The sequence below is a fragment of the Stegodyphus dumicola genome, chromosome 10, assembly GCF_044657685.1.
Source record: "Stegodyphus dumicola isolate Sdum_Otavi_A_Nest chromosome 10, ASM4465768v1".
In the NCBI taxonomy this organism is placed as follows: domain Eukaryota; kingdom Metazoa; phylum Arthropoda; class Arachnida; order Araneae; family Eresidae; genus Stegodyphus; species Stegodyphus dumicola.
The window spans coordinates 112,330,850-112,391,797 of NC_140777.1; the positions used below are offsets into that span (position 1 = coordinate 112,330,850).

The following is a 60,948-nucleotide window of genomic DNA, read 5'->3' on the forward strand; positions in this document are numbered from 1 at the left end:
TCAAACAAAACTTTTCTGAATGGGACAATCAATTGATTGAAAAATTTGAAAATTCTTTGGAATTTAATGGGGAAAGGTACGTTTGTAGATTGATGTGGAAGGAAAACTTGGGACCTGCAGTTCGGTTGAATTCTAATTATGAGGTTGCGAAAACACGTTTCGATTCGTTAAAGCACAAACTAAATAAAAATCAAGAAATTTATGACCAGTATAAACAGATTATATCGGATCAGTAGAATATCAGATTGTGGGAAAATGTGTTAATGAAGATAAAAATTCAGGATATTATATGCCCCACAGAGCGGTAATTAGGGATGACAAGGCAACAACTCGAGTTAGAATTGTTTATGACTGTAGCAGTAAGGCTAATGAAAATAATAAATCTCTTAATGAGTCTCTAGAATCGGGAGTAAATCTTTATGCAAATTTATTGGACATAATTCTTAAATTTCGAGAATATCAAGTTGCATTTTGCGGAGATTTAGAGAAAGCTTTTCACATGATAGAGATTGCGGAGGAAGATAGAAAATACCTTAAATTTTTGTGGTTTCCCGAAGAGGTAGGTGATTCAACCGAAACTCTCCATTTAAATCGTCTCCCATTCGGTTTAACTACTTCGCCATTTTCCTTGGCTTGCGTTTTGCAATTTCACATAAAGAAATTTAAGGAACATCATCCAAAATGTTATGACATGTTAAATTCTTTTCTTTATGTTGATGATCTCTGCTATGGAGCCAATACCGTTCAAGGTGCTTATCATTTGACGTCTACGGCAACAGAGATATTAAAAGCAGCGGGATTTCATTTGAGGAAATTAAAAAGTAATTGTCCGGAATTGTATAAACTTTGGAATGAAAACGGATATGAGAAAAATACTGACTTCGGGCAAGGAACAGGTTTCTTGGGATTAAAGTGGGATCCAATTGAGGATAAAATTAAATTAGATTTAAGAGATTTTAGGGATTCCATCAGGGTTCGTAGCGGTCCTTACAAGTGCTTATAAGTCCTTATATTTGAAAATAAAATATAAAGGCCCTTATAGGTGCTTACTTTTTTCTTTAAAGCCCTTATTTTTTTGTTTTTAGTGCTTATTTTTTGCTTTTAGTGCTTTTTTTTTAATCCTTTGTTTTTAATGAACGCGCATTTTTTCCCCGTACCAAAGCCGAAACTAAATAAACAACTTTTCTTTCTTATATGCAACGTCAGATGGTGAATCATACTCCCGAAAATTGCTTTCCCCCCTTCCTCTGCATTAACGTAACCTATGGTGCAGCGAGAGTACAGACAGGTGCACGTCGTTCTATTGGCCAAAGAATTGCGAAAACGTAGAAAATTCCGGTACGTTCGGTATTCTTTTCCTCCCACCCAAATACTACACACGTTTGAATTTCTATCAAGATTTTTAAAAATTTGCATTCTCGTTACACGTGGTCAGTTCATATTCGTGTTTATTATGATCGTTATGCTTATATTATGAGCATATGTATGAATAGTTATAATAGTATAGTTGCAGTAGCTGCTGAAGTATAGATAAACTTCCAAAAATGGGTGTGTTTTTACACAATTAGCTTTCTAAGAAATAATATTCCGAATGGCCCAAATAAAAGGAAAGTAATCGAATAGTCAAAATAATTTCATTTTCTTTGCCAATACATTATACAGTACGGAAGTTGGGAGTTTCTCCGCAAAATCTCTAATATTGAAGCAGCGGACTTTTTTTTTTGTCACTGTCCAATCTGGATTGAATAGGACTAAAAGTTTTTGCGGTTTACCCAACCCAAGCGAAGATTGATTCTATTCCGGAAATTTAATACAGTCTGTTGAAAATTAGAATCAGAAACACCCCAGATTAGTAAGTCTCTTTCTTTTCCTTTATTTAGTTCTTTTTTCTCCGAATACCGTCAGGTGTTGATTCCGATTGCGTAATATCCCATATGGAAGAATTACGCCGCACGTATTGCGCAATAACGTTTGCGGTATTTTGCATTGATAATTAATTTTGATGTTCAGTCTGAGATTTGTTTATGCACACTTAAAAGAGTTTTACTGTTCTTTCTAAGCAGAATATTTCTCAGTTCCGTTAGTTTTTATATGATGCACATATCGAAATGTCAAAATCATTTATTTAGCCTAAATTTAAATCTAAAGAACAGCTACAATCTCCCCCACTCCTCTTTTTCCAGTTACTATCCGGAATATTCGGGAATTTCGAGTATGCAGGTTAGTTAAGCTTTTACTGTTAAAGGATGACTGAATGAAGCAATTTCCTGTCTTCTGATTTCAGAAATGTGCCTCTTTATTACTTAAATTACTTTGCTTGGGATATATGTTAAGGAAAAACTGTTATTCAATGAAAATTTAGAAAATGTTCAGAATTTTGATTTAAGTTAAATTATTTAAATATTAATATGAGTGGAAAAATAAATTGTATTTATTATTAGGTGCCAAACGAATACAATTAATATGGCTTATTCTTATTTATTTTCTATATTTTCAACTGAAATATCATCATTAAATTTTGTAATATGAGAGTTATTTCAAAGATATCTGATCCATGTGGACTGACTAGTCCCTTTGTAATCACTGTGGAAATTCTGCAAGAGATGTGGGAATGTGGTCTACAATGGGATGAAGATTTATCAAGTGACCTACAAAATAAATGGAGAACCTGGTGTTCTGAACTTTGTGAACTTGAATCAGTATCTATTGAAAGAAGGTTTTTTGAAAGTGTAGAAATAAGTGAAGTTTCTCTTCATGTGTTTTGTGACGCCAGTCCCAAGGCATATGGGGCTGTTGCGTTCCTAAGGTACGTGAATTGCAATGGCCAAATCAAAGTGAGCTTTATAATGTCAAAAAGTAAGGTTGCTCCTTTAAAAACTTTGACTCTTGCAAGATTAGAGTTAATGGCAGCACTCCTCGCTGCACATTTAGGAAATTATTTACAAGGTCTATTTCCTAATTTCGTGAAACAAATTTTCTTTTGGAGCGACTCTCAAATCGTCCTTTATTGGTTGAAAGGATCTTCTAAACAATGGAAACCATTTGTCCCCAACAGAGTAGCTCAAGTGCAGTCGTTGACTCTACCAGAGTGTTGAAACCATTGCAGTGGCTCCGACAATCCCGCAGACCTTACTACCTTACTACTAGGGGAGAATCGGCTAGGAGGATTCTTACAAGTTCTCTGTGGTGGTCAGGCCCTGTTTGGTTGTCTAAACCGCTTTACTCGTGGCCTCTTCAAGAATCGCTACATCATTTTAATGACATCTGCGATGAACGCGTAGTGAGTGAAAGAGCGACGGACTGCACTGGTTAATTCCAAGGTAACCAGTTCAGCTAATGGAAACTTATCTATGTCGTCGTTACTGGACGTTAATGACTTCAGCGAAATAAGTAGATTACTGCGTGTTACTGCTTGGATTAAAAGGTTTGTGCACAATTCTAAACCTAATTTTACAAAATTAAATGGACTTATATGTGCTCCAGAACTCGAGCAAGCTTTGCGTTTTTGGATCAAAGCTACTCAATTCAAGCATTATAGTACAGAAGTTACCCAACTTCTTTCTAAAGGAACTATCAATAAAAGTTCACGCATATTTAATTTGAATCCTGAACTTGATGATAATAACTTACTTTGTTTAAAAGGACGTTTTCAGTTTTCAAGTAACGATATGCGAGCCAAACATCCTTGGCTTCTTCCATCTAATGATAAATTTGTTGAACTACTTATCTGTGATTCTCATACTAAAATGTGCCATTTAGGTGTTGATGCAAATTTAAAACATTTACGAGAATAATCCTGGATTGTTAAAGGTCGTCATTTTGTGAAAAAAGTGTTAAATAACTGTCTGATTTGTAGACGATTCAAAGTGAAATCTGGAATGCAGGTGTTGCCCCTTTACCGCCTGATAGAATTCAAGAGCATCCACCATTTGATGTATGTTGTGTGGATTTTGCCGGACCAATTTTTGTTCGTGATTTTAATTCAAAATGTTATTTACTTATATTTATTGTTTAATATTATTTACTGTTATTTACTTCAGCTGTGCAGTGACAAGAGCTATCCACTTAGAAGCAGTTCTTAACATAAGTGCTGATTCTTTTTTGTTAGGCTTCCGACGATTTGCTTCTCGTCGAGGATTATGTTTCACTATATATTCTGATAACGCCAAAGCTTTTAAAAAAGCAAATAGTGAATTGAAAAAATGGTGGAATCAGATAGATAATGATCAAGTTAAAAATTTGTTTGCTTCTAAAGGTATAGTTTGGAATTTTATAGTTGAAAAACGTCCATGGTGGGGAGGTTTCTGGGAGAGACAGATACGAACGGTTAAAACCTGCTTAAAGAAAATTGTTGGACGATCCTCTCTCTCTTTGAAGGAATTGGAAACTGTTTTTTCTGAAATTGAAGCTCTGGTTAACTCCAGGCCTATCACGTATCTGTACAACGAACCCTCAGAACCCTCTCCACTCACCCCATCTCACTATCTTATTGATAAAAGGTTGGTGTCTTTACCTGTAATAAAACATAAAAATGAAAATTTAAATGTTAATAGGAATTCTTTGGTAAAGAAATATAAATATCAGCAAGCACTTTTGAATCACTTCTGGAACAGGTGGAGAAAGGAATATTTACTTAATCTAAGATCAGCTTATATTTCTCCACAACCAGGTAAAATAGTTTCATTTAAAGTGAATGATATTGTTTTGATTAATGATGAGCGTTATCCCTGAAATATGTGGATGATGGAAAAAATCTTAGAGCTATATCCAGGAAGAGATGGAAAAGTTCGTTCTCTTCTTATTCAGACTCCTAAAGGACAAATAAAACGCTCAGTACAACTTGTGTATAATTTGGAAATTAATCCTTAATTGTGTTAGTTTAATTGAGTTGCAAACTGTTAATGTTCTATGTATGTATTATTAATAGTTTAATTGTGCTTATATTATAAGGCTTAATATTTAAACAATTTTCTTTGGAAGTTAAAAGTGTAATTTGTTTTTGTATGTCTAGTGACTGAATAATTTTGAAGCTTTGTATTTGATATAATATGCTATTTATATTTTTATTCTTGTAATTTTAAATGGTTCCTGAATGTAAGTTTAGTTAAAATTCAATGTAAGTGAACTCAAGTGAGTTCAGGTGGGGAGTATTACATATTTCCAGCGTCATTCTGACTAGAAGTCTCTGTGTTCGTCCCAATAGTCAGTGGCAGGCAGGATACTAAAGGTGTAGGACATGGAAGGCAGAGATGCCTAATAATATATCTTTAATTGATTGAAATTTTCGTATATTTTCTTGTAAATAAATGTTGTTATTGTTTACAAAACCTCTTATTATCTCTTGGATGCACCTTTAGTCTCACAGAACCATTAGATGCAAAATGTTTATATAAGCGAAAGTAAAAGTTGGAATTCCCATACTGATAGCACTCTGAAAAACTTTTCTTTCTTTCTTCTCGTTAATAATCTGATAAGGAAAATTTTATCAGATCAAAACTTGCGATGTCTTTTATCTTAAGTACCGTTCATAATGAGAGGTTTTCTAAAACTTAGCATAATGACCACCAAACGAAGAACCATGTAAGTAGTTATTTTTGCCTGCTAATTTTCTGGGCATTTAGGAAGCTTTCATTCTGAATGCTTAAACTTTTTCTATACATACGGTCTTAATATTTGAAAACGTCTTAACGGTCAGTTTTAGGAATATTTCTGTTTTAATTAGGATAACGAAAGCTTATACGTTTGCATTTTCTTTCTTCCATATAAATGATGGATTGAGTTTATATTATTTACTTAAATGCGTTTAAAGCTTTAAATCTATATCCAGTACAATTGCGTTTATCAGAACTAATTTGGATGAGCCATTTAGATATATTTATTTATTCAAATAATTCATCTTAATTATATCCGCTAATGAATGGCAGCAATAAATGTTTGTGATAATGGTTATTGATTACATATATTACAATGCATTTGCTTATCTGCGTCATAATGTATTTCCATAATCTGTATCAAGTAAATAGTGTGTTTAAATATATTATTCAATTTTAGGTGCTGCTTTGGTAGACGGTTGCACGGATTTTTGGCGATTTACATTGGCGCAATTGTTGGCGCTGTTTTTACAGTCAGCCATCTTGAAAAATGCTGTTTTTACGTATTTTACGCAGTATTCGAAACTTTAAAAAAAAAAAAAAGTATCGTTAAAAATAATGGATTAATTTTTTGTTGAAAACGTTGTTTTTTAAGATGGCTGGCAAATGTAAGTAAATACATTTACTTAAGACTATAAAATGCTAAACTAAGGTTAAATTATTACTTTCATATAGTAGAATAAAAACAACGCTATGAAAACATTGCGCAACATTTAATTGGATTAAAATATTACTTAAATTGAATATCGAATTAAAAACATCATACCAACGTTTAAAAGAATTAAAATATTACTTAAATACTTTAAAATAAGTTTTATAGGATTTACAGAGTTCGTAGCGGTCCTTACAAGTGCTTATAAGTCCTTATATTTGAAAATAAAATATAAAGGCCCTTATAGGTGCTTACTTTTTCTTTAAAGCCCTTATTTTTTTGTTTTTAGTGCTTATTTTTTGCTTTTAGTGCTTTTTTTTTATCCTTTTTTTTTAATGAACGCGCATTTTTTGCCCGTAACTTTTCTTCCTTATATGCAACGTCAGATGGTGAATCATACTCCCGGAAATTGCTTTTCCCCCCTTTCTCTGCATTACCGTAACCTATGGTGCGCGCAAGAATTCCTCCCACCCAAATACTACACACATTTGAATTTCTATCAAGATTTTAATAATTTGCATTCTCAGTCCGCGTGGTCAGTTCATATTCGTGTTTATTATGATCATTATGCTTATATTATGAGTATATATATGCATGAATATTTAGAATAATATAGTTGCAGTAACTGCTGAAGTATAGATAAACTTTCAAAAATGGGTGTGTTTTTGCACAGATTAGCTTTCTAAGGAATAATATTTGGAATGGCTTAAATAAAAGGAAAGTAATCAAATAATCAATTTTTTTTTTTTTTTCCTTTTGTCATTGTCCAATCTAGATTGATTAGGACTAAAAGTTTTTGCGGTTTACCCAACCTAAGCGAAGATTGATTCTATTCCGGAAATTTAACGCAGTCTGCTGAAAATTAGAATTAGAAACACCCCACATTAGTTAAGTCTCTTTCTTTTCCTTTATTTAGTTCTTTATTTTCCGAATACCGGCAGCTGTTGATTCCGATTGCGTAATATCACATGTGGAAGAATTACGCCGCACGTATTGTGCAATAACGTTTGCGGTATTTTGCATTGATAATTAATTTTGATGTTCAGTCTGAGATTTGTTTATGCACACTTAAAAGAGTTTTACTGTTCTTTCTAAGCAGAATATTTCTCAGTTCCGTTAGTTTTTATATGATGCACATATCGAAATGTCAAAATCATTTATTTAGCCTAAATTTAAATCTAAAGAACAGCTACAATCTCCCCCACTCCTCTTTTTCCAGTTACTATCCGGAATATTCGGGAATTTCGAGTATGCAGGTTAGTTAAGCTTTTACTGTTAAAGGATGACTGAATGAAGCAATTTCCTGTCTTCTGATTTCAGAAATGTGCCTCTTTATTACTTAAATTACTTTGCTTGGGATATATGTTAAGGGAAAACTGTTATGCAATGAAAATTTAGAAAATGTTCAGAATTTTGATTTAAGTTAAATTATTTAAATATTAATATGAGTGGAAAAATAAATTGTATTTATTATTAGGTGCCAAACGAATACAATTAAAATGGCTTATTATTATTTATTTTCTATATTTTCAACTGAAATATCATCATTAAATTTTGTAATATAGTTTATTATAGCATAGTTTTTTTCTCTCATTGTAAACTAATTCTGTAAATTGAACTGTCATTTAAAATTTAAAAAAAAATGTTAATTGTTTTCCATTGTTGAGGTAATGCTCATTCTCTTAATAAATATTGCATAGCTCATATTTTAAATTACAAGTCTAATTTTTCTTTAAAGGTTATGCAGTTGTGTATAATGTAATTAGACAGGTGCTTATTTTTTCCTTAAAATGTGCTTGAAAAGTGCTTATAGGTGCTTATTTTTTTAACTGAAATGTGGCTACGAACCCTGATTTAATTATTTAACATTAAAACATATGCGACAATAAATATCTCAGAAATTTTTTAAAACATTGTATTAATTTTTTAATAAAAATTGAAGCATACAATTATGAAGTAAAAGAAAATTATGTATTTACACTTTTTAACCTGTCTTATATTGATAAGTAGCACAAAAAAAAAAAAAAAAAAAAAAAAAAAAAAAAAAAAACCGGTCCGCTAACGATCTTTATCTGTATGATCTCCATCTCTCACACTTCATTGAAGAAGCAATTAGCCATGTTTTCTCCAAAAATTTAAAATAAATTTCCTCTGACGCTATTAACAATTTATAAATAAATCTTTGATTAGGAAAGCCAGGTTGGCCAAATAAGGCCTCAAACGGCAATTGTTTTATTCCGATACCAATAATTCTTGGTAATTACCAGTAACAACATTTATATTCGAAACGGACACATCCATTCGCTTTGAAATCTGAGGAATTCGAAGTGATGAATAATAAAATTTTAAAATGGTGCGGTAGTGCACGAATATTCAGTAACCAATCACGCATAGAATTAAATTTATTTAAATAATCATTCATAATAAAATCATATTTTAAAAAATGCAAAATTAAATTTATTTTAATATTTAACAGCTATAAATAATGTTTAAAACATTAGATTAAATTTATAGATATTAATAAAACCAATTACTTTTAAAATAATGTGACGTCATTCTTTACTGTCTTACAACATAAAATTCCATAAAATATCATAAACAATAAAATTTTTATTTCAAATAAAAATGCAAAATTAAATTAATTTTTATTATTTTGAAGTCATAAATAATATTTAAAACACGGAATTTATGCATAATAAAACGCATTATTTTTTAAATAAAATGATAGTAAAGTATCGGTTACCATAAACAACTTGTCTAGCAATGGGTTTACCATACGTCGTATCGCTCGCCAAAAAAATTCGCCAAAATCCGTGCAACCGTCTACCAAAGTAGCACCCAGTTTTATTTTGTTTTTCTAGTGAAAGATAATTTTAACTGTTTCCTGATCTGTTAAGTTAGAGGTTTTTATTAAAATAAGAAAACGTTTATTTATATACATATTATTTTTGATTAATTGTTAATTTTTAATTTTTTTCTTCACAAAAAGCTATAAATTTGCTTTCTAAGCGTTGTAGTTTCCTTTAAATAACATAACTGTAAAAATAATGCTCAATAATCATAAAAATGTATATAGTTTCATTTTTTATCAAACCATCTTTTCGAAATTAATAAACCAATGTTCCACGAATGAATTTGGATAAATGTTTATGAAACTAATACTAATGTGTTTTGAATGCTTCTGTAATTAGCAATATATAAATAACCCGAAATTTGTGAAACTCATATCACCACATTAATAACCACTGGTTTCTGGATTTCGAAATCCTTTGTTAGAATGTTAATAACATAATTGGCTGGTCACTGTCAAACTTCCTTATTGCACATTTTTTCTTGAGATTAAAATTATTTTATTAATTTATTGAAATCTTTGATGCTTACGTTTCTGGTAGCTTAACTGCTTAATATTTTGTGCTATAAAAATGACGGTCGTCACCGGAACCATAATGTTTCTTTCACTGTTCTATATTTTTGTTCGTAACATAATGAACTCACTTTTTTCTTCATAAAAATAAGTTATATTTTACTCGTGAAATTTTATACCTGACGAGAATGAAAACAATAAACATATACGTTACCTTACTTTACTTCCATCGAAAAGTGTAACACAAACATATTTTTGTTTCCAAAAATCTGCTTTCAGTATCTGCTGGATTATTTCACGTTTATGTGTACCTTATTCTTCTTCATCCAGGTAATAATAGAACGATCCGAGTGCAGAATTTCTCCACAATGTCTTTAGAATACAAATTTGAAAAACGTTGCAATCTTCATTATCTCCTATGTATTTCTTTTCCTCGCAAAATCCAACATTCAGACACACGATCACGGGATAAAATGTTTCTCATTAAACAGTTTTGATGACTGCACAGGTTTCTGTTATAGATTTGTTAAGTGTATGTTTTCTTTCACTCTCTTTTGGTTCAACAGAATGGCTCATAGTATTGAATAAATTTTGTTTATTACTGCATTAATTATATACATATATACATTCAGCTGAAATCTGGGGAATCCAGCTCATACCGCTCGCGTTCTATTACTATCCTGCGCCCTCTAACAGCTGCTTTTTTTTACAATGCCATTTACCGGTGGATTACATTCGAACATTCAGATCTGACAATCGTTCAGGTTCTTGGGAGTATAAATTAATTTTCTAATTACTACATTTATTAACTCGCATACATATTATTAATGCATTAAAAAGATTACATATAATGCTAAAATGTGATGTGATAATAAACTTACTTACTTAAATTCGCATAATGTTTCTAATACACTAGGATAATAATGCAAACTTTCTTTGAATTATTACTAGATACATGATAAATTGGTAATAACACTGATTCATTATCATTCTTAAAATGATAGGTCCTAAAATACACCGTAACTCTTACAATCTGATGTCCAAAAGTTCTCAAATAGCAGAGTCTTTTGAGACCTTATCAGCAAGCACACGTATATAAACATTAAAAAGGAAAGTTCTTATCTCTAAGTCTTCACGGTCTTTACGAAAAGAGCCAAATGATAAATATGAACAATAGCAAAACGTCTTTTACTAGGTTTTATGGGATGTAACAGTCCTTGTTGCTTGCCACTTGCCACTTTATTCGTAAGGCACTCAGTGCACTCTGATATGTGTCTTCTTACATATCGTTTCATGCCTCGGAACCAATACAATTCCTTAACTTTGCTAATTGTTTTAGCGACAGAAAAGTGACCAAATAAATCATGAAATTTCACTACTGCACTTTTCTTTTTGCTTTTAGAGATCACATAGAGAAGTTTCACCTTTCCACCCACCACAGTTTTCCAAAACAGCCTAATTCTTTAATTCTTAATAATTCTAATTCCTAATTCACCAATGCCGTTATTCCAAGTGCAACTGCTGCCTAATGGAAAAACCGCACCCACACGCACTCTCTTTTAAGTTTGCAATTTATGGCATTTCTTTTTACTTCTACTGATTACTGAATTTGACTCCATGAGCTGTGTATGCTTGAACTTAGTATCCACCTGATTGGCTAGCGCCACAGGCAGCTGGATATTTCGATTGGTCCGCTGAATTGCTAGTTTGAGACTTCACGTTCTTATGCCATCTACTAATTTTTGACTCATGACTGTATGTTTTTATCGATAATTTACGAACTTAACAACTTGAATGTGATTGGAAATTTTCAACTAGTTATCCTGGGATTACACTGACGCGCGGGTGCCCGAGTCGCGACTCCAAAGGAACGCCTGAGCCAACGAAGACCCATCTCCAAAACCAGTTTTTACGCAGAGAGCAGCAAGTTGAAAAATCTGAAGTACAAGCATAGCGGAGCTAGTCAATACATGGAACTGACTCCGTTAGCTCATTAGTTCCATTTGAACGACCCGAAGGTTCTTTAATATACTAAGGTTAGGCCAGGAACGGAAAAAGCGTGCCATTGGTTGCTGGTAGTGACGTCACCCGGGAGACAGGACGCATCGGCCGACGCGTCTGCTACATGATTTTGGTAATGGAAAAAATGTAAACTAAAGCAAAATGATCATTTTATATGTGGTAGATACACCGGAAATACCGGGTATATACTTTCCGATTAAGTATTTTGTTAAAGAAAATGTTTATTTTATGCATAGAATTCGTACGAATGCTGAAAATAATTATAAACATTAAATTCTTTTCGTAAAGGGAAGCCTTAGAAAATGAAAAACGATATTTAAGTTAACTAAGGGAAATAAATATTGTAAAACAAGGTATTTTTCAATATTTTTTCGTAGTATTGTTTGCACTAAATAAATTTTGTTGAACAGAACACATGATGGCATAACTGCTAAGACCATGGTAAAAACATAATAAAAAAGTATTGTTCTATTTATTTTCATTGCTCATGCACTTTTTTTAATACAAATGAACTTTGACATTCCATGAGAAAGATATGATCGTGATTTTCAGTTTAATTTACATATCTCAAGCAAAAATATATATAAAAAGATTTGACTTAACAAATTCATATTTAAATACCATAAAATTCTACAAATTTCTTAATATCCGTCATTATACTTTTAAATAGTATACTTATCACATTCTTTTTAAAGTGAAAAGTCACTTCATACTGATTCACTTCAGATTTTAGCAGAAGTGCATATTTTTTCAGTATAATCTAAAAGTACTCTTATAACCCCTTACACTCCCAAGATTTCTATATAACATTTATCCTGACGTGATTATTTGCTATAGTAAATAATCTTCGATATCGGCATCCTATTCTTCCTTCCATACATTAAAAATGGAACAATTAAAATACATTTTCTTAGACATATACGCATAATAATAATAATAATAAACTTGCCATACATCTTAGTTTCAGCCCACCAGCAGCTGAGCGGTAAAGTCGCTGAACACTGGTAGTTCGGTCCGAATCCCGCGAACGGGCTGGCTGCATGGGCGTTTTCGTGGTTTTCCTCATGTGTAATGTGTATACGAGCCAGTTTACCTGAGAAAGTCCTCCAAGAAGGCATCACACCTATTACGCAGATAGCCCTAGTGTGCTTCGCCATAATTAAATACACCACCACATCTTAGTTTCAATTCAGCCTGTACACAAATTAAATATTTTTAATTACTAATGTATTTTTATCAGGTTGTTTCTTAAAATACTTTTGTTATACTCAAAATATGTGTTCAATATTAAATTATTTTTCTTTCTCTTATAATTAAAAACAAGTTATATGGAATCAAAATTAAAACATATGCAGCAGTTAAACAACACTGAAGAGTATCTACTTACTCTTTCGCTATTTGTATTCTAGCATTATACACAGATTTGTTTTCCTTCAGAGTCAGCTATGTGTAAGTTCACTTAGTTATATCAATTAAATTACATCAGACATATGCATCAGTTAAACAACATTGAAGGAAATATGTTGCTCGCTCATCGATGTTTGCATCATAGTGTGGTCGAGAAATTGTTCTTTCTTCTGAAGCATGTATCAGTTTACTTAGTTCTCAATGCTTAACCCAGACATTGCTTCAATACATAGAATGCCTTGACTTTTAGTTTTCCTTCTATAATTCTGACACAACGCTATAACACAACTTGCCATTTCCGACTAGGTATAAAAGCAAATTAACAACACAAATCAAATGTATCCCAGATCAAATGCAACGAATGTAAACAAACGCCGAGAACTAACGACTGTCACCCACATGACGTCATGCGCAGGTGGCATAATTTTCTCCCTGCACTACGCATCGCTCTTGGGCCCCCCCTGGAACGACCCCTAATCCTGAAAATGGAGTGAAAACCTGACTGTCCTTCCACTACGTTTGGTATGGTTTTGATCGTCCGGCGGCGAGATTTTCTCCCGAGGTTCGTATTGTGTATGCGGATCTGGATAATCCATGTGCCTGTGGGTTTCAAAAGGCTGCTCATCATTGTTTTTTATGATAAAACATGGTTTCATTCTATCAGTTGAAATTCTTTTGACATAGCGGTATTTTACTATTTTTACATCTTCCACTGAGCAGTGCGGTTACAGGTTGTTGAAGCCTGGCACACTTTGGGATGCAGCGGTGATAAAAACTGATCATCCCTAAGAACCTGCGCAAGCTGGTAGCTGATGTGGGTTCGGGTATGTTTTGTATAGCCTCAATTTTCGTCGGAACATGTCTTTTTTCCTTCAGGTGCGATTTCATACCCCAAATAATCAAGTTTAGAAGTGCCAAAAATACATTTTGCAACATTGATACATAAACCATAATCGTTTAACCTTTGAAAAACTGTGTGTGAGTGCTTACGGTGTGACTCTTCGTCTGGAGAAGCGATTAGTACGTCATCTAAATAGCAAAATGTAAAGTCTAATCCTTATAGTATCATATTCAAGAATCGCTGAAATGTCTGTGCCGCGTTACTTAACCAAATGCCATGAATGGGAATACAAACAGCCCAAAACGAGTTATAATGGCCTTTTTTGCGGTGTCGCTTTCGTGCACTGGAATTTCTTGATAAGCTCTAATTAAGTCAATGGAACTCATAGAAAAATCGTATTTCGTTTGATCTCTAATTGCAGCATTTCGAATTTGAGCTTCCACCTGGAGAAACCATATCTTTGGGTCCGGTTTCCAAAACGCTGAGATTTTAATGCTAACTCTAGCGATAGATGTCGAAGTGTCGCTTTTGTTTTCGCATTCGTTTGACATTTTTTTTCTTTTTAATCAAGAAAACCACATTTCGAAAGTACTTTAACTATAACACAAGCAAAGCAGTTGCCACACGAGTATCATATCTCATTACGTTCTTTTGAGAACCAGTACAAACTTATGAAAATTGCAGGGAATTTATCAGAATCAAGAGATTAACCACATCGGCCATTAGATGTGATTAAAAATGTATCACACATGTTACAACATCTAACTATGATTAAAATTGTCTGATATAGTAAGTTAGATATCGTTCTTTAAACAGCATCAAGAGAAGTTTATTATCTAACTTTGGAATAATTAGTATAAATTTGAAAATTTTCACATATTTTGCTTAATTTTTCATACTTCCATTTCAGCTATGAGTTCAAAATATTTAACACTTCTCTAACTTACTTAACTCTCGCCTTCGTTTTTCATTTTTGATTCTTGAGTAACGTGTCCTGTGAAGTGCATTGCATAAAATGTAAAGTATTATTAATACTAACGAGAAAAAAGGATTGGAACAAATATTAAGTGGCCCTTTTTAAAACGAAATTTCAATGAATATTCATCTTTTGAACCGTCTTTTTGTGATGCCATTTCACGAAAATTAAAAGGTACAGAAATTAAAGATAAGATGAAGAGAAAACATAGAGGACTCTACAGCGCGAATGGAATTTTATTAACATAACTGTTAAATATAAGTATCTGATTATGTATCCTCAGATTACCAATATATGACAGTAGTGTTTATTTGTGAAAAGAAACTGTGATGTAATAATTGTGTATATGTAGTAATTCGTTTTTGCTGTTCATCAATAAACGTTGTGCAGAATAACGTCCTCTGTTTATTACTTTAAATTAGATCCAGTCTTATTTATTATAGGAGACTTACGTTTATTTTGTTTGTGATGTCTCCTTTTCGCGATTATTACAAACCGAAATAATCGACAGACTGAATATTTCGAAAATGAAGGACGCTCTGGAAAATTTGAAAAAGAAACGATCGGTTGTAAGATAATCAACTACGAAACTGTTGACAAAAGTCGAAAGGAATTTAGCAAATACTATTCCGCTAAACAAAAAAATTGATGTACTCGAGGATCTGTATGAACAGTTAATTGAGAACATCAACGAACTGAAAAGCTTAGATTCAGAAATTGAAACGAAAGTAACTTCGGAGGAGCTTGAAAATGAAGTTGCACTAAGTCAAGAATAAAAGGATAAAACTGTTATATGGAGACGAAGAATGCAACGATTTTTGAAACAGAATTCGGATTGGTTTGAAACAGCAATTCATCAGAACGAAATGGCGAATACGGCACTTACAGACAAAATGAAAGCAGTGAAGTTACCTCGTCTGCAAATCGGAAATTATTACGGAGATTCGTGTAAATGGTTGTACTTTTGGAACCAGTTCGAAAATACCATTAGCTGCATTTCCGGTTTGGTTTTAAGTGACCACAATTATGATTTTGCGATAGAGATAATGAAAGAACGTTTTGGAAGACAAGATATTGTCATCACTTCGCCTATGAATAAATTATTATCTCTTGAACCAGTGGGTACCATTTCAAATGTTAAGCACTGCGTAAACTGTATGATAAAGGCGAAGTCAACATTCGAAATTTAGAACCGTTAAATGTTACTTCTGGAAGTTATGGAAATATTCTCTGTCCTGTAATTTTGAAAAACGTTTCAGAGGAATTAAATTTGCAATTTAATCGACGTCGAAAAATGGAAGCAGGATTTGATATAAAGGAACTTATAGAACTTTTAAAAACGAAGTTAACTGTCGAGAAACTGCAAGTTTAATGAAAACGAATCAGAAACTAAGCATTCGTCAACCTAAACAACCCTCGAACGTTTATCCAGATTATAAATCGAAAGTTCCAACTACTTTAGATTTGTCGAAGATTGGATACAAATGTATATTTTGGGATAAAGAAGACCATACGAAATACAAATGTCTGAAGTAAACTTATCAGGTTCAATGTTTCTTCTAACCTTCTTCGGAAACATACAATGACCTGACTAGAACAGAGAGCTTACTAAAGCTATGTTCACTAATTGTAGTAAGTAGACAGGATACAGACGAAGGGTATACAAAACCCTTTATTTTTTCTTTATATACAGTGACTTCCGTACTTCGGAATACAATGACCCTCCACTCGGGGTCTAACGTAAAAGATATCAAAATAAAACTAAACTCTAATTTAACTTTAGAATAAGATTGGCCTTATAATAACAGGAAGCGTATGTAGCACAGAGACTGTGAACACTACAATACGTTTAATTTATCAAGAGGATTAAAACCTCTGGCCTGGAAGGCAAAGTAGCAACTGCGTAACTTCTAAGGTAAGCGGCCTGCTTCGAACTCACGGCTTCCTCTCTTCTGCTTGGCAAAAAGGCCACACTTAAATACTTGGCGTTCGCCACACAACTTTGCATAAACTCCTTCACGCTTATAATTCTGGCCGGAAGTAGAAAATAAGAAGTGATAGTAAAGATTTAAAATAAAATAAACGTTAGTAAAACTTAAGATCCTTACATACTTCCCGCCAGAGTTAATTAGTTTGAAACTGAGGTCTAAAACGACCTTGTTGAAAACTTTTAGCTCTAGAAACTAACGCGAGGCCAACCTTTTACAATCATAACTTAGCTAGAAACTAGAAAATTTTAAAAGAAAGAAATTTGTTACAACAGCAGCTCCCGGAATATACAACAATCTTTTTTCTTTTTCATCTGTACTGCATCTAAACAGGAGCTTTATTCAATTCTGGTTCCTTCCAGATATCTGGAAGGAAAACTAGTTTAATGAAATGTTACAGAATGACATTGCAAATAACATATAGAATATACTTTTCTTAACATTCTTATTTCATTCATGATTATTTTAATTATCTCTCCCCGTGCTCTCTGACATGTGTTGTAAAAACACCAAACACGAATGTGTTTCTGTCTATGTGTTCAACACTTCCTCCTACAATCAAAACACTAACGTGTTAAAATTCAACATACGAGACCTCTTAACACACCCTAATTTCAACTACTACATTTCAAAAAGTCTTTCAGACTAAAACTTCTTTCTTGTTAGAATGTTTTAAGTAAAATTTATACAATAACTTTTTACAATATTTAAGTCTTTATACAACGCTATTATACATCAACTTTAGTTTTACGCGCGAGTAATTGAAAAACATAATAAGAAAATCGGTCACAACTCATTTCTCGCCCTTTTGGCGATAAAGGTAGACCTCGCATGAGGTAAAACTTCTTGAAATCTGCCACTTGCAATAAGAATGAAAGATTAACTTAAGTTTGTAAAGTAACATAAAATTTTACTTATCTTTGTAATATTCAGACATCCTTTTCTGGGCCCAGTCTTTAAAGGTGCTGCAGACCGTAGCTTGGTTGATCCTCCTTCTTGTACGGGCTCGCCCTTCAGTGCTTTCCTCTGGAAGCTTCCGTTTTTCACCACTACGGCCACCCTTGAACATCTTCCTTTTGTGCTCTGCTTGTGGTCTTGGCCGTTTGAAGGCAGCTGGTCTTGGTGGAACCGGGAAACTTCTGTCGTGATCCTGCTTGGACCTCGTTGTTGGCCGTTCAAATTTTTCTTGTACTTTTTCCTCCGCCGCTGATGGCCCTTCCGCAGTTCGGCGACTTTTGCTGCGGAGAGTTCTGTCGGATGAGTCAATCTTCCGTTTCACAGCCGGGTTATAGTTGCCGTCCTTTCTCCCGGTCTTTTCCACATACGTCGTCCTTCTCCCTTCTTCATTCTGGGGGTGTTCGTGAACTCTGTTTTTTGGACGGTGGAACGGCTTCTTTTTCTTTTTACCTTCAGTTTTTCCGCGGGGCAATTTTCTTTTCACTTGCTTCTGTCTCTCATTGGCTTGCCCTTGTACCTGTCGTTTTCCCACCTCTGGAACTTGTACCTGCGGTGTCTGCCGTACCGGATCCTGCAAAAGATCTGAAAAGATTTGCATTTTATTACGATCGAAGTAGGGCTTGATTTGATCAATGTTTGCGGAACAGGTTTCACCATTTCTTGCCTTTAACACTACAACAGCGTGAGTTATTTTTTCTATAACATATGGTCCTTCAAAGCGTGGAAAAAATTTGGCAGTTTTATCTTCTGGTGCTGAAGAAAGTGAATGCTTAACTTTTAGTACTTCATCCCCTACTTTATAAGTTACTCCCCGTCGTTTCAAATCATAATACAATTTTTGTTTTCTTTGTGCTACTTCCGTATTCTTTTTTGCTACTTTTATTAGTTTTTCTATATCACCCATTTTAAATTCTGGGGCTCTTTGTTGCACATAAAATAGTTTATCTAACGGTGTTATAACCTTTCTGCCTAGAAATAACTCAGCAGGAGTTTTGCCCGTTGTATCATGTTTTGCGGTCCTAAGGGCGAAAGCAAATTCATTGACATAGTTATCCCAGCTTTTATGAAAATTGTTAACATAACCACGGATAATTTTCACTATATTTCTGTTGACCCGTTCCGCTATATTTGATTGCGGCCGATACGGGACCATTTTTAAATGACGTATGCCCAGTTTTTGGCACATGTCTTCAAATATATTACTTACAAATTGAGGACCATTATCCGATATAACTTTTAGGGGCGCCCCGTATTTTAAAATATATTTATTTAAAATAGAATCGGTAACTAATTTCGCGGAGGCTCGTTTTAAGGGAACAATTTCGGTCCATTTACTAAAGTGATCAACTATAACAAGGAGATAGCGACTTTTGTTTAACTGACTTTTTGGGAAAGGGCCCAATAAATCGATGCCGATTATTTCATTTGGAAATTCGGATTTAATACTATTTAGAAACCCGGCCGGGCGGAAATTAATATAATTAACGGCTTGACATGTTGGGCAGGACTGGACATACGCCCTTGTTAACTTTTGCAGTTCAGGAAAGTAGACTGCCTCGCGTACGCGTTGAGTAGTTTTTCGAATACCAGCATGAGAAGCTAAAGGGCTGTCATGGAGCTCTTGCAGGATATTTAATCTAAGACTAGCTGGGATAACAGGTCGAAATTCGTTGTTGGAATTCGTAGTTTTTGTATAAAATAATAGACCATCTATTAGTTCGTAATGGGTCGCCCTATTTCTTATCGCCACAATATCTTGGTGGCTAAAATTTTCAGGATCCTTCAAATACTCATAAATACTTCCAAACTCAGGATCCTTACCCAGTTCGGTTATTACAGTTTCTCGGGAATTTATTGTACACGCTGTCAGCATTGCAACTTTTACGGTATTACCCTGTTCGTCTAATTTAATTCGTGACAGGGCATCTGCTACGATATTTTCCTTTCCGGGGGTATGCTTGATTACCAGATTATATTCTTGCAGCTTGAGTGCCCATCTTATTAACCTTGGGGATAAATTTTTCCCAGAGTACAATCTAGTTACCGCCGCATGATCAGAATATACTGTTATCAGCGCCTTTCCAAAATAGACTCGGAACTTTTGCACTGCTAACAGAACTGCAAGTGCCTCTCTCTCGGTCGCGGAATAGTTTCTTTGTGTTTGATTTAAAGTTCGGCTAAAAAATGCCACGGGCTGCTGATTTTGCGAAAGTACCGCTCCTACCGCATAATCCGAAGCATCCGCTGAAATTTCTAAATTTTCATCCTTTTCAGGAAATTTCAACACGGGCTTGCGTTAATGCTTGTTTTAATTTTTCGAAAGCACTATTGGCTTCGGCCGTCCACGAGAATCTTGCCTTTTTCCTTTTTAATTTTAACAATGGCTCAGCGATAGCCGCAAAATCTTTTATAAAGGACCTATAATATGAACAAAGTCCTAGAAAAGAAGAGAGCTTCTTTGCCGTGTTTGGAGTCGGATACTTTTGTACGGCGATTATTTTTGATTCATCTGTCTCGATCCCTTTTTGCGATATTTTGTAACCTAAATATTTTAATTCAGGGGCTGCAAATTTGCATTTTTCGACATTAACTTTTAGACCGGCCTCATTTAATAAAGAAAACACCTGTCTTAAATCCTGTACATGTTGGTCTAGATTATCACTAGTAATAATGATATCGTCTAAATAGATAAATGTGGACTTTCCGAGAACAGGTCTTAACACAATGTCCATGCATCGCTGAAATGTTGCTGGGGCGCCTGAAAGGCCAAACGGCATTCGCAAAAATGCATAAGTGCCAGACTTGGTTATAAAAGCAGTCTTAGGCACGTCCTCAGGCCTGATCCCTATTTGAAAATAACCATTCGTTAAGTCTAAAGTCGTCATAAATTTGGTTGATTTTATGTTCCTTAAAATTTCTTCTATAATCGGTAACAGATATACCGGATATTTCGTTATGGAATTTAATTTACGGTAATCAATAGCGAATCTCCACCTTTTTGGATGCTCCAAAGGATAATCATTATTTTTCTTACATAAAACCACCGGACTAGCATAACTACTTGAGATAGGCGTTACGATCTTTTTACGTAGCATATCGGTAATATGCCATTCTATAATTTTTTCCTTATTCTTATCATACCGGTATTGTTTTTGACGAACCGGCAATGCATCTCCGGTGTCAATACTATGGTTAGTAACCTGGGTAAATCCTGGAATATCACTAAATAAGGAAGCAAATTCACTTACCACTTGTCGGATTCTATCTTGCTCGTCATTAGGCAGGTGGTCAAGATTTAACCTTGGCGGTTCAACCTTTTCTACACGCACTGGTTTCATCGTCAGCTTAAGGGACGCTTCATTAAAATCCAGTGTAGCTTGTGCGTCTGAAAGAAAGTCTATTCCTAGGATTAAGTGTGCTTGCAAATTCTTTACTATAAAAAACATCACCTTTACTTGTTCGTCCTTGATACGGATGTACAAAGGTACTTTACCTACGCACTTACATTGTTCTCCTTGCGCCGCTAATACTGTTGTATTATCCGCATTATATATGCGGTATTTGCGAAAATACTTTCTAAAAAAGACTTCTGCCACACAGGAACACTGCGCGCCGGTATCCAGGAGTGCGGTGGCCGGGATATTATTTAGCAAGACTTCAATCTTCGGAAGAGTTAAATTTTTCACCATTACTGTATTTAACTTGTAGGAAGAGGGGTTTTCGTGGCCTTCGGATTTCCGCACCCTCTCGTCAGCAGAAATCCGTTTTAGTTTAAATTATTTTTCCTTTCGGTGCTTTCCTTCTTTCTCCACTGGCCTTGAGACTTTTTTCCTGGGTTGCTATTGAACTGTCGACGTTCGCCGGCTGTTTTTGAATGCTCGGGTTTCCTTGCCCACTGATTCGCTTTTTCTCCGTAGCCATGTGCTTGAGTTTGCTGTAGTCTTGGCGTACCAAATTGGTTTCGCTGTTGATATTGGCGTCTTCTTTCGACGTCCGCCGTTCTTCTACTTTCAAACTGGATTGCTAGCTCAAATAACTTTTCCAGTGTAGTCGGATTTCGTAATTCAATAAAGTCTTGCACTTGGGGTAGTAATCTCGGCAAAATCACTTGAATTATTTCAGGATCCGGACGGTTTCCATACAAGAGCTTGAAAACGTGAATTTTTCTTAAAATAAAGCTCGAGAGGTGTTCCATTCTTTGTTGATATATACTGAAAAGTTCTGTTTCTAATTTCGCACGATCCCTTACAACAGGGAAGGCTTTTAGTAGGGCAGTCTTGAAATTTTCGTAGGTATAGGTGGGACTTCCTGCTTGACCCAAGAGACTTCTGCCGATACATTTGAACCAGTTAAGCGCTTGGCCCCTCAAAGCGCTGGTAGCTAAGGTAACTTTTTGAAACTCGTGCACGGGGTAGAGCATGAAGTGGTCATCCAATTTTTCCAAAAAACTGGTTACCTGTGAGTTTCCATTAAACGTTGCTTCTGGTTTCATCGAAGCGCGCATGGTCTGGACGATGTACTCAAATCCTTCCAGGGCGGCAGCTGGCATTTCTGGATTCTGAGCCGTTTCTGCAGGCAGCACAGGTTCTTCTTGAAACTCGGCCATGGTTATTCTTCGTCGGGCGCCACTATCAGGTTCAATGTTTCTTCTAACCTTCTTCGGAAACATATAATGACCTGACTAGAACAGAGAGCTTACTAGAGCTATGTTCACTAATTGTAGTAAGTAGACAGGATACAGACGAAGGGTATACAAAACCCTTTATTTTTTCTTTATATACAGTGACTTCCGTACTTCGGAATACAATGACCCTCCACTCGGGGTCTAACTTAAAAGATATCAAAATAAAACTAAACTCTAATTTAACTTTAGAATAAGATTGGCCTTATAATAACAGGAAGCGTATGTAGCACAGAGACTGTGAACACTACAATACGTTTAATTTATCAAGAGGATTAAAACCTCTGGCCTGGAAGGCAAAGTAGCAACTGCGTAACTTCTAAGGTAAGCGGCCTGCTTCGAACTCACGGCTTCCTCTCTTCTGCTTGGCAAAAAGGCCACACTTAAATACTTGGCGTTCGCCAGACAACTTTGCATAAACTCCTTCACGCTTATAATTCTGGCCGGAAGTAGAAAATAAGAAGTGATAGTAAAGATTTAAAATAAAATAAACGTTAGTAAAACTTAAGATCCTTACAAACTTCGAAGAGAAACGCAACATTTTAAAACGTACCGGAAGGTTTTTTATGTGGTTTGGTTGTAAACATTTATCAATGATCTCTAAGAACAAACAGTGCAAAAATTGTGGTAGTAAACATCATAAAAGTGTTTGTGTAAATCCCCCATCAGCCGTCTCCAGTATAAAAAATAAGGAAACTGAAGCATCGGTGGAAGTTGTTCAAAATTCTTCTTCAAAAACTGGATCTAATATTATGCTTCAAACGGTGTATGCTGTGTTTGAAGGCAGAACCGTGGAAAGTCAACTTAGTCTTCGAAATATTAATTACCCTGAAAAATGCATAAATCGTAAAGTCATCGAAGTACCTGTCATAACAAGTGCGGACATGCGGGTACCGGATGTAGAAATCAAATCCAACCTCTAAGCATTCGGCATCACTTTGACAGACTCCGTCCACGCCAACGGAATGAGTCATGATATTTCCGTTTTAAACGGCGCGGACATTATGCTGCAAATAGCAAGTGAGGAAATAAAAAGGATAAACTTCCATGGAAAGATGAGAATGTGACTTTAAGTGACTATTTTAAGAATGCTCAAAAAGATTTTAAAATTTAATCGGACAATTTAAATCAAACTTGAAATTTTATGCGCAATATAAAGATCTGATTGATAGTCAGTTTAAGGAACAAATCATAGAAAAGGTCGATCCTGGTACTCCATCTGGGAAACGAACTTACTGTATTCCTCACCGTCGTGTAATCCGTGTAGATCACAATTCGACAAAACTGTGTTGTTTAAGATGCTTCTTCAAAGAAAAAAATCACGAATCTTTAAAGGATAATTTACTTCAAGGACCAAATCTTCTTCCTGAACCTTTGAAAGTTTAAAAAAAATTTCGACTTCATCGAATTGCATTTAGGTCAGATATTCAGAAGGCATTTTTGCAAATTTCTGTTGCATCTGAAGATCGGGATGCAATGCAATTTTTGTGGATTGATGAGAATTTAAGTTTGAGCAATCCGAGAATTCAAGTTTATAGGATGTGTCGTGTAATTTTTGGAGCAAAATCAAGTCTATTTTTGCTGAGTGCTTGCATTAAGCTTAATTTAAAGAAATTTGAAAACATCTATATCAGAACTGCACAATGTTAGAAAACTTCATGCATGTACTTTATTTGTGGATCAGAAGTGGAGGAGAAAGCTTCACAAATATATCATAAAGCAAATGATATAATGAAACAGGCATCAATCACTCTTTACCAAATAGAATTCTAATTCGGATAATTTCGAGAACTTCGTCAGTTTTAAAGTACCTGACTGTGATTCCATCTCAAAGATTCTTGGACCTCAATGGGCTACTAATAAGGATATTTTCTGTTCTGCAAGACAAGTGTCGAAATTTGCAAAAGAAAAATAGGAGGTACCCAAAAAAGTATTTTTTATTTAAAGTATTTTTAACTATTAAATAAAAAAATTAAAACCTCAAATCCTGATTGAGTTTTTATTCTAGCACTTGTAAATTTATGCGATCTGAGCTTTGTTCAAGGTTAACAGCCGCTTGTAGACTTTAGCAAGAGGCGAACGATCAGACAGCATGGCAGTTTCCGTGGTTCTTCCATGTTGTACGTTTCAAATATATTCTTTTAGCCGTCGATATACCAAAATTTGCCAGAAATGATTTTTTAAAAGCATTGATAGAAATGGATGCTGTAATTAATAGGAAATGAAAATAAGTTCCTATAAAAAAGATAATAGTATCATTAATTCTCTTAGAGTTTATCGATTTATTAGCATGTCAGCAATTTATTTCGCCATTTTCAGGCTCATATTGCTCCATTTTCAATGAGAACCATTTTTTTACATCTGTTTACTGTCTCTAACAGGAGGTATTTAGTCTTCTTGTTGCTTTGCATTCCTTACTCTTCTACGCGATTTGAAAATATGGTCGTCTGTCTTTGAGGAACTCGTAATATATTGTGGATTTAAATTGTTGGGTTTATATTTATTTTAACTAACATTTATTTTAAGTTTAAACTATCTTTCCTGTCAAGCCTTACTTTCCCCTCGAATTGCCAATGCCAGAGTATGTAAATTTTAGTAGAACGCGCAAAGTATTCAAAATAGTCAGCGGAAGTATTCTGAGTTAAATAGAAGGGAAACGAGTTTGAAAGTGTGCTCCCTTGCTTCACGAGCGTGGAGGTGGCTAGTTAAAAATTGAAGAACCACGCGTTTCGGCCTGTGTGCTTGCCTCAGTAGATAGTTAAATCTTTCAACGTAATATTCAGAAGTTTGCTGATTTGACAGCGGTATCTTAGAACGCGGTTAGGTTAGTTACGTTTAGAGAGCCTCGTAGTTAATCACTTGTTATTATCTCTTTTTAGTTTCTTATTTTTATTTTACCGCCGGGTCGGCGTAGTTTGTGAGCGTCAAGAGCACGCATCTGTAATTTCTAAGGTTCAATAAAAAGGGATTTAAACCCTTCTCAAGACTTACTTTTAAGTTCATAGCAGTCACCACTATTGTTGCGTGCAGGTTGGAAGAGCGCAACATTACATTGGCGCCCGAACACTTGTCGAACTGAAATGGCCGAAAATTGGATGGAAGCTGCTGGACAACAACAAGAAATGGCAAGCCAATTGGAAGGATTTGGATACCTGGTCCAGACGATGAGAGCGTCAATCAAGCCAAACGTCAATTTCGACGGAAAAAATTCAGTGGCGATATTTCTAGAAGGCCTCGAACATCACTTCCAGCTCTACCCTGTGCCTGAAAGACAAAATGTTGCCATCGCCACATCTGCACTAAGAGGACAGGCCGCGCTATGGTGGAAGAATATAGGCAAATTTGTATTAGGGGAATTCGGAGGCCGGACATATACATTTGAAAATTTCAAAAAATCGTTATTAAAGGCCTTCCCCATAGTGAAAGATCGAGCAAGGCTAGAAGCCGAACTATATAGTTTTTATCAACGGGATATAGAAGAGTAGACGGACTTTATTCTGCGAAAAATTAAGCTGACGGATATGCTGTATAGGAAGAAACCCGATGCGGAGATTATTGAAATAATCTTACCAAGATTGCTACCTGCGGTTCAAGATTACTTTGAAATTAAAAACCCAAGCACATTGCAGGAGCTCTTCGAATCGGCGGTCAAGTTCCAAAATCGCAGAATAGCGGAAAAAGCTAGAGGGGCATCGTATTCTCAAAGTATCCGAAGGCAGTCTTCAAATGAGCAGATTAGAAATGCAAACCGCTCTTATGGGGGAAAGAGCTATCAAGCTAACTGATCGAAGCTCGAAGGTCAAGGCCCAAAAAGGAAATTTGAAAACAACCGTCCGCGTACCCAGAAGGCAGAAGTTGAAAGGAAAGCTTTAAACGAGTAGAGGGGCCTGTGAAAGCGAGGGTCCAGACCCCGGAAGTTTTGAAAAAACCCTCAGGAAGACACTTAAATACGGTCATCGCAAGGAGAAACTTGTCATTGTATTGGAAAACTATCTTTAAAATACAAGTTCAAAACGAAAGAATTAAAGTAGTAATTTTTGTAGTAAAAAACTTGCAAAATCCACTTATTTTAGGTATGGAGTTTTTAAGGGCCGCGAGGGCCAAACTCAATTTTCAGGAAAGTTCTATCGTGCTGGAGATGGATCGGAGGGTGGTGGAACCAGTGGAACAACCGCAAGTTGACCTTAGCCATTTGAATGACCATGAAAGTCAAGCCATCCAGCAAGTGGTGAGTACTTTTTCAAACTTGTTTTAAGAACGGCCTGGTAGTTGTCAAATAGTTACGCATGAGATACAGTTAACTGCCGACAAACCCTGTAGGACTAAACCTTACCGCTATGATCAACAGAAAGAGCAAATCATAGAAGAACACATTCAGGAAATGTTAAAGAACCATATAATAACTCCCATAAATAGTGAGTACTCGAGTCCAGTCGTACTATGTAGGAAAAAGAACGACTTTCCTCCTTCGGATAAAAGGGCTTGGAGGTTTGCTATCGATTACAACCGTCCGCGTACCCAGAAGTAATAGTGTTAATAAATTCCCGGTTTACCCTTTGCCGGTTATAGAGGAAATTATTAGAAAGATTAAATCTACAAGATACATGACTACGTTGGACTTAACGTCTGGCTACTATCAAATAGCTATGAGACCCGATGACATACATAAAACCGCGTTTATAACAAAATCGGACACTTATGCATTTTTACGCATGCCCTTTGGGTTGTGTTGGGCCCCGTCAACATTCCAGAGAACTATGGACATTGTTCTAAAGCCTGTCCTAGGAAAATCAACTTTAATCTATCTAGATGATATAATTATAACGAGTAGTACGTTGGAATTACATATTACAGACCTAGAAGAAGTTTTTAAATTATTAAAAGAGGTCGGTCTTACAAATTAACGCCTCAAAATGCAAGTTCGCAACTAAAGAACTTAAATATCTGGGTTATAAAATTTCGAAAAAGGGTATAGAAACTCAAGATTCAAAAATAAAAGCCATCAAGAATTTCCCACCTCCCAACACCGCCAAGAAACTTTCTTCTTTCCTTGGGTTATGTTCTTATTATCGGTCATTCATAAAAGATTTTGCTAATATTGTTGAACACTTGTTAGTAATGAAAAGAAAGAAAAGTAAATTCACGTGGACAGCGGAAGCAAATACCGCATTTGAAAGGTTAAAAAAAGCGCTCATCAATGCACCTGTTTTGAAATTCCCGGAGGGGTACGAAAACTTGGAAATTGCAGCAGATACGTTCAGACTCCAGCATACGCCAAGAAATACAAGAAAGCAACGCCGCCGCGTAAAGAAGCTTTGGTAAAGAGGAAAAGTCCAACTACAACGTATCGCAGTAGAAATTCTGCATCGAGGAGAACGCTTTCAGGGCCATAGAGTCAGGTGCAAACAAGGCCGCCGTTCCCGAGAACGAAAAGACAGCAGGAGCAACGAAAAGACCACCACCAACAGAAGAAATTCAAGCATGATTCCAGACCGGAAGACGCCAAGACCAGCCGTCCAGGGGCAAAACGGAAAAGACAGCAACTCGACGACTACCACTCCAAGAGGCCAGCATGCAGAGGGCGAAAAAGAAATATGAACATGGACGACACTCGAAGGACACAATGGAGACGACTGACGTCGATGAATTCCATACCGTGGGAGCAGTTTTGCCAGAAGAGGATGTCGAAGTTCCAGTCATCGAAAACTCAAGCATAAGTTAAAATCTTTTATAAAATTTTTTTCTTTTGTTTCGAAGTGTTATGCGTAAATACGAAGTTCTATATTTTGCCGGAAGTCAATTTGTCTCGGTTGAAACTTAGTTTTGTTTTACTTTATTTAGCCAAGGCAAAAGTATTATTTTCTTTAAATATAAAATCTAAGAACAAGCAGTTTCTGTTGGTCGAAAGACTAATCCTGTTATGTTAAAGCCAAAATTTGGCCGAAGATAAAAATAACTTCGTATTCTTGTATTAATAAGAACTTTAGTTTCAGTGCCGCCAGCTTGGCGAAGAAGGAGTAAAGTAAAAATTTACTTTTCTCTTATTCATTTTATGGTAAATTGTAAAAATCATATATATTAGAATTTTGTAAATATACGTAAATACTTGAAAGTTACGTAAAAGTAGAATTTAGTCTAGAAGCTTAAAATTTTAGATGCTAAAAGTAAATGCTCAAAAGAAATGAATTCAAATTTAAGTATTAAACTGTAGATAAAATCGTGCTTTAGAGCGAAAGCCTGCATGTCTAAAGATGAATGAGGGGGAATTTAGAATGAATGTGTTTTCTAGGTTTCTCCACCTACACTTGAATTTTAAGAATGTTAAAATAGCTCATCGAGTTTTAGCATGTTGAGTAAGGTGTGTCTATTTGGTCGTTGAATTCTAACAAATCATTGTGGTGAGGGGAAGTGTTGCAATACTAAAACACGAATATTCCCGTTTGACAACACACATGGTGGAGAGCCAGGGTAAAGTTAAATTCATGTTTGAATACTTGAATGAATGTGAATTAAGCAGTAACTAAGGAAAATAAATCGATCAAAAACAAAAACTTATTCAGTGTCAAGAAAGTGTAAATTATAATGTATTTAGAAAGATACTGATACTTATTCCTTCCAGATGCTGGAAGGAAGAGAACAGATTGATTGCTGAAGTCCAGGAAAGGTTGCTGTAAGAAGAGAGGGTTAAATAAGTATCTACAGAAATTTATTCTAAGTTTTGTGAGAAAACAGTTTTTTTATGTAAACGAGGCTCTTAAATTTTAGTTCAGAATTGTGGAAACTTTTCAACAGGTCGTTTCTAGGACCTGCTTCCAAGTTTACCAAATTCTGGCAGCGGCAAATGTAGGGTTTATATTTATTTTAACTAACATTTATTTTAAGTTTAAACTATCTTTCCTGTCAAGCCTTACTTTCCCCTGGAATTGCCAATGCCAGAGTATGTAAATTTTAGTAGAACACGCAAAGTATTCAAAATAGTCAGCGGAAGTATTCAGAGTTAAATAGAAGGGAAACGAGTTCGAAAGTGTGCTTTCTTGCTTCACGAGCGTGGAGGTGGCTAGTTAGAAATTGAAGAACCACGCGTTTCGGCCTGTGTGCTTGCCTCGGTAGATAGTTAAATCTTTCAACGTAATATTCAGAAGTTTGCTGAATTGTCAGCGACATCTTAGAACGTGGTTTGGTTAGTTACGTTTTAGAGAGCCTCGTAGGTAGTCACTTGTTATTATTCATATTTAGTTTCTTATTTTTATTTTACCGCCGGGTCGGCGTAGTTTGTGAGCGTCAAGAGCACGCATCTGTAATTTCTAAAGTTGAATAAAAAGGGATTTAAACCCTTCTCAAGACTTTGTCTACTTTCCAGTTCAAGGCAGTCAGCACTATTGTTGCGTGCAGGTTGGAAGCGCGCAACATTAGAAAATATTTGTGAAAAAATAATAGAACAAACCTAGATTTTCAAAATGGAAAAATGGGTAGGACTGTTAAGCGGAAAAGTGACGATTCACAGGTGATGGATCCAGGACAATCTACTAGCACTAAGAATATGGAAAAGAAAAGAAAAATTGTTTTTAGAAAATATGAAAGTTATTTATCATTTGGATTTACTTGGAATAGAGATGAAATCGACCGTCAAACTCAATGTGTTGTTTGCGGTGAACTATTATCCAATCAAAGTACGAAATCATAAAACAAGCGCTCTTTTAATTTACGTGACAGAACCATATGATTTTTTGCAGGCATAAAAAACACCTTCCATTCCGTTTTAAACTTCTTACCTGCTTTACTCCCTTCGGGGTTACCATGTCCGGATTGATACACGTGACGCGACAATACATTATCGAGCCGGAAACACTGCACGTTGTGCGATACTCTAGCAATATCGGAACAGTCAGTCAGTCAGTTTTAAACTTTGTACAAGCACACTTAAAATTGCAGCACCAGGAAGGAATGATCTGACGAACGTCAAAATCGCATGAAAGGAAGAAGAGGTTTAGATATGCAAATGATTAGTATTTCAGTGCATTTAGACTAAAGCGCATTAGATTCAGAGCACCTAACTAAAGAGACTTATCCGAAGCTAACACAATTCTAAACTAGTTGGCCCGTGATATTAAATTGGTCAGCGAAGCTATCAAAAGGCACGTAATACGACCGAGCGTAAAAATAGCTAAGAGAGATGTAGTCCAAAAGCAAACGCGCGCTATTCAGGAATCCTAATTCTTTCAGTCGAAGTCATTCTACACTCACTTAAAGTTAAGCACGAAGATGTAAAATGCAAAAAATCAACAAATACTGCTTTGATTGACACAAAATTCGGCAGGAAAGTAGCATATATATTTATACATAAAACAAAATCAATAATTATATACAGAAATGAAAACAATATTAATTTTTTGTAAGTTATCAGATAATGACATACTGGAGACTTAAGCAGAATTATATATAAAGTGAAAATAAACAGCATAAAATGAAAAAAGAGGACATTAATAGGGTATGTGATCTCCCCTCATCTGTATGCAAAGTTTACACCTTGTGACCATGCTTTCAATTAGGTGGTCAACCACCGCAGAACTAAGCAATCGCCATTCTTCTTGTAGAGCAGTTTCCAGCTCAATAAGAGTGGCTGGAGGTGGGAAACGTGAAGATACAGCACGGCCGAGAGCATCCCAAAGATTTTCAATGGGATTAAGGTCGGGCGAGTATGCTGTACACGCCATGCGTGCAATCCCTTCACTTTCCAGGTAGTTATCGACGATGTCAGCTCTATGGGGACGTGCATTATCGTCCATTAAAACAAAAGTAGGGCCAACTGCTGCAGCGTACAATCTCACAATGTGTTCTAGGACTTCATCTCGATACCGGACAGCCGTCAAAGAACCCCGTTGAAAGATGTGCAGATCGGTGCGGAATCCTAATGAAATCCCTGCCCACACCATAATGCTTCCGCCTCGGAATGCGTGATGATCGGTGATGTTTTGGGACATCACCGATCAACGTGTTCGTTGTTCACGCCATATCCTTATACGCTTGTCATCTGGCTCCAGAGCAAATCTTGACTCATCAGTAAACATGACATTTCCCCAATCAGACACATTCCAATTGACATGTTCTCGGCACCACTGTAATCGTGCCCCTCTTGATTGGACGGATAGAGAAACACAAACTCAAGGTACCCGGGCTTGAAGCCCACTCATATGTAATCTTCGGCGTACAGTAGCTGCAGATATCGCCTTACCAATGGATGTTGTAACCATAGATGTCACACGTGTGGAGGTCGCTCTGCGATTCCGCTTGGCTATAATAGCAATATATCGATCTTCCGCGGGGGTTGTAACCCTTAGGCGACTGTCTACGGGCCTTCGGAGAACTGTCTGTGTGGTTTGGAATTCTTTCTATAAACGTGAAATTACAGAATGATGAACGCCGAAGAAAAGAGCAACATCTGTGATCGACTGTCCTGCTTCAATGCGTCCCACAGCACGTCAGCGCTCAGAATCTTCCATTCGTTTTCTGGAAGTCATAGATTGATAGATGCCTTCTTGAAGGACTTTCTAAGGGAAACTGGCTCGTGCGGAAGTCATAGAAACACGTACGTCTTGAAAACAAATTGTATGAAAGTTTTTAAACACCTTCTATCAGCACTTACAATCAACTTCTGTAACCCTTCATAAAGCTGGCTTCTTATAAGACTGCCTTCTTTGCATATTTCTTGACATTAAAGCGCGATTTGGCTGTTACCTAACATATTTGCATACTTCCATTTACCTCTGCAGCGAATTGCATCCTCTTCAATTCTGATTGGCTTACGGAAATTAGCATTTTCCTCTCCGTGCTTAACTTTTGGAAGTGAGTGTACTTCTCATTTGCATTTAACGCGATTTTTAAAAATTCATTTTGGTAGGGAGTTGTAAGCTGAAGCTCGGAAGGATAGGAAAAATGCATAAACTTTAAAGTAACTGTTATAAAATTAAAATATACTTTACGATTTTACTTAAATTTATTTTATGTTAAATTTAAAAAAGGTTGATTTTCAGAAAACACATTGGATTCTTTACCAAATTTTGCGCTTAAATAGATTTCTTGTTTTATACCTCCTGCGAAAAGAAGAAGGAAAGAGAAAAGGATACTAGTCCTATTTAGAAAAGTCTGCTGAGATATCGCTGATATTCAAACTCTGGGATTCCGCATTTTGCTTGATAAATACGAATAAAGAAAGGAAAAAAAAAAGAATAATAAATAATAAATACAATTGTTAACGGTCTTCGATGATTAAAATTTCAGTTTAAGATTCTTATGCAGATTTTTAATTTTTTTTCACAATGTTATTAATATTTATTAACAAAGCCCGGCTTATGACGACATAAGCAGCTGTTTACAGTTTTCTAATATTTTCTCTTTTGCTGCCTTTTTGAAGTTTTTAGATAATTTGTGTAACATTTTAGGAAATTCGAGGGCATTTCAGAGCATTTTGGAATGAAGTTTTCCATATCGGCATTTCTTAGCTCTTTAAAACTTTTTGTGCCATCGGCATTTCTTAGCTCCTTAAGACTTTTTGTGCCTGCTCAATTCTATAGTAATACATACAGAGATGAAAATGCTATTTCAAGACACGTTCTTGAAGAAACACACTCATAGCTGTGTGCAATACGCTTTTCTACCTAGATAAAAATCCCCTTTCTTTTTTTTTCTTTGTTGAGCTGGTATGGTCCTGCTTCGATTCAAATTGCGCCGAAGGTTTTTCTGTACATACAAAATTGAAAGTAATCTTAGGTACATCAGATCTAATTTCAGGAGCCTAATTTCAGCTACAAAATCCTACAACAGCAAAATGTAGAACTTCTCAATGCAATAAATTACATTGATAAATTAGACAACGTTTTAGGAAAGACCAAAAGCAAAGCTTCAGATACTGCGTTTGCTAAATTCAACACTGTTTTGGCTAAAAGTGGCTGCCAAACTGAAAAACATCCGTCATCTTGACAGCAGAAGCAGACTGTTTTGAAAGTGAAGAAGAGATGATAATTAGTGATGCAGTTTTCTTAATTATTCGCTGTTTACTGCACTAGATGTCGAGAAAAGCTTCTAATGATATAGAAACCCACATATTGATAACAGAAGCTTTTTCACTTGCGAAAGCATCAAGAAGCACTTAATGATACAATACCATTGTAATACATTTGTGTATGGATGAAATTTCGGAAGAAAAAATAATATTAAAGCATGTGTAATTGTATGAGTTTTAATCCGTTTGTCAATTGTGTCATGTTTCGTATCATTACTTTTTATTTGGGGGATCCTATTTTTCATTTTTAAGGGCATTTACTTCATTTTCAAAATGCATATTATTTAAAGTGCATTTTTGGCCATTTTAAGAGCATTTTAGTAAATGTTAACTTATCAAAATCTGAGTCGTACTTATTACTTTTGAAATCTTCTAATTTTATTGTATTTCTAATTTATTTAGGGAGAAAAGTTTGTTATTGTTTGCCATAGCTGTCCTAATTTCATCTAGTGCTAGTGATGAAGTTTCAATATGTTCTAAAACGAAGACTTGCACATTATTGGACATAGCTGTGGAACTAATTACCAAAGCGAAAACGAGCTATATCGAAGGTAAACATTTTGCCATTTTGATGCTTATACATTTATTGAAATATTTATACTAAAATTATAGAATTTGACGCAGATCTATGAACTCATCATAATTTACCTCTTACTATTCTAATTTAGGTTACAGCTGAATGAACAACTTTCTCACTAAATAGAAATTTTCATATTCGCAACGAAGCTATTTTTTATAAGTGTTATGTCGCGAATTTCAATTACTAATGTGTGTTTTAAGTTATTAAAATTCTAATATTTTTATTTGTATTCATGTGTATTTTAATCTGGAAAAAGAAGTATTCTTAGGCTCTTAAGGTGTTGTTTAACTTGTTGTTCTTGAATAGGAATTGTAACAAAGGCGAGAGACGGTTGCGAGGACACACATCTGGTTTATGGCCTTTTCACTTGTCGATGTCGCCCTTTTAGCTCATGCGTGTGAAACGGAAGTTGCTTTCCTGTCGCTTTGTAAGTTTGCAGTTTTATTACTTCAAGACAGTGGGGGTGGCTGGTAATTGGATTTTCGTAAAAGCTTAGTTTCACTTGTTAGTTGGGGGGTCTAATTTTTTTCTCACGTTATGAGTGCAGATGTTTTTCGGATTTCATTGTCAGATTTTCTGGTGTTTGATTCGTCATGGGTGTGTCATTTTCTCAATTTAGATAACTTAAAATTCCGGGATTGGTAAGATTTAATTTTATGATTTTTTTGAAAGCCTATGAACTCACAGAGGCGGAGAAACCGAGATTTCCTGGGTGCTTGCACCAGGCTAGAGTTCATTCTGATTCTGATTTTCAAGAAGAGTAAGAGGAGAAAAAGTGGGGCTTGACCCTTCGGGTCTTGCTTCTCGCGAGCCGCGTGAACAGCCGGCAGAGGGTATGCTTTTTCTCTCGGCTTTTAGCTGGCGAGAATTTGCGTTGGCATAAGGCATAGAGCTCAGCAGAAGAATTTCGATTTCTCTTATCCCAAGAATTGTTCGGCAGATTCTCTTGGTGATCCTGACATCCTTATGCGGTATTCCTGTTTTTTACCTGCTTTGACTTCCTAATTAGATTTTGTTCCAAAGGTGCTCTACGCTTATGGCGAGTTTCGGGGCTTCCAGAATGAAAGAGACTCGTGTAGGACCCTTCTAAGGTGTGCATTGCTGTTTATTCTGCCTGTGCCAGCTGCGTCGATTTTTTTTTCATCATTCCATGCTCTGGAATTTATTTATTGTAAGGACAGCTTCAATGGTGTTGCAACCAAGTCATCTTTAAAATTCGCAAGAACTGTCTGCCTCCATTAACGATGATTTTGTGAATAAAGGACAGCAGGAATAATGTGGTGCTCGAGTAAACTTTGGACGCTGGACGATCTGTGGAGCTGTCAAATCACCTTATTAAATCAGTATACGAAGGTATTCCCGAGTAAAGTGAGTGTTGCAGTTTGGACTTCACCCCGTGAGTGATTTTTTTTTTATTTGTTTTACTTCAATAATTGTCTTAATACTCAAGCAAGAGTCGTCATTTTAATGTTTGTTGAAATTTGAGCAATTACTTAATTTAATTAATCGATGTGGAAATTATCAGTGTTCTTAAAGTGAATTACCATGATAAATACTTAAAGTTAGAAGATGAAATGGGAGAAAATACTAGTGTTACACTTATGATACAGTAGAATTTGATAATGTTAATCTTAATTAATGTAAGCTGTAATTTGGTGTAGTATTATGTGTTATTTTGCTTAGAAAAAATATGTATTGCTGATCAGTTATCCATTATTTAATTATATAATACATATTCAAGAATTTAATAAATGTGTGTTTAAAATTTAATGGCATTTGTGTATTTATGCTGCGTATAATTTACTGTGGTCTGTCATGTCCCTCCATTTGTTTGAGCCGGGAGGCTTTTAAGAAACATGGAGTTTAATTGAATTTGGAGTTATTGATATTTCCTTTTACATAGGTTACTCACAACGCAAACCTTAAAAGTTAAATTGTACTATACCGCTATACGATTGATTGATAGATATGATATACGATTGATTGATAGATTTACTATACGAATGTTTATAAGAATGTCGAAATGATATATGAATTAGATCTTGAATGTGAATTATTTGTTATTTTTTTTATTTGATTTTTTTTTTTTTTTTTTTTTTTTTTTTGTTGTTGTTAATTTATCTGGCACCACAGTGAGTCAGTTAAGTTTAAGTTATAATGGAATAAAGTATTTAAAATAGAAACATAAAAATTTTCAGATATAACATTGGTGCCGTGACCAGGATGACTGGCAGACCAACACATAAAAATTTTCAGATATAACATTGGTGCCGTGACCTCGCGACTGGCAGACCACTAGAATAATTTTTGTGTATATTATTTGAGTATTATTTTATATTTGATTTCTATTTTGTTTTTTATGTGTATGAATATTACATTTTTTGATTATAAATGAAGAAAAAAATTTTTTTGCGCTCACCTAGATGTTTGATCCATTTATCCTTTAGTTTAAAGTTTTTGGTGAGAATTGCATTTATGTTAATGTGTTGATTTTGCTAATTGCATTTTTGAATAATTGCTTTGTAGATTTCTAATTTTAATTAATTGAATTAATGTCAGAGCAGTACATTTGTGTTCAAGAAATAGTATTTTTTTTTTAACTTTTTGAAGTGTGTTAATAGATTTTATGAAATTTGTGCCTAATAGAATTGAGTTAAAAATTTTATTTTGAATTTATTTTTGGAAATTCTGAAATGTTTGTTTCTTAAAGTAAAATTTGGTTAGATTTGTAAAGTTGCGCGGGACCAGTGATAGTTTATTTAGGGATTGATTGATTTTTTTTGGAAGTTAATTTTCAGCGGGAGTGAAGTTTTTTGTTTAGCTTTTCTGAGTTTGAGTTATTAATTTTCTACCTAGTTTGTGAATTTTGTGAAAATTTATTGCTGTCTGAGAAATGTGTGAAAACAGTAAAATAGAGAGTTTTGCATTTTACAGCAAAATTTTGAATTGTGAATTTTGGAAAAACAAAGATTTTTTGGAAAGGTAGAGATGGTTTTGTTTGAAGTTTTGGAAATGTAGTTAAAAGATATTATTCTTACTCATAGTTTTGGCTTTTAAAATAGTTTTAAAGGGAGATTCATAGTGAGGTTACTTGTGAGTGGTCTAACATTTGTTTTAACAGTATTTTTTTTTTTTTTTTTGGTTTGTCAATTTTTGAGCTTAATAGCTTATTGTTTTGATTTTGAATTTAATTTTTTTTTTCTTTGGCTGAACTTGTTGCAGTGTTGTAGTAACTTTAAAAGTGGATGTGAAATGTGTTTGGAAATTTAAACTTTGATACTAGTGAAAGTGAAAGTTGTTTTTGAGAAGAATTGTGATTTGATTTTAAGATTTTTAAGAGAGATTAACTCCATTGAGTTTTGTACTGAGTTTCTGTTTCCAAGTTGGTTGTCTTTCAAAAAACATTTTCTTTTCTGGTTTCTGGTTATACTGTGTGGTTACTGAAAAATTTGTGATTGCTCTTGAGGCTTAGTGTATTTCTAGGAGTTTTGTTTTGAAGTGGTTTAAGGAGAAGTATAGAATTGAGATTTGTGGTATTTGGATTTTGAGATTTTGAGTTTGAGATTTTTCTGTGTAAACACTTCCCTCTTGTTTGCTTTTGCAGTTTGTGCCTGCAGTTTTGTAGTTTTGATGTGAAGTAGTCATGCTTACGATTGCTACCTAGAGTGCAATGCATACTCTTCATCTTCATTAATTACTCTCCAGGATCTAGACTTTGAGAACATTGGTGCAGCATTGTTTTCTTTAAAAATTGTGGCAAACCCTTTTGTTGGACACTTTCTTGTTTACATGTAAATTCTGTGTGTGTGTAACCTGCTTCAGTTCTGTTTTGTTGGATACATTTTGGCTATTTTCTGAATTTAATTTTTTTTTTTTTTTTTTTTTTTTTTTTTTTGGTTTGAGCTTGAATTGCTTATGAATTTGATTTTTTTTTAAAGTGTTAGTTTTGTTTTCTTGAAAGATTAGTTAAAGGTTTTTCTTCCATATTTTACAACTGGTTTGGTCTAGGAGTTGTTTGCATTTGGTGAATTTCTTTTAGTTTTCGGTTTCGAGTTCTTGACACAATAGTGCTTTGTTTTTAAGGATTTTTTCGGCTGGTCCGAATTTTAATTTCCTTGTTTCCAAGTAAATTTGTCTAAATTATTTTTTTTTTCCTTTTGCTTCTAGATTCTTTCGGCTTAATTTTTTTTTGGTCAACTTTCTCTTTTCCGTTCCTAGGGAGTGATGTTGTGTAGCGAATTTAATTTAAGTGATTCATAAAAATCAAAATTTTAATTGTAATTATTCAAAATTTGAGCTACACAAGTTTGGTTATATACTTTTTTGGCCTATTAATTCTAGTGTAATATATTTTGGCTTTCCGAGTTTACGCGAACTGCGTCGTGAATCTTGTACACGCAAACAATGGATAGGTGATTTTTTTCACGTAATAAACTCAGTTTTTCATGTCAAAAATTAATTTGATTTCTTAGTATTTAATATCATTAGTTGCAGAAAAATTAGCTCTTTAATTTGGCATAACTTTCGTTTTTCTAACTTTAATTGCATATCAGTTATGAGCTTTAAATAGTAGATTTTTCTTCGTTTGCTTGTGATTTAGTTAAAGGGGGATGAAAGGCCCTCTTTCCGGTTGAAAAGTCACTTTGTGCGAGTTTCAGCGTTCTTTCGTTGGGACCCCTTGCAGGTTTGTTGAAATTCCTAATTTTCCCCTGTCACAGGTGGTGTTTATTTGGCGAGGGTTTGGCGACATAGATTTTCCGTTGAGGTTTCAAAGTAGTGGATTTGGCGAGTTTGATAACATGAGGGTATGCTGTTGTTGCAACTAATTTAACTTTCGGCGAAGAGTGGGTTGTGCCAACTTGGCAGTCCGGCGTCCTCCCTTTTAACGGGATGTTTTGAGGGACAAGGTCACTTTTTGCACTTTTGACTTACCATCGGACGCTGTACTCGCTGGCAGCTGAATTTTTTTGGAAAATGCATTTTTCCACCTTTGGATCTACGGGCTTCTTGCCCTTGAGTTTTGAACGAGGGACTTAGTTTTATGCATCATGTCCTCGACTAAATTATAGTCTCATCAGTTTTTTTTGTGTTTGAATATGTAAGTTACTCAAAAGATAATTAAAATAGAAAAATGCAACGAAAGGTGATGCCTAGTAATGGTGCCGTTAAGAAGAAAATTTCAGTCTCTCCTCCACGAATAGAGTCTTCATCTGTCTCGATGTTTCTTCCACGCCTTTAAGAATTATTTTCCGCTATGCAAGAAATTCGTTCTCCACGAATAGAGTCTTCATCTGTCTCGATGTTTCTTCCACGCCTTTAAGAATTATTTTCCGCTCTGCAAGAAATTCCTTCACTGCTAGTTCCGGGGTCGCTACAACATAATGCATCACTTGGCTTGAACAACTACTAACTTCAATATTGGATTGTAAATCAATTATCAGAAGAACTTGGAACCTCCATAGTGCATCCTAAATCAACTAGAAACTTCTCGGCTCCATTGAAAATTCATCTACATATGAACTCTTCTCCTTTTCCACCACGCTTGGCAGCCGTCCTCCTTGGCATCAATGATAATTTTTTTAAATATGAGGGTATTCTCCTCCTCCTATTCACTTGCCGCCTGTGATTTCTCAGATAAGTCTTTTTTGTTTTCTTTTATTTGTTGGTCTGATGTTAAAAAAAAATTTCTGTAGTTAATAGTGATTGAAATAACCTAATTAGTGGCATTAAAATATTGTGGTTGAGTAAAATAACCTAATTCTAATGTAATCATTCTGTTTGTCCTTAAGGTAAATTATTAGATTGGCTAAGGAAATATATCCTTATTTAAATTATTTAATTGAAACGGTGAATGTAACTTAGTTAGATTGGTTAAGGAATTATATTCTCTATTAAATTATTTAATTGAATTTGTGAATTTCTTTCATGGTGAGGATTGATTGGTAAGGGTGTCATTATTTGAGCTTCTTTGCTCCTCTTAGGGGCTAAATTGCTTGTAGGATGTAATAACCTAATTTTAATTAACATTTTACCCGGTTAAATCATTCTTTTTGAAAATAGAAAGTTACTATGTGCAATAACCTGAATTACATTGGTATTGATTATTCTGTGTGAAATGTTTTTTTTTTTTTTTTTTTTTGGAAAGTACAGGGGTTGGACAAAAATATGGAAACACCTTTAAAAAAACATGTTTCTTTGCTTAATATGGTGTAGGAAACCCGTTGGCATCCAAAACAGCTTGCAGTCTTCTCGGAATGGATAAATACAGTACCTGTATGTTTGCCAAGGGAATATTATACCATTCTTCCTGCAAAACGATGGCAAGTTCAGATAACGATGTTAGCGGTGGATAACGAGAACGCACTTTCCGTTCCAATGTAGACCACAAAGGTTCAATAATATTCAGGGCTGGTGACTGTGGTGGCCAGGGGAGATGGGACAACTCATCCTCGTGCTCAGAAAACCAGTTCTGGACAATGTGAGCTGTGTGAACAGGGGCTTTGTCGTCTTGGAAGACACCATCACCATCGGGGAACAAAGTTTGTACCATGGGATGAACTTGATCGGCCAAAATGTTCACATAAGTCTTGGCAGTCATGTGCCCTGACACAGTTATCATGGGGCTAGCAGAGAAGCACGATATGGCTGCCCAAACCATAACAGAACCCCCGCCATGTTTCACTCTTGGCAACAAGCAGTCTGTATTATAGGCTTGAGATGGAGTTCTCCAGACTTAAACTCGGCCAGAAGTGGGAAACAATGTGAAAGAAGACTCGTCAGACCATATTACTCGCTTCCACTGCTCTATAGTCCAGGCTTTATGACTTAAACACCCCCTTTTCCTGTTACGGGCATTAGCATCACTGATGAGTGGCTTCTCAATTGCAGTTTGGCCAGCAATTCCCTGTTTATGAAGCTCCCTTCTAATTGTTTTGGTACTCACAGGGTTCGGTAACACAACATTCATTTCAGCAGTAACTTTTGTAGCTGTGGTCTTCTTATTTTTCGTCACAATTGCCCTTAATGATCGTCTGTCACGATCACTCAGGACACACTTTCCTCCGCGCTGTGATTTAGCAGATGATGTTTTTCCGTTTTTCAAATATGCAGAATAAATCTTCGATACAGTACCTCTTGAAACACTAAACACCTCGGCTACCTTGCTTACGGAAGCACCTACCATACGTGCTCCAACAATTTGCCCACGTTCGAAGTCTGTTAACTCTGACATAATGCAATGACAACCTCACATAACAGTACTCCGACAACCACTGAACTGTTTAGCACATTTACGAAGTTGTATAGGTGGTGTCAGTAGTCAAAAACGCTAGCGCCACCTACATATTTCATTAAAATCAATTTTTCTTTTCAAACATGCATTTCACAAGGTGCTTCCATATTTTTGTCCATCCACTGTATAACTTGTTAATTATTCTTTTTTTTTCTCCCCGGGGAGGGTATTGTTAATTTATCCAAAGTTTTATCTGATTATGTTTACCTGAATGTAATAGAAATAATAGTTTGATATTATTGAGTCTAAGATAAAAGTAATATTACTCTGTAGGGGTATGCATTTGTAGAAAAGCAATATTTTACAGTTCAGCTTGAATATAATTTGCTTACTAAGTTAATTATGCATTGTGTAATCATCAATATGTTACAGTTCTGATTGAATATAAATTGCTTTCAAATTAATGGATTAAGTAATTCTTGAAGAATTTAATAAATAGGCTCACTTTTCTAGATCAGTCAATGTTTATTTATTTCTTTTTTTTTTGTGTGTGCTCATGATTTTCACCCGTCTCTTTCTCAAATTGATTTCAGGGTTAATCCGAAAACACAACGCAAATGTACAGGTCTTATTGATATTAGTATATTACTGTTGTTAGAAAATTTTAAGTGTTTTGTCAACAGAGTAGGAAACCTTTTTGGTACCTTTTTTTTAAAACCATAACAATTTTTGGTGCCATTCAATAAAATTTAAATTAAAACACCATAACATAAGTGATTGATCCTTTTCCATTTATGTTAACACTTCTTAACTTAATTCAATAATAAAGCGCTAAACGCTAGAAGTACGTTTTAAGTTTGGTTCTCAGCAAAAGGGATCTTATCTGAGTTGCAGCGAATGTTATGGATTCATAGATAATACATTTTTTCTCGCTGTAGTTCAGAAATGCTCCGAAAGTTTCATGTGAAGGTATTACTCGTCCAAATTCTCGTTATAAAGTTTGTGAATATTTCTCGATGCAATTCGTAACAGCCATGACTGATATCCCAATGTATCTTGCTGGAAGTTCTTTAACCACTAGTATGCTTGAAAGTCATCATGAAATTTAAGCAGTATGTCATAGCGCAATCTGTTAGTGTAATTCTTTCAAGCAAATAAAGGATCCAGTTTTGATCTTATATATACGCATACACACATATGCACACATATACACACAGAGTCAGCCAGAAGCGGTTGTAGAGACATTAGGTATTTTTTGGAAGCAGGCAAGATGAAAAATTAGCAACGCCTTCGCCGGGGATCAGACCGACGGGAATCGCCGTCGACCTCTCAATTACGCGCTGAGCGTGCAGACCACTACACCACGAAGGCTCGCTAAGAAGACGGGAGGAATACCTTATATACTTCCCCTTTTAAAGGACGACTGGGGTTTTTTAGGGGACACAATCGACAAATCCTGGGTGAGGAGAATCATCATTCAACACCATTTTAGTTTGGCGCCACTGTAGAGACATCAGGTACTTTTGGAAGCAGGCAAGATGAAAAATTAGCAACGCCTTCGCCGGGAATCGAAACGTGGACCTCTCAATTACACGCTGAGAGTGCAGACCACTACTCTACGAAGGCTCGCTGAGAAGGCGGGAGAGATACCTTATAAGATTTTTGCTCATAAAGAATGTCTATGGATACATGCGACTTCAACTTTAATCTCGCACTTAGAAGCGGTGTAACACCAGGGTGCCTGGAAGAAGGACCCTACCCCTTGTCGAACATGTAGGTTATTTCGAATGCTGGTCATGAGTAACTAACATAAGATATAATATTTTTTTATAAATTATTATCATATTTTTGAGTAATGGGATAATAAGATATTCTAGCAAAAATAAAGTGTGCGCCGAGTTCAAATAAAGACCTGAAAATGCCATCTGGGAGAGCCACAGATAGTGAGAGTCAATTGGTGCACTTAAATCATAACATAAGTCATAAAGCACACTACAGGTAAATTAAGTCAAATTAAACAATATAAGTACTAAGTATGGCCATAGGCCGTTTACAAATACTTGGGTCATTTACATCATAATCGTAGACCCTTATAACAGGGTTGTTGATACTTGCGAAATTAGCATAAAATTTCCGGGCAAGCCGGCAATAAAAATATTTCAGTTCTTCAATGCCTAATTCATCATGAAGTTTCTAATTTCGAACGTACCATGGCGAGTTGGTGATCTGGCTTAGGACACAATTTTGTGCCTGCTGTAACTTTTTCTTATATGATTTGCATGAATGTGCACAAACCGGGCAGGCATAACATACACTGGTGTGCAAAAATTAAGGGCGAGACGGTTTTTTCAATATAACTTTGTACAAAAGCTTTCCAAATCAATACATTTAATACCGTAAGATCCCCAATACGTAAGGACATAAGTAATGTAAGCAACACTTACTAAAAGAGAAATCAGAGGGATAAAAAGAAGCTTTATTGAAAGAGTAGCATGGAGCGCAATGCGACTGAAGGCCGAAACATCCCTGTGATGGGTGTCCAGCAAGAAACATACGGTCTTTAATAGGGGATATGATCTTCCCTGACTGCTAGGCAGGTTTCACAGCGTCTGCCCATGCTGAGAATGAGGGTGTCAATGAGTTGTTGAGGCATTGCTGCCCATTCGTCTTGCAGCGCCAATCGAAGCTCCGGAATCATTACTGGTGGTAAGGTACGAGCTGCCAAGCGTCTGCCTAGAAAATCCCATACATGCTCGATGGGATTGAGATCCGGAGATCATGCCGGCCAATCCATACGTTCAATATCCTTACTCTCTAAGAGCTGTTCGGCAGCTACTGAGCAATGACATGGTGTATTGTCGTCCATGAAAAGGAACTGCGAACCCATAGCGCCTCTAAAAAGACGCACATATGGAAGAAGAATCTCGTTACAATAACGGGTCCCGTTGACTGAACCTGCGTCGCAGATGTGAAGGTCTGTACGACTACCAAGCATGATGCCTCCCCAAACGAGAACACCGCCACCTCCATACCTATCCCTTTCAATGATGCTCGAGGGATGATTGCGGCTTCCCCGCTCTCTCCAGATGAGTATGCGATGAGAATCGCTACTCAGACTGAATCTGCTCTCATCTGTAAAGAGTACTCGTCCCCATTCACTGTCTCTCCAATTTCGGTGTTCCCGGCACCACAGAGAACGCCTTCTCCGATGGGCAGGCGTTACAGGTACACACCGTACAGGGCGTCGTGCAAACAGACCACCACCGTGCAGTTTTCTGGCCACGGTAAAACGCGATATCGGTCGTCCAGTCGCCTGTGTCGTGTGTCTAGCTATTTCTCCTGCTGTCTGCCGCCTGTTTCTTCTGGCCTGTAAGGCAATATACCGGTCATCTGCGGGTGTGGTTCCTCGTGGACGACCACTACTAAACCCCCGGATGGCTGTTCCTGTAGTTTGTCTCCAAAGTCGTGAAACGATGCTGTGAGCAATTCCAAACTCTGCAGCCACACTTGTCACACTGTGGCCTTCCTTCAACTTCTCAATGATTCGACCTCGGGTAAAAGCATCCAGATGTCGTCTAACAGATTGATTATTCACCATTTCTCGCTGAGGCAGCAACTCGGTGTGATTTTAACTGCTATACGGCGTGCAATCTCTTTGCCAGAAATACTGATCTTACACCGACAACATGCTTTATACTACTCAGACACCCATTACGTCTACCTGCATATGTGCGCATGTGCTACCGTACATCACCTTACTTAATATCCTGATTGGTCTTTCTGTCCGCTCTGCCTCTTCGTTCAGCTGATATGCTAATTTTTCGACTTCGTCCTTAATTTTTGCACACCAGTGTAGTATAAGACGCACTACAGTTTTATAAATAAGCAACTTGTTATCTATTGAAAGTACACTGTTTCGGGAAATTAAGGGGTGAAGTGTAGCTTTACTAACTCGAATCTTTTTAAGGATAAATGTTATGTGCGGGTACCATGAGAGAATTTTACTGAGGGTCATTCCAAGATAAAGGACTTGCTTGGCCCATGAGATATCTTCTCCGTAAAGTTGCAGGTTTTTATTGAATTTGTTCTTCTTTGTAAAAAAGATTGCTTGAGTCTTATCTACATTAACCTTGATCTTCCATTTTGTCAGCCAAGTCTCGAGTATGTTTATGTAGTCTTGCAATCGTTGTCTTGCTGGGCTAATGAATGCACTTTGTGAGAGAATCGCAGTGTCGTCTGCATACATTGCAAGTGTTGTGTTTTGTGTGGTGGGAATGTCGTTCACGTAAATATTGAATAAAGTGGGTCCAAGCAGACTCAGCGGTTTGTAGTTTGTAAATGAGTGCGTCCAGCCATATGCAGTCGAAAGCCTTTGCTGTATCCAGAAACAGACTTCCTGTAACTTTCTTGTTCTGCGGCCCTTACCTGATGAGTTCCACAACCCGATATAGTTGATTGACCGTCGAATGTCTGCTTCGGAACCCAAATTGGTGAGGTATGAATATACTATTTTGTTCCAGATGTTGGTTGCTCTTGTTGAGTAGTACCTGCATAATTTTGCTAGGTGGAGGACAATAAGCTTATCGACGGTAGGATTCTGGTGAACTTGCCGGCTTCTTGGGTTTCAGATTCGGCGTAATTTGAGCCAACTTCCAACTTTCCAGAAAGTGCTGCTATCTGAGTAAGAGGTTGATAATCTTTGTAAAGTAAAGTAAGATTTCGACTGGGAATCTTTTGATCATCCTGTTGCTAATAGCATCGTACCCAGGGCTCTTGTTATTTTTCAGCTTCTTTACATACGAGCAGACCTCCGACGGCATGACTCAGATCGTATTGTCTGTGTGTGGGCTTGTCACATAGTTGTTGTGAAAGTCCAAAATTAATTGCTGTGTTGTGGAATCATAAATGTTGTTTGTGCGAAACTGAGATTCCAGGTGCTGTGCTAAAAGTTCTGCTTTCGCAGTTTCTGTGTAATGGATCCTTTGAGGGCCTTTAAGGGAAGGAATGTTGTTGTGGCCTTTTTTGAACCTTTTGACCGCTAACCATATAGAGTTATTATCCCCAGAGAGGGACTCCAGGTAGTTATCCCAGTGGAGTTGTGAATAAAAATTAGTGCGAGACTTGACTGCGTCACACAGCCTATTAAAGGTGATTTTGTACTGCCTGGATCTGGTTCTCTGAAATTGCCTCCTGGCAACATTGCGTTTTTTGATGAGCTGGTTAAGTTCCTTGGATCTGACAAATATAGGCTGTTTCACTTCTCTCTGAACATTTTTGTAAGCATTTTGCACTGAACCGGTAAACTACTTGATTAAATTATCAATGTTATTGCCTGAGTGTATCATTGGGATAGTGTACTGGATGTTGTTTAGAGCTTTGGTATAATATTGCTAATCAGTTTTAAAGAATCTTTTGACTGGTGTAGTATAACTACTGATATCTAGTACCAAACGGGCCGGATTGCGGTCGGGAGATAAATCGCCCAACACAGAAACATCCAGCGGAACACTGGTGTTTCTGAGTAAGAAAAAGTCTAAGATACCGGTGGATCTAGTAGTATACCTTGTTGTTGTAGTTGGAGCTGCTTTCTGGAAAGGGATACGGTGGGCCAAATTGAATATAACATTGCCAATTGTGTTAGAATTATAACAGTTCCACGCGTGGTGTCTAAGTCTCCACCTACGATTATGTGTGTGCCAAGTGTGAGTAATGTGTTGAGATCAGCCTCAACAGCTGTACGGAGTTTTGATGGTGGCATGTAAATGGAGATAAACATGTATGTTGTGCTTGTGTTTGTTGTGATAGAAATAGCTGTAGCTTCATGACTGACAGCTGTGGAATTGTTATTTGATAGTGAGGAATGCAGCGTTTAACAAGGAGAGCTGTGCCAACTCCTCAGCAAATTTACCACTGATCTCCACAACGACGTGTAAGAAACGAACCTGAAACTTTTTTCCTTTACTAAATCTTGCGAAGAGTAATTAGCAACAAAAAGTCCTTTAAAAACTGCTTTACTTTTAGGTAGCACTAAACTTTGTGGTAATTTTATACAATGTATTTCGACTCCAATTCATTTGCGACAGCTTCGAAGAAAGCTAGCTGTATTCTACATCGTAGACCTGTTTATTGGTTAGGTTTAAATATCAATACAATATCCGCGTTAAACATTTGACATCTAAAACATGAAATATAACTTTTACATTTTGTGAATGTGGTTTTAGGTTACTTTATTGAATAACCCACATCGCTTGTCCTGACTATCATGCCATCCTCTAAGACAGGTTAATCAAAGCATGCAGACATATTACATGAATAATATGTAAGCTCTAATATTAAAACATATTGCAAGAACATATTTTTGGGAAGACAACTTGAATTTTTATATTAAAGAGTACTCAACTTGTAGAGTCATTAGGTTAATTGGAAGCAGAAAAGATGAAAAATATGCAACCGCCTTCGCCGGGAATCGAACCACGGACCTCTGGAATACCGGCCCCGCGTGCTACCGTTACACCACGAAGGCACGCTAGGGAAGTGCGAGAAATACCTTATATACTCTCCTTCTTAAAGGGCGACTAGGGTTTTAGGGGACCTAGTCGCCAAATCTTGGGTGCGGAGAGTCATCATCCACAACCCTTTTTAGTTCGGACGCCACTTGTAGAGGCATTAGGTTAATTGGAAGCAGAAAAGATGAAAAATATGCAACCGCCTTCGCCGGGAATCGAACCACGGACCTTTGGAATACCGGCCCAGCGTGCTACCGTTACATCACGAAGGCACGCTAGGGAAGTGGGAGAAATACCTTATAAACTCTGCAAATGATTTCTATATCACTGGTGTCTCGTAGAGATTTTCTCATCTATTGAGTTATGATTACATTTCGTACGATTAAAATTGGAAAACGATAATAAAATATCGGTCATAACAGAAATACCAGTTAAAGACCATCAGATACTAGTTAAAATACCAGTTATTTCATCAAACTCCGTCTGATGATAGAGCTGGTATTATGCATGTAATCTCATATGACTTTCAGAAAAAAGACTAAATAACAATTTTGGGCTCCTGATTCAAGCGAAATTACTTGCAAATATTTTAAAAGTTTCCTTAAAATATGTATACACGACATGATTTAATTACAATTTGAAACTTTAAAATTATGTCAGTAAGAACGAAACTGAATTGAAAATTTTACATCTCACTTATTTTTCGATTAAAAGGATAATTCATAAAACACATTGCTTTATATTTTAGATGAGAATATTATTAAACTGGCTGAAAAGCCAATAGACTGCTATGACCTCAGAATAAAAGGTCACAATACTAGCGGTGTGTATACTATATGGCCACGATGTCGTCTTTCGTCCTGTAGATCTCTTGAAGTATATTGCGATATGGAGACGGATGGAGGAGGATGGACGGTAAGCTTGATTTATGTATTTCTGTAATTAATATAATAGTAATGAACAGAGTTACTGAATAAGATCATACAATTAAATACATAGATACGGTAGTACAATATGTGTATTGGAATAACCTATGTAACAGTTCTTTGATTTTATTTAGAGAATTAACGTAATCGTAAATAACGTAACGTAATTAACGTAATTTATTAGAGAATTACCGTTATTTAATGAAAAATATTTTTGTCAAAAGTAATAGCAAGTGTGTCATTGAAAAGAGCTTTTTCTGGAATAATGTTGCGGTATGTAAAACTAATTCATTTTCCAAACTTAGGGGTTGTAGAGAATGAAGGGATATATTTCTCTTGATTTTCTTGTTACGCAGCGGGCAGGGCATTAAGCTCTTAGCAAGTGAAAGATTTTCATTTAGGTTCTTGGTGGCTTCACGGTTGGTATTTCATGGTTAATGCTAATGTATGTATATATTTATATATATATATATATATATATATATATATATATATATATATAAATCTGAAGGCTTTCAGAGTTTATATGACGCCCAAACAGGCGTTGTTTTCATTTAAAGACACCTATACGTTTCGATAGCATTTGGAATAACGCCACATTTGTACTAAAAATATTTTAAAACAGCATATCTTAATGAATATTTAGAATTTCTGAAAGATGGTCTCGCGCGCTGGAGATAAAAATATTTTATTTCCTACAGCAGGGCTGTCCAACTGGCGGCCCGCCAAATTATTTTTACGGCCCGAGTGTACATTTTACTATGAATAAATTTATGTTACTAAATTATTATTATTAATATTAAAATTATTTTACTAAATATATAAATTTACTATATATTTTGAAAATTTAAATCTAATTTGAATTTAAAGTAGGTACTATTCAGTTTGCGTAACTTCACTTAACCTGGCTAAATACAGCAGTAATCCGTTTAACGTCTGATGATGGTTGACTCAACGTTGGCGCCACATATTATATTTGTGGTTGGTTGTTGTTTATCTATGGTTGACACACGTGATGCGCACACGACCTTGCGCTATTTGGTTGATTCATGCAATCGTGCGAGTGCAGTCTTGTCTAGAATTTGTTGAGGGGTGACTGTGTTATAATATTATTAACTTAATTTCATATTTATTTATTAATTAAAATAATTATTGAATATGAGTGCTACTAATAAAAGAAAAATTTACCTTTAAAATCGAGAATTTCAAGATTCAGAGATAGATTATTTATTTATTCTGAATAAGAATGGTAAACCACAGTGTTTGGAATGTTTACAAATCATAGCTCTGTGGAAAGAATATAACTTGAAACGCCATTATCTTTCCATGCATGAAAAAAAGTATCATTCGTACACGCGAGACATGGAAATACCACTAGTGAAAAAAACGAAAAAGCAGCTGGATCATCAAACGATTTATTTTAATCAAGAACCAAAATTTCAAGAAGCATCTGTAGCTGCATCGTTTGAAGTTTGTTTAGAAATAGTAAAGGCAAAGAAGCCATTTTTGGATGGAAAATTCATTAAAAAATGTGCCATAAAAATGGCTCAAGCATTTAATGACAACGAAATGGTAAGAAAATTGCAAACAGTATCACTTTCTCACCAGACTTGTAAGCCGACATATATACGAGATTAGCATGCATGTCACTAATAAATTAGAAAATCTAATCAATAGTTGCTGCTATTTTTCGGTAGCACTGGATGAAAGCACAGACATTTCCGATACGTCAAATGCTTATCTTTATAAGAACTGTAAATGAAAACTATATTTATTCAAAAGAACTTTTAAAATTACAATGATTACACGGAATAGCAAGAGGTGAAGACATTTACAAACAATTAAAATATTCAGTAGAGCAGTATGGCGGATTTGACAAGTGCACTGCTATTGCAACCGACGGTTCTAGAGCTATGACGGGCAAAAATATTGAACTCGCGGGACTTTTGCAAAAAGAGGGAAGAGCATGTCGTATGTTACACTGTATTATCCATCAGGAGGCATTATGTGGTTTATCCCTACGACTAAAAGACGTAATGGACAAGGTTTGCAAAATTACTAATTTAATTCGAGGCGGAAATCGTTCTCTTACACACCGAAAATTTAAAACACTTTTGGATGAATTGGAAACTGAGTATGGAGATCTGCTTTTACATAGTAACTTTCGTTGGTTAAGTGCTGTAAAGTGCTTGAGGAGAAGTTCATCTTTTTTTTCACAGAAATTGCCGTCGATGAAAATTTGACAGCAAATTTAGTTGATAAAAATTTTATTTATTCACATGCTTTCCTAACGGACATGTATTATGTGTATATGTGTTCCTGTGAATAATATTTTATTTTCAACTGGATTCTTGCTAATATTCCTTTAATAAGTTCATTTTATTGCATAAATATGCTTTTTTTTTTTTTTTTTTTTTTTTTTTTTTTTTTTTTTTTTTTTTTTTTTTTCAGATTATACAAAGAAGAGGAAAAGGATTTAGTTCTCCTGATTCCTTTTATAGGGATTGGAAAGAATACAAAGACGGATTTGGAAACGTCAATAATGATTATTGGCTAGGTAATGATTTTCATTTCAGTCAGTCAGTATGTGCCTTTGCTATGCACAGGAATAACACGTTGCATTTTACCTCTAAATTTCAAGAAAATTCAGCTGCGAATGCTTTTCTAATGCAAAATAAAGACACGTGTCGAAGATGCAAAATGTTTATTATTGCTAAATATAAACTATATGCCAATATCTTGTTTTCAGTGTTTCAGTGATAATTCAGTGAATTAATTAAAAAATTGTTATTTCACGGAAATCTTTTGAGTTTTTAACTTGGTTTCCTTCATTGATTCTTCAGTACTATTATATTATAAAGTACTATCGTAAGTAATCATAAGTATAAAAAGTAAATCAGTACTATCATAATAAAAAGTAAAAGTAGAGGATCATTAAACGAGTGTATAATACAGAAGGAAAGGTATGACTAACCTCTGCTTCTCTATTTCAGGTAACGAGAACATATTTTCTCTAACCAATGAGGGGCTTTATTCAGTTCGATTCGATATCACAGATAAAGATGGAATAAGCCGCTTTGCTCTTTACGACATATTTGCAATCGATGATGAGAACAAAAATTACAGGATACACATTAAAGGTTATAGCGGTGATGCAGGTAATTCAGAAGAATCTTTTCCGTACATTGAATTTCAAATATTATATCCGTTAATACCCATTTTTTAACTTCTAAAGTATGATTTTTACTTAGAAAGGAATTTCAACTTATTTTTAATTTTTGATTTTTTAAATGATAATAACAGAGGAGTATTATCACTTTACTGAAATTCTATACTAACAGGAAAACTGTTCTTCTAGTGCTTCTGTTCAAGGCATTTATGTTAAAACCAAGGTCAAAAACGTAATTTTGGAAGAAAAAATGAACTGATAGGGAAGTATTGTCAGAAATATTCCTATTAGCTCAATCTCGAATTTTTTAGTGATGTGTACTGACCATCACACCACAAGAATACGCGGAAGGAAGCTTTACTTCCTTAAACTCTTCCTTCTCTCCCAGAAAATGATTTCTCATTTTGTGAAAAATTGTCCTCCACCAAATTTAATCTGAGAATAAAGTTAACTGAATAGGGTAAAACACACGGTGGCTAACTGGTTAGGAGAAAGGATGCCTCCACAGAGAATTTTCTAAGGGAAACCTACTCGTAGTTGCTTTACGCATGAGGAAAACCACGAATGCAGCCAGTTCCATGCAGCCAGTTCATTTTTCTGGGATGAAACCCGGGTCGAATTCTCTGTATTCAGGAGTTTTAACCACTCAGTCACTGGTGGGCCTGGGAGTGTATTGAAGAAACATGAGTAGGATGAATTGGTTTTTGGTTTACTTGGTTATTGCAAAGTATGCTAGGTCTATCTGCTTAGCGGCAGGAATGCTTTCGTGGAGGAATTTTTAAGGGCAACGAGCTACATTAGACATGAGAAAAGCCAAACAAATGGCCATGCATGAAGCTCGTTAGCCTGAAATCAAACCCAGATTGAACTATCAATGTTCAGCTACTTTACGCTCTGCCGCTGGTGAACACTAAATAAGTTGGAAGAAAGAAGTAAGAACGTTACTTTTTGTTAAGGTTGATATTAAATGACATGCACCAAAATAAGTTAATAAGAAATCGAGAAACATTTAGCAAAAACGATAAGCGTTATATGTATATAAGTGATAGATACGTTTCAAAGAGCTTAATTTACCTTCTTCTTCAGTTGGTAGTAAGAAAATTAGAACCAGATCTTATGAGAAGGAAAATCGCTGTAGGAAACTATTTAGATTAAGTTAAAATACATACTTGATTGATGACAACGAACCTCCCAAAGCCGTGCTTTGGTAGAAAATTCAATCAGAAACTAATAAAGAATCAGATTCCTTAACGTACGGTTAAATAATTTTGATCATTAACAAGAAAAATGGAAAAGATTTTTATGAATGGGGAAATCTTCTATAAAAGTTAACTTACTAATTTAAGCATAACTTAGATTGCAGGCGATTATAATTTTATGCAAATTTTTAAGGATGCGTGTTATTATTTGTAATATATGATACGTGCAATTGCCTAAAATATACACCTGTTATTGAAGTAAAGAAATAAAAATAAATAGTTCTTCTTGAAATGGACTAGAAAACTCTCTCCGTAAGAAAAATTAACTACTTCGGAATAATTAATGACATGTAAAAGTTTCACTTTTCTAAAACTGATTAATTCTGAGACGCACTGTATATCCTGTACATTCTGAGTACTATGTATTCTATTCATATATTCTTACTTCCGTCAGATGTACATTGACGTTTTTTACAAAAATAAAGATAAAAATTATTATATATTGTTTTAAAATTGCTCGATCCAAGCACTAAAGCCGAAAGAAAGGTCAAAATTTTATTCCTATATTTATTTTTTAAGAAATTCTGCATAGGAGTTAATATTAAAATAATAAAAAAGAAAAATTTTAAACTAAGAGTAGAACTGGAATAACCAACTGGTTAGACTAGATTAGACTTAACCACTGATTAGTAAATCATAGAATAAAACACAATATTTAAATGACACAAATCATTTATTCTATTCTTCTTATTAAATGGTGGAATACAGAAATGTTAAATGGTGAAATACAGAAAATATTGCTTTTAGTTAAAAAAAAATTTTATGCCTGAAGTCCACTAACATGTTTGAATGGTTAATACCAAAATTGTCATAAGAAATTAATCTTTAAATATTCAAAATAAATAATTACCTGTAAAATTTATTACTTTTTAATAAGAAAAAAGTTTGCGATGCTAACACTTATTGATTCTAAGATATACTTTCTTTATAACAACGAGAAAAAACCTCAGATTTAAGTTCCTATTGAAACTATAATATCCAACCTCGAATTTAGGTCAGCAATTCTAAATTTGGATATACACCTAAATACAAACAGACTTTCATTATATATTTGACACACACATGCGAAATAAAATTTCACATACTTTTAAATTAAAGCATTGCATTTACGAGGAAGATCACCAATGATAGCACTAGCCATATAGAATACTTCAGGAACTTAGTCCTTCATAATATGCATCCGAAATGGGTAAAAGGAAGTACAGACCCTTCTTCTCAGTATCGACGAGAAACGTCCAAAAATAGGGCCGTAAAAATAACTGTCTTCATGGAAAAGATCTTCAAGCCACGTCCGGAACGAGGAAAACGAGTTACTGGATAGCATTTTGCTGATCACTCTTTATGGGAGACTTTATTACACGTCCTAGCATTTGGGCCAAGTCAAGAAGCCAACTCAGCGAAAAATTTCAAGCCTCATCCACTGAGTACCTTCTAACTAATCTCAACACCGCATCTTTCCTTCCGCCGAGCTTCACTCCTGCTAAAGTTCGCCAATCTTTCGATAGCGTGTTTTTAATTAATATGAGAATGGTAGCCTGCTTTTACTTGCATAAAGAAACGCGTGTTGCTCTGAGAAGCTAAAAATTGGATTCACAGAAAAACTTCCCCTTGCTGTCCATTGTCCTCCTCTTTCTGATGTAGGAATTTTATCAACCGGGCGAGGTAGACGTCGCTTTACAAAAACGCAATTTAATATGAAATTCTGTTGCTATTTGCCTTGGACAGAAATATTTTCTTTATCCTCAAAGATATTCGTCAACGGGTTTTAGAAATTTCAGCATTATTTAGGTAAGAACTGTTAAACAAATAACTACAGAATTTCTAAAAAGGAAGAATCGTTCTTAAAATCATTAACTCATTAGGAAACTGAATTCAGTTTTCGCGAATCTTCTTTGCCTAATTTAGTTAGAATTATTGGCATAAATTATCCTCTTAAGAAAAGGTACATATTTAGTGGAAAGTTGTTAGCTAAAGAGAAACTGAAATCCGAATTCTAGAACTTTGTGTGAAAATATTCTTGCAAATATTTCGGGGGAATATTTTGCTAACTTCAATTTTATCTTTTATTCAGATTATTAAGGAGACTCTGGTGAGCTTTCGGAGAGTTATATATAAATTCCTTGGTCCACAATGTTACCTAGACTGCCTCTAAAAGCGCATTGTAGTAGAACTTAATGGAAATTGAGGATACGGAACTGAGAATTTCTTTAATTTGGATTCTTTAAAACTGTGAGCGAACTGCAATTTGAGGTGTGAAGAAGAAGGCGAGGGAATGGACATAATTTAGATCCATTGTCTCTAAAACCACGAAGAAATTAACAGATAATGGCATAATTTAGGAGTATGTTTGTTTATTTCAAAGGAACGGTTGGTAATTTTTTTAGATACCACTGCAGTACAAAAGCAGATGATAGTGGTTGTCCTTTTTTTTTTTTTTTTTTTTTTTTTGTTCAACATCTTTATCAACTTTTGTTTCATTTAAATTTGCTAAGAAGAGAATCTGTACTTTTCCTTTTTACAGAACGGTCAGTTCCAGCTATTGGCATGCGATGTTTATCAAAGACATGAGGGAAAATCACACGCCTTTTGTTTCTTCTGCCCAGGAGTTGGCATCTAAGTAACATCAAACTTTTCAGTTGAATTGGGTTTGTTTGTTGTTGCCCAACTTAGCCACTCACATATTTTACGGTTGATTCTAAAGAAATTTTCAATTTATTGGTGAAAGAACTTGCAGAATTTCCATACCTGCAAAAGGAACATTCCGAGCTCACCTTTTTCCTTCTGCTTCTGGTAATTCCGTTGAAGGAGCTGTTGAGACTTTTCTGCATTAGTAAGACTGCCACTGATTTATTTCACTGTATGTATTATTTTTGATTCGATTATAAAGTTGACTATATTATAAAGTTGACTGATCTGTTCGCAAAGTATCCATAATTTTTTACTTGTAATTAGAAAGCTGTTTTGAAATGATTAGTAATAAAATAAGCTGCGTTATATTAGTTAAATACATTGTAATATCTAAATTTTATTCGTGTTACTGTAAAAGTGAAAATGCTGTATAAGATAACTGTAGCACTAATAAGAAAGGCCTGTCAACTTTAAAATCTCAATATTTTTAAGCAATATAATAAGGAATTGAAAAATGTATTTTAAAAATATGGAAATATACGAATTTTATAATTTACATTTTTATTTTCTAAGCATCTGGGCAGATAATTTAAATGATTTTCATTCTGGTCTTCTAGAACTGAGAACATGTATGTGTGCAGTATAATGTAAGTAATATATATATATCTATTATGATGGAGTATATATATATATATATATATATATAATCTAACGTCTCCAAAGGAGTAATAGTTATAACCATGCATACTCAACTCCTTAGAATAAAAAATATTTGCAACAAAGTCAGGTACAAGAAATCACTAAAGAAAGCTGATAATAGCTACTTTTTTTAACATACATTTTTCTTTTTCCTCAACTTTGAGCCAGTACTGCTTTCGCGTTTTGAGACTTTACAGAAGACAGCATCTTTTAGCAGTTTCGTACACCGCCATTTTGGAGCCGACGATCACCCTCCTCGTAAGTAATAATTTTTACAGACTGCACCCAAAATTTGGCATAATGATTTTAGATCAATTTGGATTTTTAATGGTCTTTTTGTATAACATAAAGCTTTTTTTTTTTTATGATGTTATGTTTTATTCGTTTTTCCAAGTATTTCGAAGGCGTGTAGGGGAAAATCTTGGTACATTTGAGATTCGATTTTTTGGTTTTATATGAATTTTAATGTTTTAAAATTTAATAGATTCTTTTCTGTTTTTGATCTCAAATGAACCAGTAGAACGAAAGACGTTTTCAAAAATATTACTCGAATTTTGTAAAGCTTTAATTCATTTTCTCCTGATGAGTTCTGAATTGGAGTTTCAGTAAAATGAGATTAATTTATATTTTTATATTTTTACTATCTTGTATATTTTTTCTACTTTGCATTTTCATTTTTATTTTTAGAGTTTGTACTACTATGAATTCTTATTTTAATTTTGCTTTGTTTTAGATATTGTGTTAAAACTCTTATACACCATATTGTTCAAGAATTGCATTGCTTTGACTCCACTTTACTTTTAACTTTAAATTATTTATATATCTCTCTTTCTCTATATATATCTACATGTGTTCACTGACTTGTAAGTGAACACATATATATATATATATATGCAGTATATATATATTTAAGTTTACACATTTTCTTGCATCCAAAATTTTCTCTGAATTTTTATGTAATATTTATGTTATATTTCTCTGAATTTTTATGTTATAGTTATGTATTAAAATAAAAATACGCTCAAATGATTTTTAAATATATATTTAAAAGTCAATGTGATTTGTTTCTGCGATAAAATATATAATAAGATTATATAATATATAATAATATATAATAAGATTATATAATATATAATAAATAAAGATTTTATGGATACCAGCGTGTGATTAAGTATTTGAAACCTACCGTTTAAAAAGTATTTCCATATTTCTTCCCAAAACTATAATTTTGAAGGTAAAAATTGAAATTTTTCTTTAATATGGTAATAATAATGCGAAATAGAAATAACGTATTCATTGTCGTTATAGTTCCCGTAATACATGAAATAAGCCCTGAAGTGTCCACAAATCCGATTAAGCAAAGGTACACACTGAAATCATTAAACAAAATTCAATAAATGAACTGATAAAAACTATACATAATACAACAAAAGTACAGAGAACATAAATTAGAAACAAATAAGCTAATATTTCCAACTGTAAGCTAGTATTATAAATATATCGTGAGTTTTTTTTTAGTCCAAAGGGATTTGAATCCCGAAGGACTATTAGTTTCGTTTTGGCATTTCGCGTCGGACTCATAAATGTCGGTTCACTTTTCAAACTGTTGCCACAAAATGTTAGAGTCCTGCATTATATTTGAAGAAATTAAATAATTAAAAATCTGCATAAATGTATGTATATTTCTCGTATTGTGATAAAACAACGGTACATAGAGTCATCGAATTTTGAATAACGTAATCCTCCAACGAATATGAGCACGTGGAAGACCAAATTTGAAATTTGAAATTTGTTTTATGATCGATTTCCTATTTTTTAAAACTTTGACGAATTTTTGATTAACAAACTCAAGGATTTCAAAGCGAGCAATGGCAACGTTGTGCAGAAAAAACATTTTTATCTCCAGCGCGTGAGTCTCTGTATCGGAAATTCTAAAGATATGCTCGTTTTAAAACTATTTTGCGATATTGTTGTTGCACTGGATCTTATGGTTTAAGTGCGAGGAACATGATATTTAATAAAGAAAGGTAACACACAAAATGTTAAAAAACGCCCCTTTGGACATAATTTAAAATCTGAAACATTTCAGATTTTTATTTATTTTTATTTTTTTATTTTATTTATTTATTTATTTATTTATTTATTTTTTTCAGGAAATGGGATGACAGATATCGATGGTCGCCCTTTCTCTACGAAAGATAGAAAAACTGATGAAGATGTTTCAGAACATTGTTCAATGACAAGGAAAAGTGCTTGGTGGTACAACGGATGTACCTCTGTTAATCTGAATGGCTTGTACATGCCTGGAGTTGATGATAAAAAGAGCATGTATTGGCACAAGTGGCAGTCCTATGTAGGAATGAAATATTCTACCATAAAAATTAGACCCAAGAATTTAAAGAACTTCATTTAGAATATTGTTCCTTTTTACAAATGATGTCATTTTAAATTTACTTATTCTCATACTTAATTTTGTCTATAAATTTTGAGTTTACTTGGTATAAAGAAAATGTATTTTATATAAGAGAAATAAAAACATTTTGTAGTGAACTAATAAATATTGAAAATCTTCGTGAAGCAGATTACAATGAGGAATTAATATATATAGTTGCATAGTATTGCTTCAATTTTGCAAACTGTATAAAACTGTCAATTATTCGTATTTCTAAGAAAATTCGTCTTTTTATCTTTCCTTAGTTCTAATCATTTGAACATAGATTAGGCCATTGGTCTCAAATTCGCTGCATGAGGACCAAATGCGTCTCCGATGCAGTTTTATGTGGGCCGCGAATGCATTTCAATATGCTTCAAGTGCAAATACGTTGCTTATAGTTTTAGAGACGTAAAAGTATGGACCGAGATCATGTGCCGACTGCTATTGAAAGAAAAAGGCAGAATGAATAGGTTGTGGCTTTGTCAATGTAAAATGCTTGTAAGACCAGGCCCGTTATTAGGGGAAGGTGAAAAATTTCCCACCGTTGGGTACAATCAATAACTGCCAACCGACAGCCTTTCTGTATTCTGATGTTTCCGACTTTTCAGTTAAATAAGTTAATATATATAGACCAACACTTATTTCAAGACCAACACTAATGGTCTGAAACTTAAAATACGAGAAGAAACTAAATTAAGTAAGAACTAAACTCAGATACTTTACAAAGACTAGTAACGCGACGATTGGCCTTTTTAACTCTATGTATGTAGTGAGCAAAATGCCGGAAACTACAGTACGTCTTCAAGTATCAAAGAGGTTCTGGCCTTAAAGGCAGATATGAACTGACTGAAAAGCGTGCGCGTGGTAAGGCAACGAGAAATCCCTCTTTAACTCTCTCTTTTGACTAAAAGCCATGTCTTAAATACGAGGGCATTTCGAAAAGTAAAGATACACCGTACGCCAGAGGAAAAGAAAAGTTTTGGTGAGTAAGTTGGCAACACAGGTGTTAACCTTGAATCGTTAGCTTTCTCCTCGAAGTCGTTCGGCATTTCAACGTTGATTCTGGTTGGAGTAGGTCGTGTTTAAAATGGCTGCGCCGATTCAGAATCCCGCCAAATGCGAAGTGCGCTCCGTCATACGTTTTCTTCATGCAAAAGGTCAGCGACCAGCGGATATTCACAAAGAAATTGTTTCTGTTTATGGGAACATTATGAATCGTCAAAATGTAACGAAATGGTGTCTTCATTTCTCTGAAGGTAGGACCGATGTTCATGACGAACAAAGAACAGGTCAGCCATATGTGATCTCTGATGCCCTTCTTCAGAAAACAGAGGAAGCAATTCGTGCGAATAGACGTCTCAAATTGAAAGAATTGCATCAGATCATACAGGAAGTGTCAATGACAACTCTTTATGAAGTTGTGACTGTCAAGTTAGGGTACAGGAAATTGTGTGCGCGCTGGGTTCCAACAGGCGGCAACCTTCTATGACTGTGGGATACAAAAGCTTGTGCACCGACTTAACAAATGTTTGGATAACGGGGGGGGGGGTGATTATGTCGAAAATAATAAATAATCCAGTTAATAAGATGTAACTGACGTTTTCTAAATAAATGTTTTTTTAAGGAATGCGAGCCATTGTATCTTTACTTTTCGAAATGCCCTCGTATATGCATTATATTACGATCTTCGATAGTATAACGACTGCATAATGCATTCGTTTTCTAATTTTAAAATCCTACTGACCTTAAATTCCAGAAAGATTATATTTTATTCGTTTTTCAAATTTTAAAATCCTTAATCGTTTCGTACTAGAATTAATAAGATAATTTTATATAATTGCTTAAAATAACTGAAATTATTGTATGGTCTTATCTAATTACAAAATGTGTTGCCACTTTCTATGTTATTTGCTGGTGG

At 35.0% G+C, this 60,948-nt stretch overlaps 1 protein-coding gene across 2 annotated transcripts; it reads left to right on the plus strand.

Moving 5' to 3' along the window:
• Positions 1-5,431: 5,431 nt before the first annotated feature.
• LOC118204142 (techylectin-5A-like) lies at positions 5,432-59,146 on the plus strand. 2 transcript variants are annotated; one of them, XM_085825390.1, is made up of 6 exons: positions 5,432-5,580; positions 34,001-34,149; positions 48,664-48,830; positions 51,293-51,398; positions 51,835-51,999; positions 58,750-59,146. In XM_085825390.1, exons 1-6 carry the CDS (start codon positions 5,531-5,533, stop codon positions 59,007-59,009), a joined length of 897 nt encoding a protein of 298 aa, XP_085681516.1. In that variant the 5' UTR covers positions 5,432-5,530; the 3' UTR covers positions 59,010-59,146. The 2 variants fall into 2 exon arrangements, with proteins under 2 accessions (XP_085681516.1, XP_085681517.1); XM_085825391.1 differs by lacking the exons at positions 5,432-5,580; positions 34,001-34,149 and adding an exon at positions 34,933-35,574.
• The last annotated feature ends 1,802 nt before the right edge of the window (positions 59,147-60,948 follow it).

Excerpts from the sequence above, each read along its gene's own strand:
- LOC118204142 (XM_085825390.1), top strand. The coding sequence starts at position 5,531 with ATGAGAGGTTTTCTAAAACTTAGCATAATGACCACCAAACGAAGAACC. Across the intron at positions 34,150-48,663 it reads GAAAACGAGCTATATCGAAG|ATGAGAATATTATTAAACTG; the intron begins GTAAACATTTTG and ends TTTATATTTTAG. Across the intron at positions 51,399-51,834 it reads CAATAATGATTATTGGCTAG|GTAACGAGAACATATTTTCT; the intron begins GTAATGATTTTC and ends TCTCTATTTCAG.